The 60,948-nt window shown below is 41.4% G+C and overlaps 2 protein-coding genes across 6 annotated transcripts; one reads left to right on the top strand and one right to left on the bottom strand.

Annotated features, from left to right (window-relative positions):
* The first annotated feature begins 2,521 nt into the window (after positions 1–2,521).
* On the top strand, positions 2,522–18,715 carry LOC125894625 (ETS-related transcription factor Elf-2-like). Of its 2 annotated transcripts, none has more exons than XM_049586167.1 (9): positions 2,522–2,812; positions 6,679–6,762; positions 7,064–7,352; positions 11,051–11,158; positions 13,574–13,687; positions 13,896–13,979; positions 16,561–16,753; positions 16,863–17,120; positions 17,504–18,715. In XM_049586167.1, the coding sequence occupies exons 2-9, from the start codon at positions 6,688–6,690 to the stop codon at positions 18,081–18,083; spliced, it is 1,701 nt and encodes a 566-aa protein (XP_049442124.1). In that variant the 5' UTR covers positions 2,522–2,812; positions 6,679–6,687; the 3' UTR covers positions 18,084–18,715. The 2 variants fall into 2 exon arrangements, with proteins under 2 accessions (XP_049442124.1, XP_049442123.1); XM_049586166.1 differs by having other exon boundaries at positions 13,571–13,687.
* A 3,956-nt stretch (positions 18,716–22,671) lies between these two features.
* nocta (nocturnin a) lies at positions 22,672–39,826 on the bottom strand. Of its 4 annotated transcripts, none has more exons than XM_049585695.1 (3): positions 39,167–39,826; positions 25,009–25,287; positions 22,672–24,692 (listed from the first exon to the last, which is right to left on the bottom strand). In XM_049585695.1, the coding sequence occupies exons 1-3, from the start codon at positions 39,384–39,386 to the stop codon at positions 23,824–23,826; spliced, it is 1,368 nt and encodes a 455-aa protein (XP_049441652.1). In that variant the 5' UTR covers positions 39,387–39,826; the 3' UTR covers positions 22,672–23,823. The 4 variants fall into 4 exon arrangements, with proteins under 4 accessions (XP_049441652.1, XP_049441654.1, XP_049441655.1 ...); XM_049585697.1 differs by lacking the exon at positions 39,167–39,826 and adding an exon at positions 32,577–32,828; XM_049585698.1 differs by lacking the exon at positions 39,167–39,826 and adding an exon at positions 32,587–32,827.
* Positions 39,827–60,948: the final 21,122 nt, after the last annotated feature.

The raw sequence follows: 60,948 nt of genomic DNA, 5'->3' as shown, positions 1-60,948 counted from the left end.
TGGTCCCAGATACTAATGACCCCCCCCCCCCCCCCCCTCCCCAATAAAGCAAAACTGCACATTTCAGAGTGGCTTCTTATTGTGGCCAGCCCAAGGCACACCTGTTAAATAATCATGCTATCTAATCAGCATCTTGATATGCCACACCTGTGAGGTGGGATGGATTATCTCGGCAAAGGAGAAGTGCTCACTAACACAGATTTAGACAGATTTGTGAACAATATTTGAGGGAAATGGTCTTTTGTGTATATAGAAAATGTTTTAGATCTTTGAGTTCAGCTCATGAAAAATGGGAGCAAAAACAAAAGTGTTGCATTTATATTTTTGTTCAGTGTAGAATGACCTGTAATTGGCCAGAGTCTCCTGTCACTGTCTAAATATTCTAAAGCCTGGAAGTCTTGTGTTCTTTCAGACCAGTTGAATTAAATTGTGCTCAAGGTTACTTATGAAAGTTTTGCCCAGTCTTACGTGACTGCCTACCCTAGCTTTAACTTAACTTGATGTAATAGTGTGTGTTAAAAATTCACACACACAAAAACTAGCAGGAAATAAAGTTCTCAACTACTTAAAGGATTTAGTGTTAAATAGAGATTAAAAAAGAAGTTTGTTGGGTAGTGAAAATCCAATTACTGGTTAAAATATATTGAAATTTAAATTCAGTTGAAAAATTGAAGTGATGGAGGGATGAAAAAGGAGTGATAACACACAGAAAGTGACCATTACTTAAATGCTATCATGCATTTTCCAACACTGGGGACATACACCTTTGAAAAAAAATCACCATGAGAAATCTTCCCTCCAAACTGGCATGACCAACACCATAGCTCATGGACTACTGAGGGAATTTCTTCAAATTTGGCAGAAATGTCCACTTGTTCTCAACAATGAACTGATAAGATTTTGGTGGTTATAGGTCAAAGGTCAATGTCACTGCGACCTTTTCTGTCTCACCCTCATGAATGCAACATCTCAACATACAACTGATGCAGGGACCCTCATGAAGAGAGGGCCTCAATGGAATTTGGTGCAAAAAAGACTTTGGTAGATATCCATTTTTTTTTTGATTAACTGAGGCTGCTAAAGCCTTGTATTAACTAGACATAAACACTGTGATGAATTTTTGCATGGGACAAAGACTGGATTTTGTCTCTTATCTGCTTTAGAGAGTGTTCTCTTATTGGCCAGTATGCACAGGAGCAGTGCAGGGTGTGTCTGCCACTACCAGAAATACATACAGTATGATACATTTGTGCACAATAATGAGCAAGGAAATATCTGTCTTGCTTACTTATGAGGTGTCTAAATATTTGTATTATATACACCTAGCAGCTGCTACACATACACATTCACTTTCTAAATGTTCCATTTATTTATAACACAACAACAAAGAAAACAATGACATTGTGCACACTGAAGTGCTCTGAAGTCACAATCACAATCAACAAATCTTGAAAGTGAAAAACGGTGTTCTCTGAATAAATACAATGAACCAACCAGTCTACCCACCAAACTACAAAGTAGGCCTGTGTCCAGCTGCAACAATCAGGCTGAGTGCGATCTCTCCTCTCCTCTCCTCTTTTCACTTTATTCTCAATCCTTTCCTTTGCTCTCCTCTTCTCAATTTGTTCCTCCTCATTCTCTTCTCCTTTCTTTTAGAAATAGTCACATGCTAATTCTTATAATGATCTTCTAAATAAGCTTTAAATATTTTGAAAGAATCCTGGAGAACAGACGCGTGCAGCCCTGTGCTCCTCTTTTCCTCTACACACCGTCAGGCTAGCTTACTGGTTGTTAATGGTGGGTCATTGCCCAGATTAGTCTGGCTGTATTGAGATGCTTAAATAGTGGTTTAATTTCACAACAGGTACAGTCAATGCCAGGCTCAGGACAAACACCATTGTTACCTGGCTGCTCATGAAGCCAGATGAGGGAAACATGATGCTGCTCTGTAGGGTGATGAGGGAGGGGCTGGGGCTCAACTCAAATGCAGCTGTCAGGCACTTTTAATTGAGAGTTCATGCCATGAGCTCAATTTAAAAACTAGAATATAAAATTATCAAAAGAAATAGAAAAAAGAAAAAAAGGGCACTAATCTAGACGGAGGGTGAAAATGCAGGTGCTTGAGCACCCCCTGGGGTCTATCTGTGCACGTGCCTGAACAGGAGGAATGATTACAGCAAGCAAAAACTGTTTCCATGTTCATTTGGACACTAAGACAGACATGAAAAAATGTGAATCTGTCCTTTAATAATCATCTCAGTAGCCTTATCAAATGATTGTGAGCTTACGTGTGCCTAAACAATTATTTGATTAATTAATTGTTTATTTTAGTTACTATCCATTTATTGTTATGACTACTGACCTTTGTGTTATTGAACAGTACGTTTTCAGAGTCCATTTGTGATTTTGAGCCACTGGAGGAGTAGTTACAAGCTTACATCTTACCACAAAGTACATACGAGTTTGCGCCCATTGTTGGTGGGGTTTGTCCTCGTGACGTCACGGCGGTCTGTGCTGTGACCCGCTGGAGCCACTGCAGCGAAGAGGCGACGCGCCGGGAAGCTACACTATAGCAAGACACAAGCTGGAATCAAAACACAACTTCAGGGCCTTCATCCACCTTCGCCACTTAGAATTGGGCACAGGAAGTGAATAGGTGTCTGCAAAGTGGTTTTGTGGGAAGAAGGACGTGCAAACGCTTGTTTATGCGAGCGAAGTAAGCGTTTTGGCCTTGACAGCTTGGCTAACGTTAGGCCCAGCTAGTGCTAACGTTAGCCGTGGAGCTTACTTTCACAAGCAAAAGCAAAACAAGGTAAGGGGAGGAAACTCACTGCAATAACATATCAGCAGGCTCTGATAGACCACAGCTCCATATACAGACGTCTTAATTTGCCACACTGGTCAGCCAATGACAGTGTAGTCCCTTAACTATACACTAAATACAGTATATATGTTTGCTAGCTATCTGCTAACTGTTTTCGAGCTCGTAACCTTAATGCTAACCATTGCTATGGTTTTGGGTTGTGGGGATCTCCCTTGTAAAGGAGACTGCTAATTTACTTTTAGTGGCATTGGATAGGTGACGTTATATTACGAAGTGCATAATGTGAGCGGCAGTAGTAGCGTTAGCTAAGTAAAGTCATCCTAAGTTTGTAGAATAAGCATTAGCTAACGAGTTAGCTGTAGAGTTTGTAGCTGCAGCTACACACTCAGTGAGCTCAGAGACGAGCCAGCCCGCTCAGAAAGTAAACATTAGCCTGAGTGGGTTAACGGTGGTGGCTGTCAGATCTTCAGACACACCAGCCGTGTCTGACACGATGGACACTGCCAGTGTTTTCAGTCACTTTTACCGTTAAAAGTTAGTCGTGCTGGCATTAAGCCAGCGGTACAGTTTTCCTCTTTTCGTCCGGAATTGCATTTCATGATACATCAGGCAAGTATGCCGAAAACATGTAAAGGACGAACATTCAAAATGCCAATGTATACCCTAGTGTTCGTATAAGTACAATATAACAGGATAACAAGCCTCTGAGTCATATAGTTTCGTATCGTTTCAAACTTAAAGGGCTCGTTCACATTTTTTGAAATGGGGTTGTATGAGGCAATTACCCATACTCAGTGTGTAACTTACAGTAGATATCTCTCAGTATGCCCCTAGTTTGGAGAAACTGCTGGGGATGGGGGTCAGCAGCCAAAGGTATTCTAGCCACCTAATAAAAGTCCCAACTAAAATAATCAGTATCAGTTTAAATGTTTGCTATATTTAGACTATTTTTACTGTTTTACACGGCGTCAAACTATCTTTTTTTTTAGCAGGAGCACTGTAGCCCGTAACTGAAAATTTTAGGAGCACAGGCAGAAAATTTAGGGGCACACCTTAAATCGTCCTGCAATGCAATTATTCACATTTTTGGCCATTTTAACTGTGTGTTGTCTACTTTATATTAACATTGGACCGTTTTAATTATTGAAGTATTCAGCATCACAGAGACTTGTGGTCAGTGGGATGTGAGGATTCTTCAGATAACATCTGTACAGATGTGAAGCCCAGACAATATCTGACTGATCTTTAATTAAAGCCGTCGTCTTGTATTTTATTTTCCTCTGAAAATATTAACCTTATTATCAGATACAATTTATTTAGCCTATGTAGTTGAGTAGACAGGTCTGCTCTGCAGCAGCAAACTGATGAATGATGCTGATTTTTATGAGAATTCATGTAAAATGGAGGTTGAATCATATATAAATCACAGGCAGCCTGTGAAGCATTTTAAGAAATTCATCTATCATAATTAAAACAATTGGAGACTGAGAACAAACTGATATGAGTCTGATAATATTTTAATGATTGAAATGTATGTAAGTAACGCCCAATTTATTGAATTATAGTCCTGTCCTTATTTAACAGCATTTCTGTTTTTGAACACGATGGCCTCTTATATAGAGAGGTATTAATAAATTTTTGTTTCGTCACAAAAAAGGCTATACATGGGATTTATGTTTTGTTATCTGTAGGAACAAATAAGCAGGCACAATTCATTGTTTTACAACATGAAAAATAGAACACCTGCAAATTTGCAGGTCACATACAAGCAGAAGTTGTAAAATATACTTGCACTGACTCCAAATATGGTCGCAAAATACAGTTTGGAGCCCTGCTTTAACTTTTCATCAGCCAGCTTGTTCCATTGATTAAGTTCCCCATCTATGGTTTCTTCAAAGCCCACCAGAAATCATTGACAAACAGTAATTTTGGCTCACTGAACACGAGCTGTTGGTCTACTGCTGCTGCGATAAGTTAGTTTGTGGTTTTGTATGACTGGTGAATCTGAGGGCGCATTCACACCAGGATAGTTTGGGGGGGGACTCGGTTCCATTGGGCGGGGAATGCCGAAAAATTTCATACTACACTTTTTAAAGCGGACCAAGCCACCTGGACAATGTCATGCAGTTACAACAGCTGCTTTATTGGGGGCGGTATCACCCGTTTCGACCACTGACTAGGAAAAAAAAAAAGCAAAGCATGAGGAAGAAGAAAACCCGGCTCATCAATTGGCCACAACTGAAAACTGAAATCCATCCCCTTCAGCCAGCGTGGTCACCACGAAAACAATGGAGCAACACCAAATTTATGCAGTCTTTAGGTTTCTGTTTTTACTTTGGTGTTAAAACCTAATAGATTTTTCACAAGAAGCTGCCCAGTATGAGCGGTAGGCGAGCAGCATTTTCCAACTTTTTCTTTTTTACCCCTGCTTCTCCTGGTTTGCGCTTTTGGCTTTGTGTTTTTTTCCTACCCAAAATGCACTGCGCTCTACCTCACTTCCTCTCTTTGGTTCACTTCCTCTCTTTGGTACGCTGGATAGTCCGTTTGCATTTCCCACTGCAAGCGAACTGCACCAGGGTTCCCTTGCAAGTGAACTGAGACTCCCAGTTTTCAAGAGGACCAGGGTTCGCTTGTTTGGTCCACACCAGAGTTTGAATGAACGTTCACACCACTCCAAACAAACCGAACTATCCGTGGACGCGAAATCACTTGACGACACCAACTCTCGTGTGTGCTCAATGAGAGAGAAGAGGGAGAGATGTTGTGCTAATGGCAGCGGTAGATCAGCAGCTCCTATGTTTAGAAATGTTAAATCACTGTTTTTCTAAATTGAGTCTGGCTTTGAAGAGAGAGATATAACTACTTCAGTTTCCTGGCAGAAATCCCTGTGTTGCGGAAAGGTAAAGCAGCGGATTTTCTTGTAATATAGCTTACAGTTGAACTGATATTGATTGTTGTTGTATCGTATCACAGAAAGCTGTCATGAACAGTGTGACGCAGCCTTGTAAGTTCTAAAGGTATTGAAATATCAAAGTGAGTGTTACCTAATGAACACCAGGTTGTGCAAAAGAGTTTAGTGCAGGGGTGCCCAAATACTTCTCAGTGGAGGGCCAAAAATGAATCAGGGTGGAGGGCCAAAACTACCACCCTACCCTCAATGTAACACAATGCTGATTTGTGGTCAGTAGAGGAAGTGCAACAATAAATAAATATTTAAAGAGATATTCCGACTGCTGGCAGCGGGAAAATAATAATTATTTAATTATTGAAAATTTGAGCATGGGCCCCAAATTGGGCAGCCCTGGTTTAGTGACTTCCCACACATTGTCAATTATAGAACATCAGGCGTCAGACTCACGATAATAAACACCAATATATATACATGACTTAATTGTTGTTGCATTATTATTATTATTATCATTATCATCATTGTTAGTATTATTTATTTAGGTGATCGGTTATTGATGGTCTTATTGTCCGAAGGGTTTGAGTCCCTCTTTGTAGGTTGTTTCAGCCTGTGGATCATGAACTCATTGTCTATTGTGTGTTTGGTGCTTGGCAAAAGTCTAGGATTGATAAATTGCAGCTTTTTAAAATTTTCTGACATTGCTATTGAAAAAATACGTCAGTTGTCGGGTTGCTTATAAGCTGAATTAAGCAAAAGAGTGGACTTAGCAGAAGATTTTAGACAGTGACTTCATGTTCTCTCCTCATAACAAACACCACAACGATACTGGGACTCAGTCATGAGGGGAGCCGTGGGGCTTTCACATGACTCCACCTCCTGCACAAACACACACACAAACTCACTCCAAATGTCTCCATCCTGACCCCATGTACTTTTCTCTTGTTAGGAATGAGTGATGACCTCTGTGGTAGTGTCAGACGGTGGAGGGAACATAGTGGAGTATGTCACCGTGGTGGAGGAGCCCCAGCAGGTAAGCCTAGGAAGTCAACAAAGCCTCTTATGTTGAACAAGTTTTAGTAAAAGATACTGGAAGTTGTGCCAATGATGGCAGAGTCAGTGGAGAAAGAACAGAGTTAATTTAGCTTTTCTCTGTGATGGACTTGGCTAAAAGGAAGGTCTGGTTTGATACAACATTCATTAATTTTCTTAGTTTTGTCCATCATTAATATCAGTAACAATAACATTATACGAATTATAGTAATTGCTGTGATCTGGGAAAACCGTGACCTCACTAAAAATCTCACTTTGTCACATCTTTGCAAATGGTTCAGTGTGAGCAGCAGCCCACTGAGGAGGAGGAGGAGGAGGAGGAAGAAGAAGTGGTCCAGCAGGAAGTCGAGGCGGTGATTGTTGGTGGAGAGGAGGTGGAGGAAGATGTGGAAGAAGAGGAGGGTGTGGTGCTGCAGGAAGAGGGGTGTCCGGCAGTGATCGTGGAGGAGGTTCCCAGTGCCCAGGTGGAGGAGTGTTACTCAGCACAGGTCCTGGTCTATGACGATGAGACGTATCTGATGCAGGACGTGGCTGAGGAGCAGGAGGTGGTTACAGAGGTGGCTGAGACTGGTGAGGATGAGTTCCCTGGATGTCATTTCTGACTAATAAAAAGTGAATAGATTTATAGAAAATTCTGTCAGTTTTGATTAAGTGGGATTCACCTTAACATTTCTACATAAAATAATAAGGTGATGTTTCAGTAATTCCACTTTTGTTCAGAGACCAGTTTGAGTTTTCCCTCCCTGTCCAGTTTTAGTTAAAACCCCAACTGTCAGGGAGATATCACATGGGGACCACAAGAACTGTTATTGGCTGCTTGGGTTTCTCCTTTATGTGTCTGATGCTGGTAGAGATTGTTCGGGGTGAATTCAACATTCAGCAATTGAAGAGTGACTCAGTATTCTTCTCCTTTTTAGTAACACTCATCTTGCAAAGACATCTCTGCTGCAAGCCTTCTGCTCACTATGACCCCTGCTCTCTATCACATTGAATAGAACAATATAAATACAGCACCTGCAACAACAGATGTCTCACATTATTATAAAGCAACTCAGACCATCACGGTCACTCTGTACTACAGAGTGATTGAAAGAATGTAAGCACAGTTACTGTGGGAAATATAATGAAAATAAGATAAATCCCCATCACATATGATGCATCCAGTTGATGTTGTGGTGGTAATCTCAACAGGTCTGGGCAGGCATGGATAGATGCTAATATTTCTGGCTCCACAGGCAACCAATCCCCTAATCTTGGTGGCCCAAATATAAAGTTATGTAAAAACAATATCTTAAAGAAGAGGCAATTAAACATAACTTAACACAGCCTTCATTAATCATCACACTTGAAATGACACATGAAAAGACATTAACAGAATGAAAATATCTTTCTAAATATAATGTATATTCTCTTGAAATCTCTTAAATTCACAGTCTATCATTTCTTTGTTAGTATTATCTATAGTTGTTAGTGTCATAATTACAACATTAAAATGTGATGTTAAAATGTTAAAAAATAACTTAATTTTAATATGCCCAAAGAAAAAAAGAAATCACACTAAATGATACACGATTAACATGACTGATTTGAAAATAATCCAGATTATATTTGAGTTAACAGCTGTTTCTTATTGTTTTGTATTGAGTTTATGTAAAGCACTTTGTAATTAGTAACAGCTACAAGCACTGTTTGTTATCAAAGTGAAAGTAACTCAGCAGTGTTGTTCAGTACAGACCATTTTACGGTAAAATGTAAACACTAATTGGAAGTGTCTGTAACTCTAACTCAAAAGTATTTTTAATGTTGCCTTTAAACTGTACTCAGCTGAGGTTCTTCAGTAACGTTGGGTTTAGGGCTGCACCAGACTAAGAATTTTCCTAGTCGATCAATAGTCGTCATTTAGGGCCATTAGTTGACTAGTCACCCACATGTTTACAGTATTAATTTAATTATTAAATTATATGTATTTTGGGCGGTGCAACCTAATGGTTTGTGTTCAAGGTCTGAGTAAGGACTGCATAAGTAACAGACTGATATTTATGGAAGAAGGGAAAGATATCTGTCAGCTGTGATTGGTTGTTGTGATTGTTATCAGCCAACAGGCGGCAGGTATCTAACTGCTAACTCACTCTTCTTCCAGTGATAACGGCATGAAGACCCGCTCTGTTGTAGTTGTCATGTGTTTGTCATTTGTTAAGTGATAGTTAAACATACTTACAAAACCACTTTCATCCCAGAGGGGTCCTGCAGGAGATCTCTGTTCATCCCAAACACATTTTCTGTCGTCACCAGGATGATACAGCAACTTAAGTCTCAAGCCTTGGACTAGTACTAGACGTGTACTGTTCGCAGCATTCATAGAATGTTGAACTACAGGTAGCAAATAAATGAGGATGTTTGTGGAACTGTAACATTGTCTTGGCAAATGATTGCAGTATGGGGATATTTTTTTATTTAACCTTTATTTCGACAGGTTTTCTCATTTAGACATGCAATCAGGTCTCTCCTATTCTTCAGAGAAACCTGATATAACTTAATGGCCACAGCGGGTCACCTACAGATGATAACTTAGTGGCTCAAGAGTAACATTTTGTGGCCATATTTAATATTGAACCCTGGCAGGGCTTTTGTTAAAGAGACAGCGAAATGAAAAAGACATTTTCCAAATTTTAATTACGTGTCCCTGTGTTGGATATTTATTTTTATTTTTTTGTTACATGCTAAATATATGTCAAAAATCATTTGAAGTTTTTTTTATATCAAACATCATAATCCTTCTTTCCTCTTGTAATGCCAAAGATATTTTCTACTATTGTGAACTTTGGGGTGTTTATATAAATGTAGCCAATGGAATTTGGTGTTGGATGAATAGCTAACCTCACTCATAAACTAAAACCGCATCATAGGAGGTGTGGGTTCATGACTGGGTTGTGTGCGATGCGCAGCATTAGGGGACATGACCAGTGCTTGGTAGAATGGGAGGCAACACAGAGCTGTTAGTCAGAGCTAAGGAGCCATGAGGGGCTACTGCCAGACTCTGTGTCTCTGCTAACTAGGAACATGTAAAAGAGTAGCCTGAGTTGTAGCCGGCCTAACGTCTCTACATACCTGAAACTCTTGTGTGTGTTTCTGTGGGTGTCAGTACATAGCCATAGCCCTGATGTCTGCCCCCAAATATATTGTTAAACTCTGAATACATCACAGCTATCATGTGTTGTGTTTACTGCCACTAAAGAGGAATAGTCTCATTCATGTATTACGTTGTCAAAATTTCATATACAGTTTCCCACTGCTTCTAATAGCATAACTTATTTTGAATCCAGATCAGTGTTGGTAGACACTGTGCATTCTGTCTGTTATGCTTAATGCCATTATACTTAAAAGTTACAATCTCAAAGATCTCTGTGTGTCCTCTATGGCGGCACCTATGGCAATATGCGGTACTTGCAGGTGTGTCTCACTTCCCAGAGATCCTGATAGTGGCGCCTGTGTGATGTCATCCCTCTCTCCTTTGTTTGTTCAGCAATAGTAGCTGTTGGCTCATGACGTTAGCAGAGACTGACAAAAACAAAAAACAAAAACAGCACGCTGCTTCACACAAAAAAAAGGACTAACCAATGCTGGGTGATGGAAAACGCATCACTAACTGTGTGTGTCACTTGAGATTTTTCACCAGTGTCACCAGACACCCTGTTCATAGTACTGCAAATGCTAGGGCTTTCATCAATAAGCCATAGGCACAATCACCACTGTATTACTATTTATTTGAAGGAAAATCTTATTTGTTATTACTTTAAGGTCTCATAACAGCTTTATTTCTTTTATTTTGATTGTTGAAATCAGTTTAAATTCAGCTCCATGTACAAATCTGAAAATATCTTTCATTTGACTGTGACAGTTTGCGCAAGCTTTGTGTCATTCGTATTGTTCTCCAGTTAATGGTACCCATTCATAAGACAGAAGTACCTTCTTTTCATTTGAGCTGCTGCTATGTGTACAATAGCAGCACACTGCCCTCTGCTGGCAGGAAGAGTGTCTTACTATTGAAACAGGATTACTGAAAACAGGAAGGGAGGAGCAGACTGTCTCTACAAACCTCAAACAAGGAAGTCACTATTTCAAAATAGTTGAGGTTGCAGCGTTGTGAATGTATTGTTTTCTCAGCAGAAACAGGATCTTTGTGTTGTTTGATTTCACAAGCTCTGCTGAGTGAGCATGTGTTGCACAGGTTAGTGTACCGACAGCCTTCTCTTTGCTTCTCTTCTCAGTGGAGATGTCGGGTCATGACATGGTGTGTTTTGACAAAACCTTTGAAGCAGCCGAAGCTCTTCTCCACATGGAGTCTCCTGGAGGACTACACAATGAACGCAACACAGGTAAAACACACTGTCAACACTTCTTCTTCTGTTAAATAGACACAGTAATCTATAAGTCATGTAAACGGTGAACTGCAGGTTGATATAACCATCAATATCTGTTATCTGTGCATCTTAGCTGTTACGTGATTACAGCTGTCAGTAGTTGTATTTATTGTTGATTGAGAGAACACGTATGTGATGAATACAGGAAGTCAGATCAGATCCAGGCTGTGTCGTTCACCTCTGATTCAGACATACTTTAGCTGTGGCAGTAAAGCATCCAGATCCTAATGCATTTTTGCTATAGATGATGGCCTAAAAACCCGCCATCCTGTCTAAATATATATTATTTGCTGTATAAAATACAGGATTACCATGGATCCATAAAAAATGCATTTAATCCATCAATCTAAAAATAAGGCCTTAATTGGTATTAAATTGTCTTAAATCAGTATTTCAGAAGTCTTAAGAATACTAAGACATGGGGCTCAGGATTTTATGAAACTTTTTTTCCATTGCATTGTAAAATCTTAAGTAAATTATATATTTTTTTGTAATCATTTACCCAATGCCTCTGGCCTTAATATCACATAGATCAGAGTAGTGGAACCAACAACACACTTATTTTGTTTCTGACCATGATGCTCAGAGCAGAGGAGCCGCTGTCACTTGTGGAGATCCCAGGGGAGAAGGGGGTAGCAACACAACTCCACCTAATGGAGGCTTACAGCGCCCCAGATTCAAATGTCCAAAAACACATAATTGAAACCACAAAATATCTCCCTAATGCTCGTCCATAGTGATCCATAGTGTCCTGAAGCCTCGACATAAAAAGTTTTTTGGAAAAAAAGCCTGCAGCTCTAACTGCCTCTCTGTGCACTGTGCTCACATGTGCGCACTTGCGCGAGACCGTGAGACATGGGCACCGCGTTCATGTGTGTTCATGTGCTTTCGCTGGTCTCACGTGCAAGCACGCACACGTGAGGCAGATAGAGCTACATGCTACAATAAGGCTAAAAACAGAGTTCAAATGACGTTTTTCCAAACAACTTCTTATGTCGGGGCTTCAGGACACTTGGATCACTACAAACGAGCAGTATGGAGATATTTTGTGGTTTCAATTATGTGTTTTTGGACGTTTGAATCTGGGACACCGTAAGCCTCCATTAGGTGTTGCGTTGCTACCCCCTCTCCCGCGGATCTCCGCCAGTGTTGTAAGGACTCTAAAACTTCACCTGAGCCTCCATCGGCATATGGGTGAGTAGATAATGGTTGAATTTTCGTTTTTAGGTGCACTATCCCTTTAAACTCATTATATGTAGTGCACAGCATGCGCCACCAGAGGTCAGTCTCCAGTGTCTACTGAGGGAACAGGCAGCTGGGCTAAAAGACACAGTAGCTCCAAGTGGTGGAGATTCATTTGCGCCAAATAGCTCAACATTCTACAAAAATAAGTATATTATAAAATTATAATCATGTAACATCAAACATGAGTTTAACACTACAGTTTGTCAAAAACTCATATTTTATTGGGGACCCACATAAATGACCACTTTTGCATCCTTGAGAGTCTAAACATGGAAAACCTATGAACATCACTTCTAATGACATGTTGACAGTTGTACACTGTGGCTGCTTAACCTGTTGTTATCGTTATGGAGTGAAAAAGCCACATGTATGCACCTGTGCTCTGAGCACATGCACAGTCACTCTTTCTCTGTTGCACAACCACACATTCGCTATGTGAACACTACACTTCTTTTATAACATATGCACCAGACTGTGTCAGCACTCTACACATACAGAGTCTAAATGTGTACAGAAAACAAACATTGGCACCACTAGTGATGATACTTAAAGTGACAACCTGATATCTGCATGCTCATGGGTCTCTCTCTCTCTCTCTCTCTCTCTCTCTCTCTCTCTCTCACACACACACATACACACACACACACACACACACACACACACACTGTCATGACCTGGCTCTAAAGCTGTGACCAAAAAAGAGGGAGATGCAGACTGAAGGCAAAATAATGAATCATTTATTTACATAGTAAAAATAATATTAAACTAAGGTGATGATGAGATGTGTTAATCAGCAGTATCAATGGTGAAGGTGTGTGTCTACATGAGTGCTGCATGTAGTGTGGGGTGTTGGAAGTGTGAAAGTAACAAATGCTGTGAGGGAAGAGACCGTCTCAGCCAGAGTGAAAGGGTTATAGCCTAAGAGCACTGGGCCCAGTTGCTCCCAACAAGGTCAATCACTCTGCCCACCAGGTAGCCTAGCTGCTGCATTTAAGAAACAGAACACAGAATAAATAAGGACACACACACACGCACACACACACATCCTGGATCAGTATTTGATAATGACTCCTGGCAGTTCACATGCATCTTAATAAAGAATGTTGTTTTGTTTGACCCCAGCAGAGGATGTGATGATGGAGACGGTGGTGGAGGTGTCTACAGAGTGTGGGCCCATAGAGGAGGAGTCCTTTCCCATCCCTCCTGATTGTGAACCTGCTGCCAAGAGAAAGAGAGGAGGTCAGTGTCACTGCATATGACTCTCCAAGGCTCCGTGTAAAAGATGTGGGCTTCATTCACAGTAAAACAATTCTTAGTGCCGGAGGTTACATAGGTTCTTTTGTTTCTCTAAAATCAGTCATTACCTGTTGCTCAGGGTTTCTGTGCTGAGACCTTAAGCTCTTTGAACCATAGTAGACTGTGCAATGTGTTTATGTCTTATGTGCAGGTGGACGCAAGCCCAAGACACACCAGCCTGCTTCGAATGGATCCTTTGACCTGGGGATCAAGAAAAGACCGAGGGAGGGCAAAGGTTTGTCCCAGCTCTGAAGTCAAATCAGTGCACAAGAACACAACATGCCATTTAGACTGTTTAGAGGTGTCTTTTGGCTGCAAGAAAATGACATTGATCCACTTTGAGTTCCAGCCCAGCCACTGGTGCATGTAAACAACATATGAAACACTTAACTGTAATCCTCCAGCACAGAAATACACACTGTGGGAAATGAAGAAATTAGTTTCAGGACCTTGCTGCTTAGTGGTAGGTTGTTCTGCCCGACAAGGTAAAAACTGTTGGTCAGAAATAAAAGTCCATTGCTTTGCTAAATTAACAAACCTGAGCAAAGCGTAGATTGCAGTGGTCAAAATAAAGAACTGGATACCATCGGGGAGACTCCAGGCTCTGTAGTGCTTATTTCATTAGCAGTAAGTAAGCTTGTTCAAATTAACTATCACTAGCCAAAATCGTTAGCTTGTTCAAGCGAATGCTCACCAGCCAACAATCTAGAGGTAGGAAGGGAGGAGCATTTGTGTTTGTGTGTGTTGCGTGTCTGTATTGTCATTTGTATTCTCCAGGAAATCGTGAAGTGAGTGCTACAGACCCTGGAGTTCTCTGCAGTGGTCTTTTTTTTTTTTTTTTTGACAGCTGCTTTGTGCTGGTTCTTTAATTTAAGGAAGCAGTGGACTCCTATGTCTGACATCAGGTTTGTACCTTGTGGAAGGGAACAACCTACCATTGAACAGCAAAGTCCTAAAACTAATTTCACCATTTCCCTCAGTGTGTACTGCTGTTCAACATTTCATATGCTGTTAACATGCAACAGGCTAGTGGCTAGACCAGAAGTCTGAGGGGAACACGTCTCACCGTTTCCTCACAACTGAAAAATGGTCTTTATTGACCTGTGGTTTCAATTCTATGTTGATGATCCTGCTCTGTAAGATGGAGTTAAAGATATAGGAATATATGAGAAAATCTAAATATCCATGCCTGATAAAGTTTGGAAAAAACATCATTTTAATCACTTAGGCTATAACAACCTTTTTCACTCATGAAAAACTTTTTTATTAAAGATAATTGCTTCAAAAGCCTTTTTATTATTTATTATACAGCAGTTAGTTCCGACCGAACATTTTGATTGGACAGGAGTCATTTCACGAGTGCTGATATACAGTTTAATAGCACTGGGACTTTTCACTACGCATGTATCACTCCGCTTTACAGGTGCTCTGAGCAGTTATTTATGCTAATTAGTAATTAGCCGCAAAATGCAACATATTATCACAAATAACATTTGAGTTGAATAACTAATGGTCAGAAAAGGAGAAAGGGACAGAAAGAAGTCTGATTACTTCACTGTGAACCTCCAGGTATGCTCATATATATGCCCAGGTATGTTCTTATCTGCTCATTCGACACCAGAAGACGACTCAACATACTGATTAAGCTGTGACTCATCAGCATCACATGTATTTCACCAATGCGGCTGTCAACAGACTTACTGTATTTCACTGGTTGCAAAATAATTGGAAACACTCAGATGCAGCCTACATAATACATAGCAGCTGGTAATGTGTCTGATTGACTTACACAAAGTGGCAAGCTAGTGTGTTGTTTTGTGTGTTGCTTGGCAACAGCCCAGTCCCGGTCCAGTTGTAGAACTATTTGTGTTGGCGGACCCAAATAAATCATTAAATAAACAAACAAATCATAACCTATTGCTGCTTTATGCTGTTGATAAATGGCATGTTTAGAACTGTTGCAATAAAGTAATATCACACCCGAGGTCTTGCTGTTGTACTGTAGCAGCACAGCTGTGGTCACAACAGCACGACCTCGGGTGTGATATTACTTAATTCAAGTTTCTTGCCAAAACTAAATTTTTGAAGATTACATTTAACACATCATGAGACCATTATAATTTACCTTTTCATAATACTCATCTTTATACTCATTTTTATTGAACAGACCTTGAACGCAACAAAATGTAGTTCAATGCAACCTCTGTTGGCTGTTAGTTGTGGCCACCTGCTGCTTACAGCTAACGTTTACTAGCTCTCCTCCTGACGATTTTAACATAGCATTGTTCTTCACAACGTATAAGGGAAAAACAGTGCATTCCCCAACATGTTGATCGTCAGTTTACTGCGTCCTTTTGTTTCTATTGTTCCCTTGATTAATCCCCTTATTGTTGATGTGACACAACAGGAAAACATTAATCACTGCTACTGGCGAATGTCATCTTATCTGCCGATAGGATGATGGCAGTCAACAAGGCGAATATCAGCAGATACCGATGTGCAGCCGATTTGTTTGTGCATCCCTATCATGTAATAAAAATGTTAGCACATTTACATGTTTCTGTATTCACTTGATACTTTGGCTTGTGTTCAGTAGTTTTGGTGTCTGTGAATATCAGTTATCATAGTCATTTGTTTTGTCAAGGTTTATAAAACGTTCCATTATCGAAAAAGCTCACACTTCTCGTGAAGTGCTGTGGGAGAACTTGCTTGCTCCTGAGGACCCTGCCCCACCAGTGCATTGATACATCACTGTGAAGGGATCTATGTGATACAGAGCTTCTGGATTTCATGATGATGTGCTTTGTGTCGTCAAGGCAACACCACCTATCTGTGGGAGTTCCTGCTAGAGCTGCTGCAGGATAAAAACACCTGTCCCCGGTACATCAAGTGGATGCAGAGAGAGAAGGGCATCTTCAAACTGGTGGACTCCAAGGCCGTGTCCAAACTGTGGGGGAAACACAAGAACAAGCCCGACATGAACTACGAGACCATGGGCAGAGCCCTGAGGTCAGCCTGTCCTCCCCACAAACACAGAACCCTTTGTAGTCCTAAGCATACCGGTCTGTCTAATATATAACACGGCTGTGATAATATCTGTGTGCGTGTGTGTGTTTAGGTATTACTACCAGCGTGGCATCCTGGCTAAAGTGGAGGGACAGCGACTGGCCTACCAGTTTAAAGACATGCCCAAGAACATCCGGGTGATTGATGACGAGGAGGATGGAGAGGAGCTGGAGGATGGTGAGGGTGTGGTTTCTTCTAGCCAGCACCCGGCTCACCAGCATGGCCCCTCCAGCCTGAGCACAAACTCCCCCACCGCCACCCAGCCTCAGCAGACCTATGTTACTGTCATCCCCAGCAACGCCGCCACCAGGTCTCTATTCATGGTTTCTCATAATGTGTCACAGTTTAGTATTTCTATATATAACATGTCTTCTGGGAGGTCCTTCACACATGACATCACTCATCCAAGGTAACAAGAAACTAGAAAGCCAAAATAATCCTCTTCTCATCCAGCTAACTTGGTTTTTAAAAGCCAATTGGACGATTGATGTGTATTCTTTGATATGGCTGTCTTAAATAACAGTTTAATATTACTTTGGAATAAAGGGAATATGGGAAGAGAATTTAAATGCTATCATCTGATTGGCTGAGTGCTGGTCATGTAATTGCTGTTAGTAAAACTCAGCAAAGTTACTTTTATTTTATATCCTTATTTTATCATCCCCATAATTCTCCCTGCTCTTTCTCCTGCAGGCCCATCCGAGCCATGCCAGTGGTCATGACCAACTCGCTCGGTCAGGTGACGTTAAACTCCTCCTCCATCCTCACCACCACCACAGGAGTGCCAGTAACGGTGGCCAATGCCTCCGCCAGCGCTCCCCCAAAACTGGTCATCCAGGCTCTGCCCACCATGCTGCCTGCCGGCTCCAAAGCAGGAGAGAAGATCACCATCATTACCATCCCAGCCAACCAGCTGGCCACGCTTATGCAGGCCAACCCATCAGGCCAGGTCACGCAGCTCATCCAGGCTAAACCTGTTGCTACACAGTTAGCGCACACAACCGCTAAACCGGCCACCACCACCCCTACGGTCCAGCTAACAGCAGGCCGGCCCACGCCGCAGCTCATTCTGGCTAAACCGGCAGCAGTGGCTCAGCCACTGCCGCAGCTCTCTGTGCAGGTCAGCCAACCTCATCCTGCACCACCCAAAACCCCCACCCAGCTCCCGAAGCCCTCCAGCAGTCAGCCCGAAGTGGCACAATCAGAGGCAGCAGCAGAGGCTCCACCCCCCTCCAGCTCACCAGCAGCATCAGCAGAAACCACCTCATCCTGAGTGCTCCGCCCTGAGCTGGGGCCCCCAGGGGGGACAGGGAGTGACTGTGGACACTGCTGAGGAAGTGCAGGACACATCCTACCCCCCACACCCCCATCACAGATCAGAGTTGCTCTCTGATTGGCTCAGACAGTCAGCCTGCTCTTACTATGGAGCTACTGAAGCCCCACAAAGGATTAAAGGGACTGTTGTAAAAACACACACACACACACACACACTCACACACTCACCGATCCTCGGGAGCTCAGAAGATGTGGGCAGCCTTAGACTGTAAACGAAATAACTCCTTTTTGTAATCAAACGTAATATAAAAAGCCTGAGCGGACTTTGTTGTAAACAGAAATGTAAAAAGCATTTTTTGATACTCAGCAGGTATGTATCAGTCCACACGTAGTTTGAATTCATGTCTTTGTTTCCTCTTCTGTTTCAGTCTGCAGAGTTCTGTTACTCCACAGCACTGTTTTTTTACTGTTCATAAAAAGGGAGTGAAAGGATGTCTGCGTCCAGATTTGAGAACTAAATGGTGTGCTCCACATCTGAAGTATAATATACTATTTTTTTCTTGTACTATCAGTGTATTGAAGTAGATTTTACTGAAATATGTATTATAAAAAACAAACAAATGTGAATCAAAAGTGACTCCAGTTGTCTTATTCAGCTATCTGAAACATGAAATGCTAAATAATGATTTAGTGGCCTTTTGAAAGAAATACTGAAGCTTGGTCAGGCCACAGAGAGGCGCTGAGCAGACCTCCTGTATGCAGATCAGCTGTTGGCTGGGAGATGATTATCACTGCTTACCTTGATATTTTTCAGGTTTGTAAATGCAGAAACTGAGTAGAAGAGTAGTCACTCAACAGGTTAAGATTTAAAGTATTTCACAATGTGCAACATCCTAAATGGCTCCATGAAACATTGAAATGGTTTTGTCGGCACAGGAAACAGTGAGAATGTAAAGGAAAACCACCAACACTTGTTTTATATGTAGAAAGAACCAAAGTGGAAAACTTTGTACACTCACTAGTGCACGAGAGGTGGAGATCACCAGAGGCCATAGTGATATGTTAACATCACTATACTTAAGTTAGGATACAATATTATTTTGATTTTAGATGTTTTGCGATATGCAAAACGAGTATTGCATACGAGTATTGCAATGCCATGCACAATTAATTACTTTTTTTTCACTGCAAATTATGTCCCAGAAGGAAAACTTTGTCAACATCTGTTTTATATAAGAAAGTTTTCAGTCTGTTCATCTTACCACAGTCATTTTTATTGAGCAAGATGTATCGAGTTGACAGAAAAAGCAGTAGGGTTTATTATTCTTGTAACAACCAAAAGTTTAATTTGTATTTGCAATATTACTAATTTATATAACAGAAGAATCAACACATCCCCGAGCCAGTCTGTGACCCCAGGGATCAGCACACCTGGGGCCCCGCCCCTGTGCTGCCTGGCACACAGTGCACTGCACCCTGATTCATGTCCTTGTGGGTGGGGGGCCCAGGGCGGTGACTCCATGTTAATTAACTGGGCTGAGCCTGGGTCCCCCATCAGGAACTGGAAGGCTGGGCTGAGGGATATCTGGGGTGCTTTGCTTGGCCTGCTGCCCCTGTGACCTCACACAGGATAACACTTTTTTTTTTGTAGAAAAACACAGAACAAACCTAAATGTGAAGGGGATTGTGTTTGTTGCAGCAGTTAGTGATCTCATTGAAAATAGGAATATTGAATATAAAATGTGGTTTATCGCATTTTCATTTACAATTTTATTGGTTATATTATAGTAAAACTGTAATGTGATTATTTTACTAATTATGCATGACTGACTGACTGATATTTTTAAAATTAACATTGTAATCCCACAGTGCTCCAAAGTACCTCTTGGGGTACCCGTAGTCCCATTTCAGAAACACTGACATGCAGGGACTGTGAGATAACGCCACATGAGACAACACATGAACACATACAAATGAAGATCTTCACCATACTGACATCTCACATTTGGAAAGCACAACCCTGATTCTAAAAAAGTTAGGACGTTGTGTATAACATGAATAAAACAGTGCAATGATTTGCAAATCTTTTTTTATCCATGCTCAATTGACTATAGTACAAAGACCAAATATTTTGGTAATATACACTCATTCTGAATTTGATGTCTGCAACACATTCCATAAAAGTTGGGACAGGGGCAACAAAAGACTGGGAAAGTTGTGCAGTGCTTAAAAAACACCTGTTAAGAACATTCTGCAGGTGAACAGGTAACAGATTATAGTATCATCAGTAGGTATGAAAGGAACATCTTGAAAGGGTTACTTGTTCACAAGCAGGGGTGGTCACTTGGTGAAAAAAAATGTGTGGACAAACAGCTGAACAATTTACTAACGTTTCTCAACACAGTCACGGGGAATTTAGGGATTTTTACCATCTACAATCTATAATATCGTAAAAAGATTCAGAGAATGTGGAGAAATGTTTTGGTCTTTCTGATCCCACTGAGGTTGACAAAAAAACAAGACAAGACAAAACAAAACAAAACACACATAAAAATGAAAATTATGTTGAGTTGCATTTTATTCCAACATATATTCCAATTTTGCTGTATTGCAGCTTATTTCTATTCCTTGCATGTTCCCAAATGTACTGTCCCAGTCCAAGTCCTATACTTAGATTTACCTAAATATAGATTAAAATGTATCTGACACAGTGAAATAACAACTGAAGCTACATGAATATGACAAACCTTATTTTCCACAAGCTACTTTATCCACAGACTGAAGGTCCTGATTCAAAATTATTGGTTTACAGTGGCATGAAACAGTTTGGGCACCCCTGGTCCAAATTTCTCTTACTGTGAATAGTTAAGTAAGTAGACGATGAGCTGATCTCCAAAAGGTATGAAGTCAAAGATGAAACATGCTTTTCAACATTTTAGGTAACATTATTGTATTAATTTTTGTTCTGTACAGTTTTAGAGTGAAAAAGGAAAGGAGCACCATGCAAAAGTTTGGGCACCCCAAGATATTTGAGCTGTCAGACAACTTTTACCAGGATCTCAGACCATAATTAGCTTGTTAGGGCTCTGGCTTATTCACAGACATTGTTAGGAAAGGCCAGGTGATGCAAATTTGAAAGCTTTATGAATACTCTGACTCTTGAAACCTTGTCCCAACAATCAGCAGCCTAAACAGCTGTCTAGTACTCTGAAAACTAAAATAACTGATGCCCACAAAGCAGGAGAAGGTTATGAGAAGATAGCAAAGTGTTTTCAGGTAGCTGTTTCCTCAGTTTGAAATGTAATTAAGAAATGGCAGTTAACAGGAACTGTGGAGGTCAAGCTGAGGTCTGGAAAACTTTCAGAAAGACCTGCTTGTAGGATTGCTAGAAAGGCAAATCAAACCCCTGTTTGACTGCAAAAGACCTGCAGGAAGATTTATCAGACTCTGGAGTGGTGGCGTACTGTTCAGCTGTGCAGAGACACCTGTACAAATATGACCTTCATGGAAGAGTCATCAGAAAAAAACTTTTAATGTGTCCTCACAAAATCTAGCATCAGAAGTTTGCAAAGGAACATCTAAAGAAGCCTGATGCTTTCTGAAAACAAGTCCTGTGGACTGATGAAGTTAAAATAGAACTTTCTGGACACAGAGAGCAAAGGTATGTTTGGAGAAAAAAAGGTGTAGAATTTCATGAAAAGAACACCTGTCTGTCAACTGTTAAACACAGAGTGGATCGATCATGCTTTGGGCTTATGTTGCCGCCAGTGGTATGGGGAACATTTCACAGGGAAGAATGGATTCAGTTATATTTCAGCAAATTTTGGAAGCAAACATCCCACCATCTGAAAAAAAGCTGAAGATGAAGAGAGAATGGCTTCTACAACAGGACAGTGATCCTGAAGACACCTCTAAATCCACAATGGACTACCTCAAGAGGAGCAAGCTGAAGGTTTTGCCATGGCCCTCACAGTCCCCCGACCTAAACATCATTAAAAATCTGTGGATAGCCCTCAAAAGAGCAGTGCATGCAAGACGGCCCAAGAATCTCACAGAGCTAGAAGCCTTTTGCAGGAAGAATGGGTGAAAATCCCCCAAACAAGAACTGAAGACTCTTAGCTGGCTACAAAAAGTGTTTAGAAGCTGTGATACTTGCCAAAGGGGGCGCTGGATCTCAGTCCATTAGGATGCTCTCCTCTTGTCTATCATTCCTGTGTTCTTTCACATATGTGTGAATGCTGTGCCTTTGTATGGTGTATATTAAGTTCCCTTTATTTAAACAAAATGGCCCACACCAGAAAAAAACAGCCCCAGATGAGAGCACACATAACTGTACAGAGGTGTCCACATTCTTTGGCCACAGAATGTATATACTCAAGAATATCTGTGGGACGTTTTCCTTAAAAAGCAGTCTTCAGTTGAGTAATCTTACATACCAAACTGTTAGCTAAGTGGTGTGTGAAAAGAAGCATGTGTGTGTGTGTGTGTGTGTGTGTGTGTGTGTGTGTGTTGAAACAAATCAACTGCATAATTCTTAATGAGTAAACTGTACCAACCAAGAAATCAGTAACAAAAAAAGACAAGAATAAGAGAAAAAATAATTACTTTATTTCATATACTAACATTTCTCCTCATGTTCACAGTAGTCACAGCAACAACACTGTCATGATAAGCAATGTCAAACTGAGAGGCCACCATCTGTATATAAAGATGGACGACATGACAGCTCCCCAAAAGTGAAGCCAAAACATCTGGATTGCTTCCTCCTGGTGGTTGGCTGCAATATTGGTCATAAACCCCACCCCCTCCATGTTAGCAGACATGGGTTGAACTGAAAGATCAAAGTACACGTCAAATACATTTTTTCCCAATGATGGTCTTGTCACAGTGATAAGAGTTTATTCAGGTGTTTGTTTTTCTCATCAGTTTGGTTTTAATAAGTTATTTGATGCTATAAAAAGGGGGTGTAACATTATGATTGACAGCTGTGATTGACTTGCGTTTATGTTGGCCGGGGCCTCGATATAGCAGCTCCACCCCCACTCCCTTGCCTCCAAATGACATCACCAGCACAAGATGGCAGCACCTGTATCCAAGATATTTTGGCTTCATTTTTGTGGGGAGGGGGAGACTTGTTGTCCATCTTTATATACAGTCTGTGTGAGGGACCAGGGAGGATTACTTCAATGCAAAATAATTAATTTAAAAACACTATAGGAAAAACTGTTGATTATGGTATAATCAACTGTTAAAGGAATAAAATAATTAAATAAATGATAAAAGTCGTATTGCAGTTGGTTTTCAGTGTGCAAACTTCAGCAGATGAACCTGCCATTTCAGCTGAAGTTCAGTTAAAGAAACACAGTGTTTAGTTAAACGGCTAAAAAAAAAAAAGTAACATGGGGATTGACACACCTTGACACAAGTCAATGGATCAAATCCAAATGTACTGCTATTACTAGAAGTATCCTCTCCATCAGAAATGATGTTACAATGTCTCATTTCACTTCTTCCAATATTCCACATCAAGACTATCTTTAAAATAATAACATTACAGAAAGTGGTTTGTGTCTCATTATTGCAAATTCTTCACACTCCAGTCAGACTTCCCCTGCCACAACTCAGTCTGATAGATATCAAGTTCACTTTCCTTACTTACAGTAAACACTGAGTTTGTTTCAAACAGTCCACTCACTCAGTCCTCCTATTGGTCCAGGCCTGCTGCTGTCATTGGCAGCCTACATCAATCTATGGGGCTCCTCCCTGAAGCTGATGTCACAGAGCAGTGATAGATGGTCAGAGGGGTAGTGGTAGGAGGGGAGGCGGTCTGGGCCGATCTGCTCCTCTGTGGGAATGTCCAACAGGCACTCAACACTCAAAGCATCATGGGTATACCAGATATAGTCCAGAGTGCTGCAGCTCTCTCCGGAGGGGCGGATCTTCCACGTGGTATAGGCTGGCTCTGTCTGCCCATCACGGCTAAGCAGCTTGTATGCGGAGTTCAGGCCAAGAGTGGAGGAGCTGAAGCGCCGGTAAACATCTTCTGAGGGTTCTGCGTTAAAGTCCCCACACACTACCAAAGGGATGGTGCCTGACACCGCCTCGTTCTGTCTGCTGCTGACGTTAGCAGACGTTATGCTGCGTAAACTTTGCAGCAAGTCAGCACCCTGCGCACTACGCAGCCTCTCCCAGCCACTACGAGCTTTCAGATGGGTCACGGCCACGCACAGCTTCTGGCCCGTTACCTGGCAGTTCAGTGTCTGGACGATGGCTACCTGGTTGGTGGGCAGCATCATGGCTGACAGCCGCAGGTGAGCAGTGGACTGGAGAGAGAAGCGTGAGCGGCGGAAAAACAGAGCGCAGCCATCAGGACCATTATTCTGCTCAACATCTAGACAGGGAGACCAAGGTTTGGCCAGGAAGGTGCCATGGTAACCGAGGCTGGCCATGATGGGCTGGAAAGTGTCAAAGTAGTGGTCCACTTCCTGTAGGCACAGGATGTCTGGGCTGTAGGTAAGGATCTCCTCCAGGATCAGGTACTTCCTTTCCTCCCAGTTGAGAGCGTCCAGTGGACAGCGGATGAACCCGTCCTTTCCCTCACCAAGAGCTGCAAACAAAGAGACAGTGTCATTTTTATGCCAAATTCATTCATTTTTATTTTGGACTCACAGTGGTGCTTTGAGCCAAATGGTCATACATCTTAGTTTAGCATGTTAGCAGAATCAACACTGAACACAAACGGCAGCTGCGGCTGATTGGGGATGTCTTTTGTTCTGCAGGTACAGTATGTGGTCAAAAACCAAACTTGAAATGCTACAGCCACGCTGCTAGTGTGCAAGTAAGCCCTCCAAACTTCTAAAATTATTCAAGTCACTGGAATCCTCACAAATCCACAGACGTATGGTTGATCCAAGGATGTCTACCTTGTGCGAGTATATTCCACTGCATGATCCGTATGGATGGATTATGCTTGTGGCGGCAGGGAACCACACCGCTGGGATAGACCAGATCCCGATGTGGCCGCGCTGGACGCCTCTGCAGGGCCTCCTCGCACTCTCGGAGCAGCTGGTCTGGGTCGATCTCAGCCAGGTCCTGGTCTGGGTTGTCCTCTGGGTACGGGTCAGGCTGGGCCAAAGGAGCACTGTTCAGTGACTGGGCCAACGTGCCAAACAGCCTGCTGCTGCTGCCACCCATTGGACACACTAATGGAGAGGAAACAAGGGAGAAACACGTGAGGTCATTAAAAGAGCTCTGTGTGTGTTTGGTAACATTAGCCACCATAAGCTACTGATCATACCAGATCAAGTAAGATTGTATCAGCAAACCCCAGAGCATATTGACTTGAGCAAGTGTGTGTTTAAGTGCTTATGAATTCAACCTGTCATTAAGAATACAATTGTGTTGTTCCTTCTTTTGCAGTTATGTACAGAGTCCCACTTTAACAGAAGCACCATGTGGTTTCTTTTAGATGTGCTTTGAGGTTTCAGTTTCTGCTCTCCATTCTCTCAGAATGGTGTAAGTATGAACCATGGGTATAAAAACATTTTGTCTGGTGGTTTTCATATGACCCTCAAGTTTTAAGTTTACAATTTTTATACTATGCCGTACTACCTATAAGGTTTTGAGAGATGGAAAGGAAATGGGATTGATCAAAAAGGTTGACTAGAGTCAGATTAGCAAGCCTCCACACAGTTTGTGACATGATTTTGAATCTTTATTGAGGCCATATGAAGCCAGTAAAGAACGACCTTTACCCCTATGACCCCACCAGTCAGGAAGAGTAGCATGAAAACCATTGAACTGAGAGACTGTACACCTTCACTGCCAACATAAATAGAGACGTGCCAACAGTCTGCCCTGTAGACAGGACAAAGGTTTTGCTGCTATTTTGGTTGCTTTGGCTGTTCTATGTTTCAGAACATTAAACATTTGTTCAGAGCACTCACTAAGTCCTGACCAAGAGAAAACAAACATCATGCAAAGGGAGGAGAGGCACTGACAGGACATCATGATATCAGCCTGATATGTCTGCCACAACAAAGTCACGTTATCTCTTGCTTCAACTGGTAGTTGGTAGATCAATCTTTAAACTGTCAGAGGTCAAAGCTTGTACAGAGACTGTTGTATTGGACTGTCAGGCACACGAGACTGGCTGTGTAGTAGATACTCAAACAGAGGATCATGTGTGCTTTCCTGTATCTACAACACTATGAGACAAGGCAGGTTGACTCCGGGCAATGTTGCTAAACTGGAGAAAACACAAACTTGGAATGCTGCTGGATAATTGCTAAAATAAATGAGATTTTTACTTTGTTGTTGTCCTAGTAACATTTCTGAAGATGCATTGATCAGTCAGTACGTTAACATGCTCAGTTAGGTTGAGCTATGGTCATGGCTCAACTAGGCTGTTTACTTGGACCACTGTTCTTGCGCCAGTATACAAGCATGGGAGGGGAATTGATTTATTGACTGAAGTATGTCTGACTCTGCTACGATAGGTAATATGCCCCCTTTCAGCTTGTTAGTATTGGACCTTTTTTTTTTGAGCTATTACATCACAGACCAAACAATCTACGAACAAGTTAGCTACAGTTAGTGGCAAACGGGTACCATGTTGGGACAGCTTCAAAGCTCTGTACATTTTGTCTGTCCAAAACTGCAAGGGTCTAGATGTAGATTTTGCATGTTGTTACTGCCTTCTTCTTCTGTTACACATTTAATCCTATTTGGCTTCCGGGTCAAACCCAGGGTGGAAACTCGGGAGCATGCGTAGAGCTCCTTGGCCAGTTTGGGTCCAAATGACTGTATGCATGCAAGAGTAATTACATTATGTGGGTGTGTTAGTCCAACTGTGAGAAATACCATTTAGTACAGTTTCAATAGGACTAACATTTTTACATGTATTTTAAAAGTCCGGTTTCATTCGGACAAACACAATAAATTATTTTTCTCAAACCTCATGTAAACGTACTGAATGTTTTCCCACCACTGACCAGTGCATGTTGAGAGCTTAAGGCCTAGGCTGACTGCTTTGGCCTGGTGGAAGGGCAAGGGGTGGTGGTGGTAATAATGGAGGGCTAGCACAACTGAGCACTACCACCTACTGCCATGCCAAATTCTGTTCTCTAGTAAAACACTTAAAAAGTTTCTTTAAATATTTAACAGCTAACTTACTTTCGTAAATATTTACCAATTATTTTTCCAAATCCACTTGAACCACCTTTCACATCGGCATAAACTAGGTCCACAGCACAGCACTTATTTATTAAAAAAAAACATGTCACTTTTGAATTTGGGTCATCTGTCTTTTTTCTTTCTTACAAAACAATGGTGAAGAACAGCAGGGTTGATTTTCTCATTACCGTGGAGAATAATGTGGTCCATTATTTATTCCGTTATTCTCTGATCTAAAAACACAAAATCCATCAGCACATTGGCATGTTGTTCACCTGTTTGTTATGGCAGGTTACCAACAACATTAACTTCACGTCACCCATTCAACTGACTCTAGCACTTCAGATAAAAGAAACTCAGCTGTCCTGATGTCATTACAGTCGTGAACTAACCACAGAAATTTGTATTGTTCTTACACTCATGGTGCTGCTACAGTTCAGGCACGTGGCTGCTGCAGAATGCATATAGGGAAAACACTGCAATGGCTATTTGGTTGTTTTTGGCATTAAAGTTTTCACGCGCTCAATATTTCTCTTACATTTTGGTCGCAAATTTGTCCAAATCTGTGTCAGTGAGCACTTCTCTTTTTCCAAGATAATCCATCCACCTGATGGGTGTGGCATATCAAGATGCTGATTTAACAGCATCATTACTAAACGGATGTGTCTTGGGATGGTCACTTAAATCTACACTTTAAAAAATAACTAAAACTGTTTTAAGTCTTTCAGCCTTTCATTATACTACCTTTGAATAAGCACAAAGTCATTCATACATGTTTATAATACAACCTTTAATTTCACCTTTCACTTGAAAAACATCTTAAAAAACTGCTTCAAAAGTCTTTTTACTTTATATTTCATAATTCTTTCTCTATATCTTATATTGCTGTTTAAAAAAACACATTTCTTCTTCAAACAGCTGTATTTATTCAAGTTTCTCACCAAAAACTACATTTTACAAGATTACATTAAATGAGAATGTTAACGTTCACAAACACTCATTTCTACTGAATAGAGCTTGAATGCATCATAATGTAACGTAATGCAAGCTGTTAGATGTCAGTAATTAATATTCAATGTATTTTCCTTGCACCTGCTCATTTATTTCAGTTGATATGACACTACAGAAAAACATCGGCCACTGCCATTGGTGAATGTCATCTTATTTGCTGATTGGCTGGTGGCAGTCAACAAGACGAATATCACCCGATATAAATGTTGAGCCAAAAAATCAGTGCATCCATACCATCTTCCTTTGCTTCCCTCCTCAACAGTTACTCTGACATCACCGATAACAGTAGAGCCTCTGAGACAGTGAGGCCCTCACCTTTCACCTCCTCACTGCTGCCTGCTTGTCTCTTACTCACTGTTCCAGTCACTTTAAGTAACTGTGTAGTATAAATGTCTTACCCACAGCCTCCATGTCTTGTCAAATGCTTTCCTCCTTCTTCCTCCTACGTCAAATGCTTTCGTCCTTCTTCCTGCGTCTGAGGACAATCTGCCTGCCATTCACTCCTACCCTTTTATCCTCTACTACTACATATGCTGTGACTCATCCTTTATCTGTCCCGCCTTCTAGGACGTCTGTCTCCCTCTCTCTGAATCATCAGTCTCTACCCCTCCCTCCCCGTCTATCCCTCTCACTCACTGGGTGACAGAACGACCTCTAGAGAGCAGGTAGACACAGTGAGCCTGTCTCAGACATGGAGAGAGAAACATGAGGACCAATAAGGTTTCTTCATTATCACAATCGCCTTATGCTGATTGTGAAGAACAAGAAGCATCTTGAGCATTAAAAAAGGAAGATGGAAAGGAGAGTGAGGATGGTCAGAGTTGCGGGGGTGGGTAGGAGTGTATTTGATGTGTGTGTTCGTGTGGCATGAATGAGGATGTTGCCTAACTAAAAGGATGAGTAGGTGGGGTTTTGACAAGAATGGGTATGTTGTGTAACAGGTGGGGTTGGCAGGGCTATCCGGTGTGGTGTCACCGTGTTCTCTGGATATGTGAGAATAGAGGAGGGAAGGAAAGACACAGTGTGGGTTGTTCTCTCTGTCAGTGGCACATTTACATGGTTGGAGACATTTGTTAAGCTGGTTAATTCACTCATCTGACTTTGGGTCAGTGTGCACTCTTTCCTGAGCATAATGGTATACAAAACCTGTGGAACACTAACATACTTCATAAAACCCAGGGGGAGGATGGTGATACTCAACTACTCATACATACACCTCAAAAGGTGACATGTAAAGTGCACTTTTTGTGGCTTTTCCCCATTAATCCGTGTCCCCGCTGTATCTAGACACCCAAAGCATGAGCAAAGACCATCCTCTTTTCCTCTGATTTTCTGTCACTTGACCAATCATTTTGGCCCCACAATTCATGTATTTATCTTTTAAGATGACTAAAATATTTTGTCCATCCTTGCAAAATATCACCAGAGGCTCTGTCCAAGTACTGGACAAACTACGTTTTAACCTGAGGGTGCTTCATTTAAAAATAAAAATAAATCAGTGGATCAATGAATTATAACAATTTCAAACACAAGTACACAGATTGGCTTCACTACAACTCGCAGGAGTCACAGACAAACACTTGTGGAAATCCGGACACATTTTCCCCACAAATACAACATGCTAACGTTATTAGCACAAGCCTATGACATTTTATATTGTATAAATTAGCCTAGCAACTAGCGACTTTCTCATATAAAACCAAGGACAACCGCAAAAACAAAGGTAACAGCACACAGTTTTGCTCCATTACAACTCACAAAGTTCACTGACAAAACAACTGTCCTGTACTAAACACATTTTTTAAACAAATACAACATGCTAACGTTATTAGCACAAGCCTATTGCATTTTTAATTGTATTGATTAGCCTAACAGCCGGCGATCTTTTCCTCTTCTCATATAAAACCAAGGACAACAGCAGCATTTAACGAAGGTAATGACATACAAAATGGCACCATTACAACTCACAAGGTTCACCGACAAACCAACTGTCACACTAAACACGTTTTAAATACAGGCTTCCTTTCCACTGAGGGAAATGGTGTCAGTATACAGCGACAAGATAGGAGGTCTGAATCACCGCGACGCGGTGTACAATTCTGGGGAGGTGCACGTCAGGCTGTGGCGTAGGTTACGGCATAGGCTCTATGTCAACGTGGAGACTACGCCATAGCTACGGCGTTGATTCAACGCAGAACTATGAAATGCGTGTAATACAAAACAGTGCTAAACTTGACAGAGAGTGCAGAACTCTGCCAGTTGGCCACCGGAGCTGATTGCTGCCATTCTAGACAATGCACAAGTTGTCCCTCCTGGAGCCCTTACACCCAGTATGGTGGTGGAGATTACAAAGGTGTTTTATAATTAAGCAATATCACACGAGAGGGAGTGATGTTGTACTGTGATATCGTCACCGCTGTGATTCGGTCGTAGGCACGAGCTCGAGTGTGATATTGCTTTTATACAACAGTTCAACAGTTAAATAAGCAAGGCTGATTAAGAAATGTTGAAAAATGAGGACAAAATAGATAATTTAAGCATTTTATTTGTCTTCCGCCAACAAAAATAGTTCCCCCAGGACTCCGCTGTCACCGTTGCTATGTAACGCAGACATGGTGCGCCAGGCACTTACTCTTTATACACATTTATCTGCACGTTTCCATTAATTGTGCAGCCGATGAAATAAGTCTCTGGTGACTGCATGGTGGACTGTTGCTTCACAGGCACAGCCGACTCTGCCTTCTGATCTGACAGTATGTTGCTTTTCTTCAAGTCATTGAGCTCCGCTGATGAAACACTGACAAACCTGGATGTGTGCTCAGATGGATTCAGCTTCTCCTCTCCCTCATCTTCCTCTGATGATCATTCATAGTTCAATTCAAAACTTATTTTAGGAAATAAATCCATATTTTTGGCTGTTTGACAGTGGATGAATTAATTAGCCTACAACACAACTGCTGACCTAACTGAGAGGCCGTTTACACGTACACGGTGATTTTGATAAACGGAGACATCTTCCTTCGTTTGTGCCCTTCGTTTACACGCAAACGGAGATTTCTCCTCTGAAAACGAGTCTTTCTAAAAACTCCGGCCAGAGTGGAGATTTTGGAAAACTCCGGTTGCGCGTTTGCATGTAAACTGAGATAAACGGAGATAAACGGAGTTATAGGCAGCCGACGTCACAGTATGCGCCGTAACTTGCGCCTGTGTCAAAAGTGCGACCTATGTTGCTATGGTGACAATGGATACATGGAAGGCTTGAGCTTCTCGTTACACTGCCACCTACAGGTTTGGCGTGCTGTTGTGTATATACACGGGTAAGTGTAAACGAAGATCTTTTTGAAAACGGAGACGGTGAAATGTCCGTTTATGAAAATAGCCGGCAACGTGTAAACGGCCTCTGACACTAACCGTCAGTTTTGATTTGATTGTTGATTGCAATCAGCTGTGAGGCGGAGTGATACATACACAGTGAAATAACCATGATGTTGTACTCCAATATCATCACGGTTTTACTGTCTCTCGACCAATCAGATTGCAGGGCCGGAACTAACTGTTGTATAAAATCTCTTATTGTGCCTAACTTTAGTGGATCCAAACATATCTGCTGTGGAATTAATCTGCAGATGCTACAGTTCAAAATGAGACCAAAGCTCCAGAAATGCTTTGTGCTCCATACTTTTGCCGTGTGATTCTGTTAAGGACTTGCAGTCCCTCACAGCTGGTTAAGAGGAGTGAGGAGTCAGCAATGATATAAAACAGTCAATGAAACAGGTTTTCCAACAATTACAAATCACTGTGACCACCAGAGGTCCTTGAGCATTCAGTCATAAATGTGCACACAAAATATTAGGCTGATTGGTCCAGTAGTATTTGAGATTAGCTGCGGACAGACAAATACACACACTAACACATGACTGCACACATGATCCCCTCCAGACTTATTCCTGACAGGGATAACACCACGACTAACTGTGACCTCAAAATGAACAATTATGTCATATAGATATACATCATATCAACCACTATTTTGCAAACAATGTGATTACTTAGTCATACTTTGTCATACATAATGTTCTCCTTCTCCCTTATCATTCATACACAGCTGAGATGTGGATTCCAAAGGTCTGGATGCTGATGTTTTCTACAATGATAATGTCTTCAGTCAAACTGCATCCCATCCACACTATCAGAGGACAATGACACTGACTGGACCAGATTTCATTTAACTGTTGGCCACATATAAAAATACAGCAATAGCAGCAATAGATGGAATAAAATGGATGAAGGAAATTGATACACTCACACATACATACACACACAGTTTTCGGTCTGTCCACTGGTTATCCACCTATCACTCTTCCTCTCTTCGTGCCTTTCGTCCTCTCAGTCATCCCTTGCTCTTCCTCCTTCTCTCTCCCTATAGACCAGGACTGAGTGTTAGCACACAGTCTGCTGGATGTGACTATGGAGGGACAATGTGACTCTCATGAGACAGTCCCAGTGACTGCTGCTGTGGCAGTCAGATCAAGGAGTTGACTCAGTCATTAACTAGCCCATCCAAGAATGCTCTCCTTATCTCTCACTCACACACACACACACACACACACACACACAGTAATAGAGCACTGCAGCATAGACAATTCAGGGAGGAAACTCAGTCAACTGGAATGTCAGTCACACTTTTGTCACAAGTGGCCACATTCACTTTGTTTTCATTGTACCTTCAACATACAGTATGTCCTAAGATGGCACTCATAAGCCACCAGGACAGAAGGTAAGTGTGCCTGCTGCAAAAAATGCCAACAGCCAGTACACTTCAAAGATAGTTTTGGTAATATTATTTATTTTTCTTACTGTAAACAATATAAAAAGACCAAAACCAACACTGGGTGTATCTTATTAACAAGTGTTGTGTGTGTATTAAAGCCTGATATATCTTATTTCTACTACTGCTAAAATGTAAATAGGTGATTCGTAAAAATTCACCCCTGTACCGTTGTCACGATTGTGGAAATTAGCTATAGAGACCAAAACAGTTTTTTGTACCAGGTTGTAAACATGTTTATTTCTGCTGTAAAGTTGGGCATTTTAACATGCGGGTCTATGGGGATTGACTGGCTACAGGAGCCAGCCTCAAGCGGCCATTCAACAAGGTGCAGTTTTTGGCACTTCTGAGTTGGCTTCATTTTTTAGCTGCAGGGGTGGCTGCTTGGTAGCACTGCACACTAATACTGTCATATGCTGCATGCCCCAGTAAAACTTCAGGAAGTTATTAAAAATTAAAAACCGCCCAAGCCTAAATGGTACAAGAAATTTATCACATACTGTTGTATAGTAGTGCTAGCAAGAGTGAATAAAGTAACAGAACAAGCAACAGTAAAAGTGTAGCTAACCAAGTGAGTTACATATAAATCATCTGTATAGCAGAAAACCTACAAATCAGCACCACTGTCGCCCTCACTTTGCACTTGTGTAGTTTTTTTTTCTCTGTACCAACGAAAAGAGCATATGGTGGCAGAAGTCCAGTTCCAGGACTAACTGAAGCTGCTTACACAGACAGAGATCAAATTCCAGGTCGTCGTCTCCTCTGCTCTGGCAAACACATGCCAAGTAACTGCATTACTGAGTGACATATTAGATTAAGAGGTACAGGGTGAAAAATGAATGAAGGACTGTCCTGTATAGATGTGACATTAATCAGACACTGAGTGTTCTGTGGAACTGCAGAATTCCACTGAAAACTAGACAGTGACTGAGACTTATAGAGGTTTAAAGGATGATACTGTCAACCATTGTTTGAGTTGAAACCCAGCTGCAACTGCCACGGCTGAAAAATTAAGCCAACAAGGAAGCGCGTTTTTTAAGTTTTAATACGTTCATACATTCCTGACTGGGGCGTGCAGCATATGACAGTATTAATGTGCAGTGCTACCAAGGAGCAACCTCTTTGGCTTAAAGGAGCAACCAAGGAGCAACCTCTTTGGCTTAAAAAAATGAAGCCAACTCAGAAGTGCCAAAAACTGCACTACATTGAGTGGCCACTTGAGGCTGGCTCCGGAAGCCAGTCAATCCCCATAGACCCCCATGTTAAAAGATTCAACTTTATGGCAAAAATAAGCATATTTCCAGCCTGGTGCATAAACAGTTTGGTCTCTAAAGCTGTACGGAGGGTAATTTTTTTAAAAGCATCTGTTTAAATGTTATTAGAGCTTAATTTTGGCATTGATTAAAAGCGTGGTCATCGTAAGTGACAGGTGGGTGTTGTTCACTGGTAAGTCACTACCACGACGACACCATTGGTTAGGTAACATGACCATGGCACAGCCCGAGATAAATCGAGTATTTGCGTCACAATAGCTGCCGCTATTTCAGTGTGTTAGAAGGTTCATTAAACTCAAGTGTAACATTGTGGCCGCCTAAAGAGTTCAAGATCTTGTATTAAAAGACCCTCTCAAGAGTTAGATATTCACTTTTTCCCAGTAAATACATTTTATTTTAATGGTTTTAAGCCTGTTTTTTGATAGTAAAAATTAGCATTATCACAGTTAACCGTGGCAGTAAATCAGTAAACCAAGCTAGCATTAGGGTTAGCACCAACCTCCAAATATGGTTACATCTAGCTCCAAAAATCCAAGATGCCGACGGCTAAAACGCCAAAATTGAGGCTTCAAAATAGGATTCCACAAACTATTGGATGCTGTCAGTGACTTTGTCCATTATTTTATACAGCCTATGGTTGAAACCTTTGATAATCATTACTAAAATCTTGTCAACCACTTTTGACCACTTACAAAGATCAACTGTTACTCACCACATTTGATTAAGCAAGTGTGTTAATATCTGTACAACTGGCCGAACTTTATCACAGTCATCACATCAGTTTTCTGTTTTAGTGTTAGTGCTGTTGTGTTGACATTGTCAAGCTAATTCAAGAAATTTTACTTGTGAGTGAAAGATAATATAGGCCTGACTGATTGATGTAACCATAGTGTGCACTCTCCCTTGACCCATGTCTCTATGGTTATATAACTGGGCCTGACCAATCCCATTACAAATGGAGGCCAGTTAAGATCTGCATGGAGTTAGATTAAGAGTTTTAACCTCCTGAGAAACACGGGAACTATTAAAGTTTCTAATTTTTGCTGCTGACCCAGGCCATGTGGGAGTGAGCATGCATGAGTATGTGTGTGCTTGTGTTTGTGTGGACGTGACCTGAGCACAGGTGTGAAATAATAGACCTGACATGTTTCCTCCTGACAATACCTACAATAGGCAAACCCTCAACCTAGTCAGACCTGCTTAAAGACTTTGACCCAAACACTGCTTCCTGATTGTGTCACATTCAATCACCACAAGTTTTTAAAGGCAAACATTTTATTAAAATCAGGCTTACTTTAGACAGTCATAATACCATGCGTCAGTGCTCAGTAAACCGAGACATCGCGGTGTTTCCTGCTGAAATAGTGGCATGGCAGACAGTTGTGTTTTTTACAGAGACCGCGCTGTTTCCAAAGGGGATTGCTTCCCCAAAAACCAGGTATTTTAAGCCGAAATGTAATCTTCTCCTGACCAGAACAAAGTGGTTTTTGTGCCTAAACTGAACCACCTGTTAACCACAGTGTTCAAACTTAGAGTTTCAAAGTAAAGTTTCAATGTATCTGTTTACATGCCAATGTCTATCAATGTCTAGCTGTTTTAAAAATCCAGCTGCACTGATCTGCAGTAGTCTTTCCTGTAATCTAAAGCAAGCAGGCAGATCATGTGTATTAACATCTCAGCAGCAGGTTGAGCTCTTGTTCTCCACACAATCCTGTCAGCCTATTTGTCAGCTAGTTAAATGAAGTGCTAAATTCAGTGGGATGAGAAGTGCAGTGTCATCGTCTCCAGTGGCAGGAAGGAAACAGAGGCCACTGGAACAGATTACCAGACAGAGGTATCTGCTTAAGAGCCACATCAAGAACATCCTGTATCACAGTTTTAGAGAGGGAATAAATAGAACCAGTTACTCAGCAGGGCCAGCGTAAGGTACATTAGATGAAGAAAAGAGCTCCCACATTGGAAACTCCAGCAAACACACTGTATGGTCGACAAGTAATGGGGTAATGTTACAGATAAGCATGCATAAAAATGTACCCAACGCTAGCTAGTTATTGGCCAACATGGACAGGACAAAGTCATTAAACTACTCAGAATAATGAAGTTTCAACTTACACTGTTCTGTGACAACTAGGGCTGCCAAATGATTAGTGTTTCTTTTTTTAAAAAATGAGTTATCACTGAATCTCAATCGTTAATTCCGATTAGTAATTAATTAGTCTTTTTAATGACGTTTAAAAATCCATCACTATGCATTACAAGACACTTTTGAAGTCCATCTTCACAAGGTGAAGCATTTCTTACCACAGTGTCTTGGTTGGGAATCAAATGAAAGCAAAGAAATTTACTGTATGATCTTGACTTTCAGATTTCTTTCTTTCAAATCAGAACTGCAATGCTACAACAGTGTGGTCTTGAAACTATGAAAACATGCCAGCCTGAAGACATCACTTAGACCAGAGTCTTTCATGATGTTGACTGGTCTGCAGTCAGTTGCCACACATTTAGCAAGCATAGTAGTTAACTTCTTTGATTTACTTTCATCGGCAGGTCTGTGAGGATTAGATCACTCTTAAATAGTGCTTTGCTGGCTTTGGCGATGCCGCCGCCCGCTGACATTAGTTTGATCAGCTGCACCTGTATGCTCAGCTCATAGGTGGAAGCTGAAACTCAAAATACTTCAGTGATATTTTCATTCCGTATGACACAAAGTGCGTATTACTTTTGACTTGTCAACTGAGCCATCTGAGAGTTTTTTCAGTGAAACGAGACATTCAAAAGCTCAATACTGTCGTTATTCTCTATCACTGCGGCAACAGGAGGCAAGAAGCTGTGGCAGCTTGACTGGTGTGTCAAAGGGATAAAATAGCAGTATGTGATTTAATTTTTTTTTTGTGCTTTATGTTTGGACCTAAATAAGTCATTTACAACAATTTTGAGAATTGATAAATTGTTAGTCTTTTAGCAAAAAAAGGCATTCACCAATGTTATCTTTAAAAAGGTATACTCTGCAGGATTTTCCTAAAAAACAGTGTAAGGTAAGGTAAGGTAAGGTAACTTCATTTGTACCCGAAGGTAGATTTGGTTCACAGTTTAAGTGATTTGGCTTCATCCACACAAAACAGACAAACAGGTCTGTATGAACTCATACAGAAGTAATGCCTCTCAATCATTACTGATGATGACTGGATTTTCTTATATTTTCTTATTTTGCTGGGTCTAGGATGTTTCTGGATACAGCCTGAAGCTGAGGTTGGGACTTTATAATAGACCTTTTTCACGGCAGACATTTTGACACGTCAGAGTAGGAGCAACACAGGTGTGTTCAATGACACTAATGACAGCTGCGTTCCACTTAGGGGAGACCCTGGTATTGTCCATGTTGGCTAAATGTTACTAGCTTACTGGGACACTGAATGGAACTCAGCCATCCTTAATGTTATCAATTTCACCTGTGCTTTTTCTACTGACACAAGTCAAAATGTCTGCTGTGAAAAAGGTCCATAACCTGGTTGCTAGACCAGGTAGCCTACCAGAGCATCAGCAGCACACACCCAAGAGCAAGTTAAGAAATTTGCAGGCACAGCACAGAAAAAAATGCAACTCAAGTGTGGTGAAACGCCAACTGGACAAAAGTCGTTCGAAAACAAGAGTGAATCTGGGACTTTCACTTTTGCTGGCGATGCTGCATTACCAGTAACCAACAATTCCTGCATACCTTTAATGTGAGGCTTTGTTCTATGTGCTTGCAAATTAAATTCGAGCAGAAACGTTTATAAACATGAACAGATAAGTCGATCAACAGAAACTAAATCAGCATCAATTTGGAGAATCAAATGATGGTTTCAATCATTTTTAAAATAAAAATGCCTCAAATTTGCTGATTGCAGCTTCTAAAATGTCAATATTTCTGTGCTTTTTGCTTTGTAGTAAACTCAGTATCTTTGACCTATGGACTGCTGGTTGGATTTAAAACCTTCAAAATGTTATTTTGAGGTCGAGGAAATTGGGATGGATATTTTCCACTATTTTCTGACATTTTATTAAGTTAATGACTTTATTTATGGACATAATTGTTTGCAGGTATTTTAGTTAAGTTTAATTCTGAAGTTCTGTAAATGAATATTTGCCATTTTTCTCTATCATTATATATTAAATATTTTGGGGTTTTGTACACGTGGTTAGACAAGACATGTGGCAACCTCATCTTGTAGGCTACTCTCCTGAAATTCTATAAACTAAATCTTTAATTGATAAATGACAAAGACTGCTCTGGCTGGCAGCCTTGGTACTTCGTCTGATTTTATTTTTTTGTTCAGTTTTCAGGGCTCTCTCTCTGATTGAAATCACTGGGGTGGGTTTTGAACATTTGATTATTCACTTGTGGAACTTTTTCCACAGTTTTTCACGCAGCCAGAAAGTGTTGCAGAAATTCTATTTGGAAGGGCAGCAGCTTTCTGTGAGATTAACAGAAGATGGTGGTAAAACTGAGACAGCGGGGACTTATGAAATAGGGGTTTAGGGTCCTCTCCAGAAATTTTTGAACACTAGTTAAATGGCGTTAATGAGAAAGACAAATTGCCATGGCATGCCAATACTCAGGGCGATGTGTGTGTGTGTTTCCCCCCCGGAAATCGACACCTGCGGATCATTTCGCCAGCCACATTTTGAGTCATGGTAACGTTAATAGACATTGATGAGTAACGTTCAGTTTGTTTGAACGTAGTGGGGTAGAAAGGTCAAACCACCGCGGCTGGGGAGAACTGGTTGAAAGAGTGAGATGTACAGTAGGCCTACCTTGTGCTGCCGAAGCGGTGGAGGCTCCAGTCGGCTTCAGCTGGGAACCGGTCACTTTGACCCCCCCTCCTCCTCCGACACCGACCCCGGAGTGACAGTACCTTGTTCCCGCCGCTGCTGAGACTGGTCCCGGTGAAAACGGTCTCCTGGTCGTCGCCCCCCCACGCGACGAAACACACAGCTGGCTCAATAAAGCCGAACAGCGGCGAGCTGGGTTCATTCTTCACTGTACTGAGTCTGGCGGAGAAACAACTGAAAGTTACCGGCGCTGTGCCGCTGTCTTTTCACCTGTAGCCTACTATAGAAACTGAGCCATTTATTCTACAAAAAGCTTGAGAATGTTCCCTTCACGCGGTGTTACAGCATTAACTTCCTTTTGTCTTCGTGCCTTTGAAGGTAATAGAAAGCCGGTAAAAGTTACATCATTTTTTCTGGTGAGTCACGGAACTCTGGCTGCGGAGGGGTTGGCAAATAATGGGCTAGTCCATAATGCTTTACCGAGGGCAGCACAAAACGTCAACATTAGCCATATATTTAAGCAACTTAATAGACGTTGTTGTAAATGTACCTGGTTGTTTGACTTTCATTTGCAAACAGATTCAAGTCTAAGTTTAAAAAACGCTACAAACAGCGCTCCCCTTCACACCGCCCGTGGTTAGTGCCGCACTGACACTAGTATCAATGAAGCGGTCACATGCGAGAAGAGGGCGTTAACGTGGCATACACAAGCCAATCAGCGTTCAGTGCGCTTATTCGTCAGGTATGACGACTATGACGTCAACAGCATGCCCATTCACGTCTGTTCCCAAGCCATTTCACATTATATCACCTCCCTTTACCCGAGAACCTGTCCTGTAAATCCATAAGAACAGACTGGCCTAGATCAGCCAACATTCTGTCAGTATGTAGACCTAAACTGTTGGCCCTGAGTTTTTTGTTTGTTTGTTTTTTCATTTCTTATGCCAGGGAGTTCTTAATTTTCTAGAAATGACAAGTTATCTTACGGATGCAAATCTATGTCCAAAGTTTGTTGCCATAGGTTGTAGCGTGCAGCTAAAATTGAACCTATGGCTGTTGCAGCAATGACATTGCCTCTGTATATGGAATGCCTGTTCTACCTGTTGAGCTATTGGGCACCCCAGTGTTCTTTTTTTTATCTGATCTGGAGTTCATTGAAGCCAGAATTATGTTCTGAAGCTCTTATATAACCAGGTAAAGGGTTAGTAGTGTCATGATCCACGGCTGTATCTCTGTTAATCATTTATCAACTCCAACAAAACAGTGCTTTCAAGGTTACATGAGTTGTTCCAGGTTTGTTTTCAGTACAGTACAGCACATGTATGAATAACCTGCATCATATATGTCATTATGCTGGATAGCAGAGGCAGAGAAAACAAGGCAAGTGGTGAAAACACAAAGGTTCTTAACACAATATGTTTTTGTTAGTTTTTTTTTCTTTTATCAGATTAACACATTTTAGTCATTTTTTTAATTTGATGGTTCTTTTTTGTAGCTTGATCTTGTTTTAGCTCACATTAGCAAACCTTTAGCAACAAGCAAAAGATCTTATACCCAAAAAGGCAATATTAGGCTACTATTAGTTATATGTTAGAAAATAAAAAGTGGCATCAATATCTGTACAAGCAAATTGCTAAACCTTTTGCTAATGGAGTATAATCTGTGTGCACAGTTTAGGGTAAGGCCTGCAAAATACATCTGACATTCAAATTTAAAGCAGGCAATTATAGCTCTGTTAAAAAAAAAAGTTTTCAGAAATGTCATGCAATATTTAACTGTCATATACCAGATAAATGAAAGCACAGACTGGTAACTAGTCATATTTTGGGAAATGTTATAGGTATCTCACAATACATTTCCTGGCCTGTACATTATTTTCACATATCAATTCTCTATCAATTATCTACTTGCACAGCTACAGTTGCTAAATCATACACAGCTCTGAGAGGCTAATTGTCACTGTTCATCAGGAGAGGACACATATTGTAGTGTTCTATTTTTCTGACATTTTTAACTTATCCATGCTTTCATTCAGTGGGCATAAATAACAATTAAATTATTTTAACGCTAACACTACTTTAACTAACTTTACTTTAACCCATTGGAGACCTGGCAATGCACAATACATGCACCGGTGTGCATCCAGTGGTACGTTCATATCCTCATATGAATTTCTGGTCACATTACAAGAGGACAGTAGCTCAGGTGAATGATGAAACTGAAGCTGATGTTTTAATCCACACTGAGACTTCATTTGGAAAGCAGAGAGAAGCAGATGTGTGCGTCCTGCAGGACTCAAAGATATGCTACAGAAAACGTAAGCAGGATAAACTACATTAAGCCAGGCATTTTAAATAAAAATGACTTTAATCCCCGCCACCGCTTCAAACACCAACAACACCACCCAACTAACCTAAAAAGCAGATGTACAACTTCAAACTTTTGATATTAGCAGAACTGTTCAGTGAATGCTCTGCTAAAGTATTGGATGCTTATACATTTAAACTTGGGTAACACATTTGGAGCTACATGCTTCCATAGTTTGATTATACTGATTCTGAGTTGCTCAGACAGCAGTCACAAGTGTGGAACCATCAGGGATTGAAAAGTGCTTCATCAGTTTTGCTGTAGGCACAGACTGTTTTTTTCCCTGTCTCTGTACTACCATCTAGTGGTCATCAAAAATACAGGAGCTGACAGCTTTTTAATCAATCAAAGGTGTCTAGCTTCAGATTCCTTAAGGTTCATTTGTCATTCTTTAATCACAGATTTGTTGTTATTTCACTGCTGCCTATGTGCGGTCAGAAAGAGGAGATCGACAGGGGTGGATTTACTGATTCTTGGGACCAAGGCAAGCTCAGGCCTGAGGCCTTGGTTAGTCCCAGGGTCAGAGTGGAAGACATCTCCTAAGGTTGAGAATGACTGAGCTAAGATCCTGTGGGACTTCCAGATCCAGACTGACAAATTGGTGATGGCTAATCAACTGGACATTGTGTTGATAGACAAACAACAGAAGAAGGCAGTGGTGATAGATATAGCAATCCCGAGCAACAACAATATCAGGAAGAAGGAACACGAGAAGCTCAAAAAAGGCCTGACAGAGGAGCTAGACAAGATGTGGGGAGTGGTGCCACTAGTAATTGGGGCACTCGGGGCTGTGACCCACAAACTGGGAGAGTGGCTCCAGCAGATTCCAGGTACAACATCTGAAGTCTCTGTGCAGAAGAGCACAGTCCTAGGAACAGCTAAGATACTATCCAGAACCGTGAAACTCCCAGGCCTCTGGTAGAGGACCCAAGCTTGAGGAAGACACGCCACCACTACCACCAGTGGGGCGTATATGAACTGCGGTCAAACTGTCAAACTCGTCAGTGCTGATCAAATATAAACCAAGATTCTGTTACTTACTAATGGGATGAGGATGCATTGGTCAGTCTCCAGTGGCAGCCTTTGAGGCTGAAAAATGAAGCCAGTGTGGAATAGCCAAAAACTGTAGGTCATCAAATGGCTGCTTGAAGCTGGCTCCAAAATGGAGTAAATCCCCACAGACCCCCGTTTGCAGCCTGATACAAAAACAGTTTCTATAGCTAATTTCAACATTCATGAAAACTGTTAGAGGGGGTGATTTTTTTTTTTTTATAACTCACCCATTTACATTTATTGAGGCTAATGTTATGGATATTTTACAGCAAGGTTGCTTGAGTGACAGGCTGTCTGTGAGGCATTGCTACAGTCTGTGAGGTAGATCTAGCCCTTGCTCCTCCACAGCTCCACCTTCTCTTCCAAATGTGGTCTCTTCTGGCTCCATAAAACCATGACGGTGACAGCCAAAATACCAAACTCAAGGCTTCAAATTGGCAGTCCACAAACCAATTGGGGATGTCATGGAAGCTACATCTATTATTTATACAGTCTATGGTCAGTCTGCTCTGATCAATCAACCAGCTGTGGGATCAGCGATAGGTTAAACTGAACCAACTAAAAGGGTGGTCCAAAACTATGTGATATTTTTGTTACTTGTTTCTGTCAGTTGCTGAAATTTGTAAAATTGATATTGATATAGGCCCACACTGTAACTAGCTGCACTAGAAATGTTATCAGATTTTTGGACAAACGTGATTTCAGAAACAGCCAGAGGGGTCTACAGTATGTGTTTGAAGGGTATATACAGGATGTCAAACTGACTCAGCAACAAAAACAGATTAAAAAGATAAAGATAGTAGGAACCTGAAGCCTACAGATCAATGTGTAAGTAAACCACCACATCATTGGTGATTAAGATAGAAGACAATTAATATGAAGGAAAACTTTGCCGATTTGCAACCAGCTATGTTCCATCCTAGTGTGTGTAGATGAATGGCGTTTGGCTTTTCCCGGTGCTGCCGTGAGTGCCCTTACCTCTGCGGGCAGACAGGGTCCAGGGTAGGCCAAACAACATTTATGTGCACACACTGTGATGACACACAGCTGATTGAATAACCACAATGTTTCCCTGTTTCCCTCCACTCTTCCTGTAAAGTGGGGTAGGCCTTTATTCACTTTTATGATCATTAGACAGCAAAAGCATCATGTTTATACATTCATTAGGCTTTACCTTTGGTACCTTTAGTTAGCTAGCTAGCTAGATAATAATAATAATAACAATAATAACAGTAATAATAATAATAATAATAATAATAATAATAATAATAATAATAATGCATTCTATTTAGAGGCACCTTTCAAAGAACTCAAGGGCACTGTACAAAACATGTTTAAAAACAAGCAGCAATGTATCCATAGATCATAAAGTCAAACAAATCAAGAATATACAGTAATGAGTCAATAAAAAGACTGAACAAAAATCATGGTTATAAAAAACTAGGTATAAAATCATCATCAAAAAGTCATCATCAGTGCAAATCTTGATGTGTGTGTCACAATTACATCAGACCGAATATGCCAGCTTGAAAAGATGTATTTTCAGACAGGATTTGAACGTGGAAAGGGAGTCAATATTGCGAATGTTGTGGGGGAGAGAGTTCCAAAAGCAGGGGGTAGAACGGCTGAAGGCGCTACAACTCATGGTAGTCAAGTGGGCAGATGGTGACGTGAGTTGAATTGCAGAGGCGGATGAGAGTACAGGAGGGTGCGTACATATGGAGGAGTGCAGAAAGATGGGCTTGATTATGATTATGATTTGAAGGTTAGAGGGAGAATCTTGAAATCAATGTGATATTTAACAGGTAGCCACTAGCCAGTGAATTTGCTGGAGTGATATGATCTACGGAGGGGTTCTAGTAATCATTGGGTGGCTGAATTCTGGAACAATTGGAGTTCATGAAGACACTTAAGAGGAAGACCGAAGAGGACAGAATTGCAATAATCAATATGGGATGTAACCAAAGAGTGAACGAGGATAGCGGCGCTGTGAGGTGTAGTAAGTGATGGGCAAATATGATTAGATTAGTTAGTTAGTTGCAGACTGAGCAACATTATTCATGTCGGCCTCAAAGGACTATATACTGTCCAGGATGACACCCAGACTCTTAACCTAAGGGGAAGGACAGACTTTCCAGTTGTCAAGAGAGACACTATGTGGTCTAGCCAAAGTACAGTAGATTTAGCACCTACAAGGAGAACCTCAGTTTTACCACTGTTAAGTTTGAGGAAGTTTTACAAGAGCCAAGATTTAATATCTAATAAGCTATCAGAAAATGTTTCTTCCCTAACCTTAAACTTTTCAGGGTTTGAGTTCATTTTTGAAACAGGGAGGGAATTTAAATCTCCTTCCAATCGCTCCAGGTATCGAGGTGAGTATCATTAATACAAGAGTCCCAGGCAAAACATTTCGTTTGAAATCCACAGAGCCAGCCTGAAAATAAAGAAAATCTGAAAGGATTACATTAGAGTCAGATTCCATAGCTGATCCTTTGCTTTGGTTGGCAAGTCTTCTTTTGAGGGGTGGAACTTAGTGAAGGGTCAATTATTCTCAATTATTTTTAAACAGGGGTTGGGGTTGGGGACAGTGATTGTATCAGCGTGGCCCCCCATGGCCACCCCTCAGGGGCACCACATTCTGACATTGAAAAGTTGTTACGGTGCGGACACACCAAACCGACATCAAAGAACTAGCAGCGACGAAAGCCAACTGTTGCGTCGTCTATGTCGCCTCAGGTCACCCTGTGTCAGTTGCATTTGAACACACTACACAGACTACATCCAACGGCCAAGTAGCACGTACGTTCTGCGCCTGCGTGAGAGGAAATAACGCAAAAAGGGAAACTAGAAGTCCGAGGAATGGATAGTAGCGGAGTGAGAGAGTGGTACATCCTGTCAGCCGAGGGGTTTCCTATCTGTGCAGCTGAGCACCGCAGCACCTCCACAGACTATTACACCCAGATGGTCCCAGTGTTTCCTCTGCAGGCTCCACTTCACTCAGCTGCCTGATAAACCCGCTGCTTCTTCCCACTCTAACCTGAATAACAAACCAGGGCTCGGTGCTCCAGTTGGATCCAAACGGAAAGACGGGCCTAGCTGGGAGGCAAGTGGAGGCTAACTAGCTGTGCTTCCCTCTAGTCATGCTGCAGCTATGGGTTAAAGTGGGAAGAAGCATCGGGTCTGTTGGGCAGCTGAGTGAAGTGGAGCCTGAGGAGGAAGCACCGGATCCACTACAGGCAGATTCACTCGCTACACCAGCGAGGAAATAAAACCTGAACAGCCAATCAGAGTGATCTCTCTCACCGACAAGCTCCGCCGCGAATTCAACATGCTCAACTGGTCAAAAAGCCGCCGACACCGAAGTACCGACGGTGCGGGACACACCGCAAAAACTAGGGCGACAGTCGCTCACCGACAGCGCGACATAGACGATGCAAGTTGGCTTGATGTGTCAGGGCCTTTAGGGGAAGGGGGTTTGGGTGCTGTCTAATGATTCGACAAGCACTTTGTTTGAAACATACTCACACCTTTAAACTAGTCTGTTTTTATGCATTTTTTAGTTTGTGCTCTTGTCCAGTCTTATAGTGAGTAAAACAGTATTAGCCTATATGGTTTAATATTTGTATTGAGGAAAACACATGTTTCTCCAGTAAGTGAGAAAACCCTCCATCTCCAGAATAAACCTGGAGCTGTCCGCTGAGAAAAGGAGGAGAGAAGCATTCGAGGGCGTGAAATTAATCTTCATAGTCAGTCAATAAAGTGTAAATGCAGAGGTTTTACAGAGAGCTGCACCAAAGTGCCTCAGTGATGCAGAACACAAATAGAAGTTGCTGCTCAGCGCTGATATCACACTATATGGAGATGTGAGAAGGAAAGGTTATGACTTCCATCGACATATAATGTATGAGCCATGATAAGACCTGAAACACAGCACACCATTTCCTCAGCAGTTTTGTACCTCATTTGACAAAGTCTTGCTGAGAAAGCAAAAGCAAGTGTGTTAAATGTTTGTGCGTGTGTGTGTGTGTGTGTGTGTGTGTGTATTCTTAGTCAGAGGCTGATTTGTCCAGTCTCAGTAATATTTCTGGGTTATTACCCAGAGCAGGGCTTTTATCCTCCTAAATGTAGTTTAAGTAGGGATCTAAGCTGTGTCTCTTCGTGCATACACTCTTAGAGCTTGGACTTGTGTGCTAATATTAGCTAAGACGGATTAGACAGAAGAATTTAGCACCTCATTTGAATAAGAGCAAAACAAAATCCCAAATTAATGGAAAGTCAATTTTATTTTGAAAAGGCAATTGCAATGAAAATCAATTAATTGATGAATTAATGATGTTCCACAGTGCTGGCTATTATGAAAAGATTAAAGAGGTGCAAGCAGGCCTTGGGTTTTCAAGGAAGTGTGAGAGAAGGTGTCCTACATCTGTCTGGACACTAGATGGCACTAAAGCTCAATGCTGGAACTGAGTCCATACCTCCATTGAACTCAGCTGTATTCCAACAACCAGCCCATCTTACATGATTTACATGGGAATTTGTTGTTTTTGACATAAATATAATCTTTTCTCTATCATATCCTAACATTCTTCCCCCTATTAAGTTCTATCCCAATGACATTTGACAAGACATAAATATTGAGCTCCAGATCTAAAGATGCAAGAGGTTGGAAGATTTTGAGGACCAAATGCCAATCCCATGTTAATGTGAACCGAGAGAGAGAGAGAGAGAGAGAGAGAGAGAGAGAGAGAGGTTGTAACCCCTCGCCAGTTGTTTCTGTCTGTACTTTTCAACCCCCACATTTACTATACTGCATTTTTTTTAGATTTTGTTTTTTATTGAATTATAACAAGGTCCGAGGAAACAACATGATCATCCTCATAGGGCTTTAAGCCATATCTTTCCCAGCCTTCTATAAAACCATGTATGTGCGCAGATAGACCTCAGGTGGTGCTCGCATCTGCCCCTTTTTACCTTTTTCCCTCAGTCTACATAAGTGCCCTTTTTGCAAGATGTGTTTTTTTATTACTTTTTAAAATAATTTTATATTTTAGTTTTTAAGTTTGGCTCATGACATCAATTCTTAATTTAAAAGTGTGCTGTATGCTCGACAGCGGCATTTGAGTCGAGCCCCTGCCCCTTCCTCTGCAACTTCCCTTATGGCAGCCACATGCAAATTGAGCTCCCTGCAGAGCAGCATCATGTGTCCCTGTGACCTGCCTTCATGGACTGCTAGGCAATGATACAATTTGCCCTATGCCTCAGCATCAGCTGTCACTGTTGTGATATTAAACCACTTTAGTTTTTTTTTCTTTTTTATTGTGTAATGCAGAGTAAGTGAAAACAGGTATAAAGACATATAGACACTTAAGAAAGCAGATCACATAAAGTTAGAAAGAAACATACAATAGAAATAAAGACCAACTAAATACACCAGAACAAAATAAAACAATATAAAATAAACAACAGAGCACAGGCTGAAACTGATGGGCGAACAGGCAAGGGTGGGGAGGTTGCATAGGTAACAGGCTGGCACCGGAGCCAGGCATCAGGGAGAGCAAACCACTAAAGACAGTAGGCAGTGCTGCAGCAAAGACAAACCAGTGTCAGTTGTAATAGAGGTGAAAAGTGAAACTGATGGTGAAGTGGAAGCTGGTGACAGTTGTGGACAACGCCCAGACCCTTGGGAGGAGGTGTGTCCACCCTGACAACCAGTGTCTGTCCTCTTCTGTTTTTTTTTTAAAATTCTTTTTATTTTCCCTTTTATTAAAATGTTACCTGGTAGTTTTGTTGGGATTGAGGGAAGGAAGCTGATATTATTATTACTATTATGATGTTATTATATTAAACCACTATTAAAACTAGGGCTGGGTTTTCCACAGGAAAACACACAAAACGTGTGAGAACAGCCTGCAATGTATCATTGTTTTTCTCAATAAAGTCTAGCTTTGAAGACATTGATATCATAGCTTAAGTTCTAAGAAATTGCTGTCTGACGGCAAGGTACAGTGGAAAAAATATTCTCAAAAGAGCATACACTTATACTGATATAGTTTTTTTAGGTGGCTAAAAGAGGCTTTGCTGCTGCCCCCATCCACAACATTACATTGCTTAACTTTAGTCGTGGTACTCCAGCATGCTTCTCCAAACTGGGGGTGTGCCGACTGATATCTACTGTAGGTAGCACACTGACTATGGATAAATACCTCATACAACTCCACTTTCAAAGATCTGAACTATCTGTTTCATGTGTTATGTCTTCAAATCACCCCCTGTGTTACAAGAGAACACGTGATCATAATATTTACCTAACTAAGCAGAGATTACCTACCTTAGTTTTTGTCCTGATCACAGTGGCATCAGCTAACTTAAATTACAGCCAAATTAACCTGCTGCTTCACACATTTTCATGATCCCTGGTGGTTATTTTAATTCTGAAACTACACCTCAGTAATTACAACAACAAACCACTATCAGCATGAGATTCTGGGAAACTGTCATTTTGTGGTTTTCAAATTTAAATTTGTTTTACCAGTGTGAGTTACTGCTGTTCTGCGAGGCCAATTTCTCAAGTGGTCCTGAGGATAAATTCAGCGCTGAGAAGAATGTGTGTAACGTTGCCTTGCTGCATCTCTGGAGGTCCAAAATTAGATAAACGTCCGCCTGACATGAAAACAGCCCTAAAAACTTCCTCCCCTCCAGCTTACTGAACAGACAGAGAAAGGGCAGTCGGCGAGACCGAGCAATCGATGCCTCCTCCACCGCCCAGACCTGAGTGCTATTGATTCCCTCTCTCGGTGAAGAGGAGGTGTTGATGGACTGAAGGTGCTGCCTAAGGGAGTGAAAGAAAAGTGAAAAGAAAGAAAAAAGGGGAAGAGTAGAGGTCAAAAGGAGGGTGAAAGATAGAGAGGAAAGCAAAAAGTAGTGGTGGAGGTGACTGCCTGCCTGCTCTCCTGACTCCGCAGGAAGATACAAACAAACCCTCTACCCATCTGTTCCGGTGTCTAGGGTCTGCTCTCAACCTTTCACTGCTCAGATGGAAATGGAGTTGAACTGAAAAAGCTTCAGAGATGGGTGGTAGTGATGGACAGAGTCCTTCCTTCTCCAGAACGAGGTTAGACCAGTGACATGGAACCTGTTTTTTTCTTAAAGAATAATTTCTGTTTTTAGCCTGACATACTGTAAACCTGCATGTGGCAAAATATATTGTTAACACCATTGCAAGTATTATCACTCTGATGTAGAGAAAAGGGAAAATGTGTAAGCTAACACATTCCTGCAGCTGACTGATTTTATTGAGGGTTTGCCACAGGGGGCTCACTGACTGGGGGTCAGGGTTTACCCACCATTCAATAGAGATTATACAGTGTAATAGCCAGAATCACAGTATTCTTTATTAAAGCAACATATTATTGTGAGGATGTTAGCCTTTAAATCAAAATCAGATACAGGCCATTCAATGTCATCCACCTACTAACGATTTTTACTGCTTATGATTTTTCTTCTTCCTGCCTGCTGGCTAGTGTGAAACAGTGGAAATTTAGTACATCAAGATGGCTGCCCCTGTGGGCCCATTCAGTGTTTTGCTTTATTACCTGTGGTTCTCTCACCAGGTAAATTTTTCGGATGTTTTCCAACAAAAAGCAGTGCACCCAAATTTGGACATATCCCACATATTTTGAAAGGCTACTCTCAAATAACCAATGCACTGATGGCAGTAAACAAGAAAGCAGTCCCGAGCGCTTCCAAGGAGGTAGGTTGGGGTGGTGGATGGGTCACAAAAAACGTGTTTCTTTTCCTAAACCTTACTTCAGAAACTTCACGTTTATTATGTAACTGTAAGTTAGGGATGTAACATCATACATGGGGCACACATTTGTAGGATATCATGTGAATAATTTTATGAGAATACGTTACAGGAAAACAACTACAGTGGATTTATTTCCCACTTTTCACGCTTTATCTGTGTAGTTAATGGACATTCTGGTAAATGATGCCTTTACCTTTAGACATGCATGGAAACGTCAGCCTGTTCTCACTACCAGCTCATGCAATACTGCAGCCTTGTCAGTGATTTTGGCATCAGAGATCGACGTGCAGAGATATGGACGCATATTGCTGCCACATCAGGAAAAAGAAGAAGTTTTTCACGTGATAACAATATATTTTCACATTATAATGTGATAATTTATATTGTAAAAGCGTGAAAAGTTTCACATTATTACGTGATAACTTATATTGTAAGAACATGAAAAGTTTTACCTTATAACAATATCGTTTCATGTTATCCATGTTTTGGGGCATGTTGATTAGGCTGACCAAACGTCCTCTTTTGCCCAGACACTTTTCACGTCCTGTCCGGGGTGTCCGGGGAGGTGTTTATAAATTGATGATAATGTCCGGTTTTCCTTGTGTGTGTGTGTGTGTGTGTGTGTGTGTGTGTGTGTGAGAGTCTGGCACGGGCCGCATAGGCCAGGGGTGCGCCGTGGGGGCTCCGTGGAGAGGAGGGAGCGGGCGGCAGGAGGTCTGAGGCTTCCAGCGAGGGGAGAGGGAGAAATATAACAAAATAAGATAAAATAGGAAAAACATGTCTCCCTCTTTTATTTTATTTTCAGCGTTTAATCAAGGCGGAGGCGGACGGCTGGAGGTCCGAGGCTTCCAGCGAGGGGAGAGGTAGAAACAAACAGCCAATTTGTGTGTGTGTGTAGTGTTCAGGTGTTGTCACGTAAATAACAGTCTCCAAGCAATAAACAGGACAGACACAGATTTTATTTATTTTTACACTACATTTTCACTGAAAGCTGACCGAATCCGACCCGAGCCCGAATACAATTTATACATTTTTGACCAAACCCGGCCCGACCCATCGGGTAGGCCTACCGTCGGGACCCGTCGGGCTTGGATCAGGTAGCCACACTCTAGTGTGTGTACGTGTCCCCTATCTATAGGGGCCTATCTGAATTTCTGTCTTTGAGAGATATTATTTTTTTAATATAACTGAATTTTCTATCTATACATATAAATTTTAAATATATTAAAATTACAAGGCATCTTTGAGTAAACTGTGAGTGTCATTTAAGTAGGCTATCTCGTGGCCGGCCGAGTGTCCTCTTTTTTGGAAATCAAAATATAGTCACCCTAATGTTGATGCCTGTTGTGACTTTATGTTAGGTAGACTAATGTAGTACTACTGTCTGTGGGTTACTAACATATTCAATGATATTCACACACGGATGCGAGGCTGCGGTGCAATAGTAGTCTTTACTGGCACTCTTCTCAACAACATACAACAGGCCTGAATAATCAATCACACACCCTAGTGTTGACATTGACAGTCCAACATAGTCGAGCACCGAGTGCTTGATCTAATATATCACACCTGTTCATTGCAAATAGCCAAGTGTCACTGGAAAATTTAATGTCCTAAGAATATAAATTATTACGTTATAACATGAAACTTTTCATGTTTTTACAATATAAATGATCAAATTTTAACATGAAACTCTATTGTTATGACGTGAAAAACATCTTGTTAGAACAATAAACCTTTCACGTTATAATGTAATACTGATCCTTTTTTTTTCCTGGTGTGGCAGCAGTACACTTCCGTACAGAGACACCTTTCATGGCACCGCAGTTGTCAAATACCGCCGCTTTGTCATTGGATGTCGTGTCAGACGCAGAGACGCAGAGAGACACCCTGTGCAGAATGGGTGGATGGGAGGCAGGTTAAATGGGCCAAACAAACTCTGGAGTTTCACACCAGGGCTCACTGTTGGGTTCCCCTGTGAATTTTAAGCCAAACCATGATTTTTTTTTTCTAAACCCATCCATGTGCTTTTGTTGCCTACACTTGAGGAAATCAACCAAAAACAGTGCTTTACCTATGCTGTAAGTTTATTTTGAAAAAGATAGTATACTTGTAATGAGCATAACCTTTTGAAAAGACAAAATGCATGTAACAACCTCCGTCATTAACCAGGACCTCAAGTGGGAGCTGAACATCAGTTACTTAACCAAGAAAGCACAGAAGAGGATGCCCTTCCTGTGGCAGCTGAAGAAGTTTAGCCTGCAGTCAGTAGCCCCCCCCCTTTTTTTTTTTTTGGTTAATATCTTGTTATTGATTTTCTTGAGCAACAATACAAATACAGATCAGTAGTACACATCTCTACAAGAGACAACCAGTGTGACCTAAGCGTCGAAGAAACAAGAGTAACATGGCAATTGGAACTTCATGTGATACAACAGTATTTGTATAGTGCCTATAAAAATATCCGACCAAAAGGCACTGAGCCGAGGACATGTCCAAAACATATGCAGGTGGTTGGCTGGGGCTTGGTGACATCTGTTACATTCACTATTTTTGTCAGGGAATATTTTGGCAAGTACAGCATTAGTATAATGAGCTCTGAAAAGGATCTTGCATTGCAACAGGCCATGTCTTGCACATATGGATGAGGAGTGTACCAGACGTAGAATTTTGTCCCAGCTTTCGTCTGAGATTACAACACCAAGATCCTGTTCCCAAGAGAACTTGAGAGAGGCAGTTGGGGATGAATTCAGGGAGCTGATTCTGTCAAAAATAACAGAAACAACTCGCTTCTGGTTCAGTGACAGTGTAAGGAATCGGTCAATTTCGGCTTCAGGCGGGCAATTGGGAAAATGCGGAAATTGTTTCTGCACAAAATGTCTGATTTGGAAAAAACGAAAAAGGTGAGTGTTGGGCAGGTTGAATTTAGCAGAAAGTGCTACAAAAGAGGAGAAGGAGTTGTTCTCGTATAAGTCGTTTAAAGCAATGAGACCATTAGCAGCCCAAAAACGAAAAGCAGGATCTGAAAGAGAGTGGGGGAAGATATGATTATTTAAGATTGGAGCACAGGTCGAAGCCCTGTGGAGTCCATAACGTTTCCGGAATTGGAGCCAGATCTTAATAGTGTCAGAGACAACAGGGTTGTTGGAGATGTTTGACAAATTAACAGGGAGTTGTGAGCATATTACAGAAGAGAGTGAGCTTTTGGATGAAGAGAGCTCTATGTGGACCCGGGGGGGGGGCAGTCAGCGAGTGAATTACAGTTAAGCCAGAAAAGGAGTTTTGCAATGTTACAGGCCCAGTAGTATTGATGAAAGTTTGGAAGGGCGAGGCCGCCTTCCGATTTTGGTAACTGAAGAATTATTCTTTTGAGGCGGGCAGGTTTGTTGTTCCAAAGAAAGGAACTCAGGAGACGATCTGGTTTGACAAAAAATGTTTTGTTTATAAAGACTGGAATGTGCTGGAGAAGGTACAAAAGTTTAGGTAAAATAATAATTTTTATCAAGTTAGTACGGCCAGCAACTGATAAAGGGAGGGAGGCCCATCGGGATAAATCAAGTTTACATTTGTCCAGTAATGGCTGAAAATTTTTGAAAAATAAATCCTTGAAAGAGTTTGTTACATGTATCCCCAAGTACCTGAATCCTCCAGAGGCCACCTTAAAGGGAAAAGCAGTCAAAAAGACAGTCTTTGCCAGAGGATTTACCAGAAATAATTCACTCTTTTGGAGATTTAATTTATAGCCAGATAACTTGCTGAAGCCAGCGAGTGTATCTAATATTGTGGGGAGCAAAGAAAGTGGGTTAGAGATGTATAATAAGAGGTCATCTGTGTAGAGTGAAAGTTTATGAACTCTACCATGGCGAACAATGCCTTCAAATTTGACGTTGCTGCGAAGCCAGATGGCCAGAGGTTCGATGGCTAAATTGAATAACAGGGGAGAGAGGGGGCAGCCTTGACGCGTACCACGCTGAAGAGGAAAAGGTTTTGAAAAGTTACCGTTAGTACGTACCACTGCAGTTGGGGATGCATATAAAAGCTGAATCCAGGATATGAACTTTGGATGAAAGCCGAATTTTTCTAGAATGAAAAACAGGTAGCCCCACTCCACCCTATCAAAGGCCTTCTCCGCGTCGAGAGATACCACGACTTCTGGGGTGTTTGATGGGGGAGAGTATATGATGTCGAGTAACCTCCTGGTGTTAAAGAATGAATGTCGTCCTGAAGTGAAACCTGTTTGATCAGGAGAAATTATAGATGGTATTACCTGCTGAAGGCGGGTGGACAGGATTTTAGACAGAATTTTAAGGTTGACATTTAATAAAGAAATTGGTCTATAACTACCACAGAGGGATGGGTTTTTGTCTTTTTTGAGAAGTAAGGAAATGGAGGCCAGTGAGAGGGTGTCCGGGAGCCTGCCTACAATAAAGGAGTCATTATACATTTTAACCAGTATTGGGATTAGCTGAACAGAAAAAGTTTTATAAAATTCGACGGTAAAGCCATCAGGGCCTGGGGACTTCCTGCTTTGCATTGAACTGATAGCATCTTGTACTTCTGCAGCTGTAATAGGTGAGCCCAACCTCTCCGACAAAGCTCCATCAATTTTAGGGTACTCCAATGAGGAGAGAGGACTGGAGGATAGCTCGCTAGACGAGCACCTAGAAGTATAGAGACTGGAGTAGTATTCATAGAAAGCAGAGTTGATATCAGATGGGTCTGAAACGGTTTTCCCTGAAGATGAGGTAATTTGAGTAATAAGCCTAGAAGCGTCCACTGCTCTGGCCTGTTGTGCCAGAAGCCTGCCTGCTTTGTCTCCCTGCTCAAAGAAAAGCTGTTTAGTTTGTCTCAACTGCCTCTCTGCTGTGTGCGTAGTCAAGAGGTCGTATTCTGAGTGCAGTAGGAGCCGTTTTTTGTACAAGTTAGGAGAAGGAGTGGAAGCATACGCTTCATCGAGATTTTGTAACTCCTTCTCAATTGTTTGCAGCCTCACCCTTTCAGCCCTCCTCGCCTGTGACACGAATGAAATTGTTTGTCCCCGGATAACAGCCTTAAGGGCCTCCCAGAGAGTTCCAGTTGTGACGTCAGCTGAATCATTAATTTCAAGATAGGAACTAATCTGTTCACTTATGAATTCTTTAAATTTAGCCAGCCAATTTAGTCAGCCAAATTTTGTGAGGGAAAGTTCCAAGGTCTTAACGAAATCTTACCAGTCGGGAAGTGAATGTCAGCGGAAGTAGGGGCGTGGTCAGAAACAGCTATGGTATGATAATCACAGGAGCTAACTTGGTGTTGTAGTTTGTTATCAATAAGGAAAAAGTCAATTCTTGAGAAGGTGTGGTGTACATGTGAAAAGAAAGAAAAAGCTTTACTGTTGGAATTTCTGAATCTCCAAGGGTCTGAAATACCTAACTGGGACATGTAATCCAGTACTGTTTTGACTGATTTCGAAGATGGGGAGTTGCCAACATGGGATCTGTCTAGGTTAGTATTCAGAACCAAGTTAAAATCTCCACCAATGATTAAATGGTGATCATCTAAATTTGGCAGTTTAGCAAAAAATTTGAGAAAGAATTTTTCATCATCCCAGTTAGGGGCATATATAGAAGCCAGAACAACTGGGGTGTTCTGTAGGGAACCTGTGACTATAACATAACGGCCATTGGTATCTAATACAGTGTGTGAGGGTTCGAACATAACATTTTTCGAATTGATGACGGCAGCCCCTCTTGACCTGTCAGAGAATTTCGAATGAAACATATGACTCATCCAGTGAGTGAGCGAGATATATATATACACAAAAGAAACAAAACAAAACAAAAAAAAAGAACACACAACCATGAATCCAGTAGTGACCAAACACTGAGTTAAACCTGAGTACAAACCGTTCTTGAGCATCACAGCTCAAACTTCCAGATTTTCTAAAATCGTCCAGGATCTCGCATCCCTTAAACTATGATAAAGAACCCCAATGACTAAAAAAACAGGAAAATAAGGGGATAATAACTCAACAGCTGAACTGTATCACATGAGAAACATGTCAAAACAACTTCAGATTAGAAAGACATAACCAAACAAATCTGAGAGAAACAAAACTAGGATATCCATTAATTCCACATGGTTCAGTATAGCCACCAACCTGAACACTAAACTTAAATCTAGCCTCATAGGCATGTGTTTTTTAATGTTAAGAAATAGATAGTGAAAATAATAAAAATAAGTAAATAATACAAGTTGCAATGCAAATATAAAACACAGGATGCACACGTTATAAAACTTGGAACAGGTGTGAGAAGAGAATTGTTCAAGGGGAGTACAAACCGTGGGAGATTTAGTACCGCAGAAATCCAGTGCCACAAATCAGAGTCCAATATAAAATTAAAGTTCTAATAAAAAAACATAAATAAAAGACAGGTCCCTGAGACATGGTGACAATGAGCCTAAGATCACAATCTGGGATGAAAAGTTAACAAAGATGTGAACACGATCGGCAGTGCTCTCCCAGCTTGTATGTTAGGCTGTCCCGTTAGCCTGGTAAGGCTTGTTAGCCCGTGTTGGAGGCTAGTTAGCCCGTGTTAGCATCGGGCCGCCGGCGGGTGATAGTTGTTACAATAAAGCCAAAGAAGGCATCCTGAGTAACTTTAATGAGACAGGGTGCGAATGGAAGATATGAATTCTTTGGCTTCTGCCACCGAGGAGAATTTCTTACCCCCTTCCTTGGTTGTGATGGTTAAGTAGCCCCTTTTTAAATAATCAATAATCAATCAATCAATCAATCAATCAATCAATCAATCAATTTTATTTATAAAGCCCAATATCACAAATCACAATTTGTCTCACAGGGCTTTACAGCATACAACATCCCTCTGTCCTGACCCTCGCAGCAGATAAGGAAACACTCCCCAAAACACCCTTTAACGGGGAAAAAAACGGTAGAAACCTCAAGAAGAGCAAATGAGGAGAGATCCCTCTTCCAGGATGGACAGACGTGCAATAGATGTCGTACAGAACAGATCAACATAATAAATTAACAGTAATCCGTATGACACAATGAGACAGAGAGAGAGACAGAGAGAGATGGAGGACAGACGGTAATGACAGTAGCTTACAACAACATTAATGAAAGTAATAATATTATAGTTATAGTTCTGGCTACTGTGGTACAATATGTTGAAAGTATGTATTAATATCTGATAGTATACATATGTGACAATAATCATACGTGTATAATAACAGTAGAAGTATGACTAATGATAACAGCAGCAGCAGGAGGCATCTGGCAGGACCACGGCAGCAGCACAACCACACACGTCACACTATCCAGGCACTGCTGCAATACGAGTTAACCTGAGAGACAGTGGAGCACAAAGGCTCTGGAGACGAAGCCGAGTTAGTGACATCCAGAATGGCTGAGTTAGCAACATGCAGTAATAGGACACGAGAGAGAGAGAGAGAGAGAGACAGAAGGAGAGAAGGTGCCTGGTGTATTATAGGGGGTCCTCCGGCAGACTAGGCCTAAGTCAGCCTAACTAGGGGCTGGTACAGGGCAAGCCTGAGCCAGCCCTAACTATAAGCTTTATCAAAGAGGAAAGTCTTAAGTCTAGTCTTAAATGTGGAGATGGTGTCTGCCTCCTGGACCCTAACAGGAAGATGATTCCACAGGAGAGGATATGAGAATATGAGTTGTGCAGATTTGCAGGAAAGCCCAATCAGTTTTTTTTTCAGCATTGGCAGTATAAAAACAAAATCGGGGAGTGCGGCAAAATGCCGCCTACCTGCTTTTGTTTATACAGAACGTGCCTTTTTTGGGGCAATGGGGGGCGTGAGCAAGTAACAAAATGTGAAGCTCAGCATGTGACATAAACAGTGACGTGGGAGGTGAAGCTGCGGCTGGTCAGTCCTTCAACGATCCTCTCGTAAGTTGGCCCGTTCTTCACCGTCCCCATCATCTGGCAGCTAATGGTGTCTTCCTTTGCGAGGGCAAGGATGGTGCGCAATTCTTTGTCTCCCCCGTTGCTCATCTTTACAGTGTCTGGCAGGTTTGCATTTCCCTCTTGCTACTAGCTGCTTGCTAATTCCTGCTATCAGCTGTTTCCTGTTTATCCACCACCAGTGGGTCGCACGTACGGCGTCATCAACAGTCCCTCCCACAAGTCTTCAGCAGCCCTTCCCCTCTGTTTAAACCAAAATGGTTCCGCCAATATGATTACCCTACGAGGTGGAAAATTGTGCACCTCGGATCAACTTGCCAGTCCAGCTTTGTGTGTCTAAACGCTCGCAGCTTGTGGGCAAAATGGCCCAACAGTCGCGGAAAATTGGGTAGTGTAAAAGGAGCTAGTGATGGCTACTGTATGACTACATTGTATCATTCACTCTGCAGAAAGCGTGATCAGCTGCAATCGGCCATCCCTTCAGGACCTTTCGTCCTCTTTATTTAAAACGCTGAACAACTCTTTTCATTTCAAAAAGAAATATACTTTTCTTAGTTTTTATTGTAAAATGTTTTTCTATTCTAGATTCATGATTTAGGACTTTTGCAGCACGTGTTTTTAATTTTATATTCTCTTTTTTTTTCTCTCTCTGATGTGCTAGTTAACTAGCTGATCATCAGGTGACCATCTTCCTGCCAGGGGGCAGGCATCGTCTTCACATTTAAGATTAGTCTTAACACTTTCCTTTTTGAGAAAGCATATAGTTAGGGCTGGCTCAGGCTTGTCTTGGACCAGCCAGTTAGCCTGATATAGTCTGCCGGGGGACCTTCTGAAAGGTTGGTTCTTCTTTATTTGCTAACATTCATGTTCTATTACTATCACTAACTTTGCCTTTTCTCCAGAGCCTTTATGCTCCATTGTTCGCAGGCTCCCTTGAATCGCGGCTGTGAGGGTCCAAGGACAGAGGGATGTCATATGTAAAGCTGTCTGAGGCAAATAGTGATTTGTGATATTGAGCTTTATCAAAAAAATTGAATTGAAAAGACATAATGCATGTAACAAGCATTAATTGACACAATGTCCTGGAAGTCTTGTGTAGACATTAAAGTCTAGTATTTTATATTTGATGTGTTGGGATGAGAACAGGTTGGATCATAATGTTAGCCTTAACACCTCCCACTGTGGTTTGGCTCATCTAACCACACTCCAATCCCAATACTCTTTGCATGCACACCTGGAATTAACATTGTGTTTTTGCATATCCAGATACAGATCACATGTTGATGCCAGGTGTAAATGAGGTACCAAAGTGTAGAATGGTGTTTTATATTCATTTATAGCTTCAGAACTTCGATGAGCTGTGTTTATTGATGTTAATTATTTTTCCTTTGTTTTGAAAATTTCTCTAAAAGGTAAAGGTAAATTTTAGGAGGATTTAGTGACATCTATTTGTGAGGATTGCAGGTTACAACCAGCTGAAACGTCTTTACAAAGCTGTTTAAATGTACCATTAAGTAAAACAGAGGTTGAAACTATCATAGGACTGTATACAGGCTTCTAACTAGGGCTGGGCGGTATGGCCTAAAATTTATATCACGGTATAAATCGAATCCCTTCACGGTAACGGTATATATCGCGGTATAAATTTAAGTGTAAAAGTTATAATAGAAGTGTTTCTGAATGGGTTTTGTAGTCCCTTAGCAAAGCTGAATTGATAAAAAAAAACAACAACAACAAAAGCAAAGATATAATGTATTTAGAGCATTTATTGTGCAGAATGCAGATCTCAACACTCAAAATTAAAACCCAGTACTCTATGGTGAAAAAAGGCCCCTGGGATCTATATCAAAAGGTAATTTCCTTCTTTTAGCAAAATCCTAAATGACTGAGTTGTGTTTTTTCCACCTGGACCTTTATGCTCTGCCATTTCCCCTCTAATCATCACGCCTGTGACAGGCTGCTATGATATCACAACTATCACACATTCACATATGGAGTTTTTTGTGGAGCCCCTAGCGTCACATAGGTTTACATTACCAAAGATTTATGACAAACTCTCTTGCTGAAAACCAACTCCCGTGTGCGTACGGCGAGAGAGGAGAGGGAGAGACGCTGTGCTGCTGCCAGAGGAGACACTGAATGAGTTCCCTCTGAGCGGTAAGTCGCTAAAAGAGTCTGAGAAGTCCGGGGCTGTTCATAAGACATTAACTCACTCACTCACAAGTTCTCCAGCAACACATGTTGCACGTGCTACGCTAAATCACGGACCTGAACCAGCTCCTCTTGCTCCGCTGTCTCTGTGCTCGCAGCCATTTTCACACTGAGGCAGGTGCGATGACGTCATCGACGATAGGACGGTAGAGCGCAAATCTCTACCGTGGGCCAAATTTATATCATTTCTACCATCTACCGCATATACCGTGCAGCCCTACTTCTAACTATGGTGGCCAATGTGAAACTGTGAAAATGCAAATGGCCTCTCCGTTCTGGGCTACTGTAGAAACATGGTGATCTCCATAAATAAGGTAATGAAAACACAATAATTCTTATTTTCAGGTCACTATATGCTAAAGAAAATACACTTACATTATTATATTCCATTTTTG

This window comes from Epinephelus fuscoguttatus, linkage group LG9, assembly GCF_011397635.1.
Source record: "Epinephelus fuscoguttatus linkage group LG9, E.fuscoguttatus.final_Chr_v1".
NCBI classification, from domain to species: Eukaryota; Metazoa; Chordata; class Actinopteri; order Perciformes; family Serranidae; genus Epinephelus; species Epinephelus fuscoguttatus.
This window is presented reverse-complemented; position numbering and strand designations above follow the sequence as displayed.

Excerpts from the sequence above, each read along its gene's own strand:
- LOC125894625 (XM_049586166.1), top strand. The coding sequence starts at position 6,688 with ATGACCTCTGTGGTAGTGTCAGACGGTGGAGGGAACATAGTGGAGTAT. Across the intron at positions 6,763-7,063 it reads TGGTGGAGGAGCCCCAGCAG|TGTGAGCAGCAGCCCACTGA; the intron begins GTAAGCCTAGGA and ends CAAATGGTTCAG. Across the intron at positions 13,688-13,895 it reads TGCCAAGAGAAAGAGAGGAG|GTGGACGCAAGCCCAAGACA; the intron begins GTCAGTGTCACT and ends TCTTATGTGCAG.
- nocta (XM_049585695.1), bottom strand. The coding sequence starts at position 39,386 with ATGAACCCAGCTCGCCGCTGTTCGGCTTTATTGAGCCAGCTGTGTGTT. Across the intron at positions 25,288-39,166 it reads CACCGCTTCGGCAGCACAAG|TGTGTCCAATGGGTGGCAGC; the intron begins GTAGGCCTACTG and ends CCTCTCCATTAG. Across the intron at positions 24,693-25,008 it reads GTGGAATATACTCGCACAAG|CTCTTGGTGAGGGAAAGGAC; the intron begins GTAGACATCCTT and ends CTTTGTTTGCAG.